Here is a 71,029-nt window from a genome sequence, read left to right on the forward strand (position 1 = left end):
TGCGTCAGTTGACAACGCTACCCATGGGCCAAACCCTAATTGTCTGTTTCGGCTCATGAAGCCATCCTATGGCGAGCCGACAAACTATAGCACGACCCAGCTACTTAGTGAGCTACTACTAGTAGCCAATGTGTTTCTTGTTTTTAGATTTTATTCGGCTATTTGAGTAACTACGGGGAAATGTTATTTCAAAAGTGATTGTTTTCCATAAAAATATTTTAAAATGTTTGTGAAGATTTTTTGAAAAATTAAACATTTTTTTTATGTTTTTAGTCCTTTTAGAAAGAAAATCTTTTTAAAATGCCACCTTTTTGAAAATGCGATCATTTTTAGAAATATTGAAACATATCTTTAAAAGCTAATATTTTCTGAAAACAAGTATTTTTAAATTCCAAACATATTTTCAAATTCTTAACAATTTCTGAACATTTCCTATAAATGCAAATATTTTTGATAAATTCCAAATATATCCTGAAATTTTAATTATTTGAAATGAATGGAAAGTAAATGAAATGAAATAAAAAATTCAAAAACCAGTAAAGGAAAAATGGAAAGTGAAAAACAGATAGGAACATTCTAGAAGGTTCCCTTCACTGGTCAGGAACCTTAAAGTTTCCTGCGACAATTTGACTTAGATAGAGTAGAACGTCCTAGTAGTTTTTTCTTCACGGGATAACGAGCAAGTAGTTGGGTAGGCGCGAGAGCTATTTCTCGATGAACATGAGATGGAAGGATCTCTAGCGTTAAGCATTTTTCCTCTCCCTCATATCAGGGACAGCCCGATTCATTTTTTCTATTTGTTGGCTTTTCATATGATCAAATTGTTTTCTTTTCTTTGTTCGCTTGAATTGCCATAGGTCACTCGTTTCGTCTGGGTTTTTCTTCTTCCTAAATTATAATTATTGCAGCTGCACTAATTAGAAGTCGCGAGCACACCCTCTGCTGGCCATCCGATGGTCCAGATCGCGCCCAGGTGGCACCTGGTCGGGAGCGACTGGGCTGAAGCGTCGTGAAGCGGTCAAAACGCCTGCGGTGCTATGGGTGGTTCCTCATCCCCTCGCCCAAATCACCTGTGTTGCCTAAATCGAGGTCGTGGCGCCGCCCAAATCGCTGCGCAGGGGGAGTGGATTGCCGGTGCGGGTGGTCGGGGCGTGGAGCAGCACTCGTGTGCGGTTCGTCGATTTTCTTTTTATTGAAACATTGCAAACTAATTCATCACATATTGCATGACTTTACACTAACCAAATAAACTAACAACAGTAACGCTAAAGATGATTCGTGTGGAGGAGTAGGAAAAATGAAACTCAGTGCTTCCAACATATCTAGTAGAAGGTCTTGTTTACACTAGCTCATATAGTTAAGAGTAAGGAAAAATGAAACTCAATCAAACATAACCCAAAAAGCTACAAGGTAATCCTGGGAGTGGTGGCCATGGACAGTTTTTACGACCAGGTATCCTGTAAATATTCTACACGTGCTATTTTGGTAGTCTCTGTCTTCTTGGATGGTTTTTGTTCCTTTTTAGAGAAATGGGACTTAGATTTGCGTGAAGATGCTGTGAACTTACAAAACATGGACCCAGTCTAGACTCATCCAATCTAACCTCAATAACCACACCAACCAAATGGGATAGAAGCGGGCCATCCTATACGGCCTCCGCCTCCTTGGTGTCGGAGTAAAGCCGGGTACAAGTGCAAGAAAACAGCCTACAGTGTCAAGATCCAGCACTGAAGCAGAGTACAAGTCCTTTAAGAATGCAACAAAAGTAATCTGGGTTTAGTCATTGTTGCAAGAGCTTGGTACTCCATCCGTTTCATAATGTAGTGCACATAGATTTTTAGAGAAGTCAAAACTCGCAAACTTTGAACAAATTTGTAGAGAAAAACATTTACATCTAGAATGCCAAACAAACATATATCATCAAATTCATCATAAGATGTAGTTTCATGTTTTCTCTATAAACTCGGTCAAAGTTTGCAAAGTTTGATTTTTCTAAAAAAAAATACGGACTATATTATGGAACGGAGGGAGTATTATTCAACCTAAAGCGTGTCTCATGCAGGTAATAAACATATTGAATTGGATTACCACTTTGTCAGAGAAAGAGTAGCAAACAAGTTGCTCAACATTCCTTTTATACCCACAAGAGATCAAGTTGTAGGTTTACAAAACCATTGACAGTACGGCAGCAAGAAGCATTTAGGCGTAATCTCAACTTAGATAAGTTGTGAATGAAAGGGGTTCTTGAAATACTTTGTATGGTTTGTATTCCGTATGTGTGGTTGTGGTAATGCTGGTTATTGGTTTGTGTAAGATTGGCCATATCTCCTGTATAGCTTTCATAGAGGTCACAACCGACCCATAATAACACGTACGAGTCCCTGCTGATCGACACACAGCAAACTCTTCCGCCTAGCTTTTACAGGCATGGGTGCTAAATCTCTCCGTTGGTCCAAGCCTCCAACTAGGCCATTCCAAAATAATGCAAAGTGAAAACCCACTATATGCCAAACCTAGAGAAGAGCCAAGAAGGCTGAAAAGAACTTAATCTCGGGAAAGAAAGTTATGTACAGCATCTAGCGCTAAGACAATCAGTCAGGCGGCAACCACCTAGCAGTGTTCTTTCAGATGCCTTTGATTCCTTGCACCTCGGAGGAAACAATGGTTAATGCACCGTCATCTCGGAGGTCGACGGTGATGCAACCCATACAGTCCCACCATTATTTAAGCATACCATCTGCCATAGTTCCTTCCAAGAGAAGAGCTCGGTTCATCATCCACTACCCTCAACCGATCAACCACCACAGTCCTAGCAACAAGCAATGGCGAACAACGGGCTCGTCGCTGAGAAGGACCCACTTTTCTGGGGTGCGGCGGCGGCCGAGCTCACCGGCAGCCACCTCGACGAGGTCAAGCGCATGGTGGCGCTGTTCCGCGAGCCTGTCGTCAGGATCGTGGGCGCCGGCCTCAGCGTCGGCCAGGTGGCTGCCGTCGCCCAGGCCAAGGATGTGTCCAGCGTCACCGTCGAGCTCGCCGATGAGGCACGCGCCCGCGTCAAGGCCTGCAGCGAGTGGATCCTGGACTCCGTGGCCAACGGAGGCGACATCTACGGCGTCACTACTGGCTTCGGTGGCACCTCCCACCGTCGCACCAAAGATGGGCACGGCCTCCAAGTTGAGCTCGTCAGGTGATGCCTAGTATAATTTTACATCTCAACATCATGAGAATATTTGGGTATTCTTGCAATTCTGGCAGAAGAAACCGCTAACAGGGACTGCAGTGGGGACGTGATGTTTCTTAGCTCCAGCTCAAATAGTTCGGATGAAAGTAAAATATGAAAATTTTGATAAAGTATTTAAAAATCCTTTTTTTCTGATACACTAACAAATGTTTTGAGCGCTTATAAAGTTACACCATGAAATAACATTCGTGGATGTCATGGCAAAAAAACATCGATGCTCCAAAAATGATATTCTTGTAAGCATTTTGAGGTGCTGATTTTTTGCCACGACTTTCACGAATGCCATTCCACAATGAAATTGTGCAAGCACCCAAAATATTTGCTCAGAGTCTGTCATGAAAAAAAACAGATTTTTTTATTAAATATATTTTGAAATTTACTGTTCATCATAGCTCATTTCAGCTCGCAAGCAAAAGAAGACTTCCGACGGTCGCGCTGCTACTAATAAAAGGGAGTAGCAAGCAAATAAGGAAAAAAGTCTAAAATGTATATTTGTGTTGTTCAATCTTTGCTTGACCTCAAAGTAGTAGGTTTTTCTTTTCTTTGGCAAGTACGTTATAGTAGAAGAAATAATGTTAATTATTAATTGGCTTGTGAAAATTGTTTGAAATATATATGCATGAAAAGATCATATATTTAATTTTAAGTATTTATGTGGGAAATATGTACATAAAATGGTAAAAAAAATCTTCTAACGCCGCAAGATGTGGTACAATGAATTTAGTAAAAAAAATCATAATTGGAGATGTAACGTATACATGTGCATAACCACACTTTCTATTATTGGAATGTACTTTTTAAATATCTCTCACTACATGATGTAATTAGAGATTAAAAAGAATGTAGGATTCAAATTGAGGACTATTGTAGTCTTTCTATTTCCTGTAAACCAACTCAGGTTTGTTTTTTGTCGACTAGCTAGTAGAAGATACATATTCTTTTCAGTATTCCTTATGTTCTATAATATAGTGCAAATTAAATTAGTTCTAAATAAAATTTTGTAAAACTTAACCAAGTTTTTATAGAAAAATATGAACACTTACAATAGCAAATGTATATGATAGGAAAATATATTCTAACATGAATACAATTGCATATATGGTATATCATTGAATAGATGGAGTATTTATCATAGTAGGAGAATATGGGTCACTAAGATTCATAGTCACTAGTACGCCTGCACAATATTTTATATCTCAACATCTTGCTAATTTAGTTGAGAACACAAGCCGACACGCAGACACTTGGCATCCTTTTTTTTGCGAGGGTAAAAGATTTTTATTTCAGGATCATAGGGTTACAATCGAGAGGCAAAAGTTTCTTAATACACAGTGGTCCTCTACCTAACCATACAGTAGTAGTACTCTCCGTATGGCTATACAATGCCAACCGATCTGCTATCCTATTTTGTTCACGTTTAACTTTGCATGTATATAGCTTGCCACCACCACACTGAAATTGTTTAACTATCTCGTAGTAGTACGGAAAGTGATAGAATGATCTTGGTCCTATACGAACCCAATTTCCTAACTTTATGTTCTCAATTACTCTGTCCGCCCTGAATTATTTGTCGCGAAAATGGATAACAAACAATTTATTTAGAAATAAAATATGTCTACATACATCCATTTCTGCACAAATAATTCCGGACATAGGGAGTATTCCGTAACAGTTATGCAAGTAATATGGATACAAACTTATCCACGTGACCTTCTGTAAAAGAATATGATAATATGTGAGCTGTGTGAAATTTATAAAAAGGAACAAGTTATTTATTTCAAATATATCATAGTATATAGCAACTTCATCCATACCTCTTTTTTTTTTGCACAGCTCGTACGTTATCATATTTTCTTAACGAAAGTTGGCAAGGCTAAATTTGTTGAAACTTAACAATGTTTATAAAAGACGGGTCCATATGTATGTATCAAAAAAATTAGTCTGTTGGCCGGCCGTCATTGACCTTATTCGTCCATGCATGCAGGCATCTCATTGCTGGCATATTCGGCACCGGCAGCGACCACGAGCTGCCATCGGAGGTTACACGTGCGTCCATGCTCGTGCGCATTAACACCCTCCTCCAGGGCTTCTCCGGCATACGTTTCGAGATCCTTGAGGCCATCACAAAGTTCATCAACAAAGGAGTGCACCCGAGGATTCCCCTCCGAGGCAGCATCACCGCGAGTGGCGACGTGGTCCCGCTTGCTTACATCGCCGGTGTCCTTACCGGACGCCCCAACGCACAAGCATTTACCCACGATGGTAGGAAGGTGGATGCCGCCGAGGCATTCAAGATCGCCGGGATAGATGGTGGCTTCTTCAATCTGAACCCCAAGGAGGGGCTGGCCATTGTAAATGGCACGGCTGCGGCCGCCGCCCTTGCGGCCATGGTGTTGTTCGATTGCAACATCTTCGCCATCCTATCTGAGGTTTTGTCCGCGATGTTTTGTGAGGTAATGTATGATAAATCAGAGTTTGCCGACCATCTAATCCACAAGCTGAAACATCACCCCGGCACGATCGAGGCCGCGGCTATCATGGAGCACATTCTGGATGGCAGCCCGTTCATGGTCCACGGCAAGATGGTGAACGACATGGACCCACACCTGAAGCCGAAGCAGGACAGATATGCGATCCGCACCGCGCCACAGTGGCTTGGCCCGCAGATTGAGGTCATTCGGGCTGCTACCAAGTGTATTGAGCGTGAGGTGAACTCCATGAGTGATAATCCAGTTATTGACGTCCATCGTGGCATTGCACTCCATGGCGGTAACTTCCAGGGAACACCCATCGGCATATCTATGGACAACACCCGCCTTGCTATCGCCAGCATTGGGAAGCTCATGTTCGCGCAGTTCTCCAAGCTCGTAAATGAGTTCTATAATAATGGCCTGACGTCAAACCTAGCTGGAAGCCGCGACCCAAGCTTAGACTATGGTCTCAAAGGCATTGAGATCGCCATGGCTGCCTACTGCTCGGAGCTCCAATACCTTGCCAACCCGGTGACAACCCATGTCGAAAGCGCGGAGCAGCACAACCAGGGGGTGAACTCACTCGGCCTTGTCTCAGCCAGGAAGACTGCAGAGGCGGTGGAGATGTTGAAGCTCATGTCCTCGACGTACCTGGTGGCACTTTGCCAGGCCGTCGACCTCCGCCACCTGGAGGAAAACATCAAGATCTCCGTCAACATATGCGTGGCACAAGCTGCCAAGAAGGTGGTCGACGTCACCAGTGTTGAGAAGAAGCTTGCGGCCGCCATTGACCGCGTGGACGTTTTCCGCTATGCCGACGACCCATGCAGCGCCAACTACCCCCTGATGCACAAGCTGCATTGCGTGCTCCTCGAGCACGCTCTTGCTAGCAGGAGCATCGACGATGAGGTGTTGTGCAAGATCAGTAAGCTAGAGGAGGAGCTCGTGATAGCGCTGCCACGGGAGGTCGAGGCGGCGCGTGTGGCCGTGGAGAAGGGCACTGCACCCATCTCAAACATGATCATGGGGAGCAGGTCGTTCCCACTCTACCGTTTTGTTCGTGAGGAACTCGGATGCGTGTTTCTGACCGGGGAGAAGCTTCTCGCGCCCGGCGAAGAGTGTGATAAGGTGTTCGTGGGGATCAGCCAAGGAAAGCTCATCGACCCCATGCTTGAGGTTCTCAAGGAATGGAACGGTGAGCCTCTGCCCATCAACTAACTCATGTCAAGGTTTTTATCTCCATACGTGTGCCTGTCTGAATAAGTGAACAGTACTGTTGTTCCCGTGTTGTTCAGTTGTTTTTCCTTTGGGTAAGTCGAACTTGTCTCGTGTCATTTTGTAACTCGTGCTCTATATGTGTGAAATGTTTGTCTGATTCTTGCCCATCTTTGTCTGATTTTAATTTGGGCCACGGTCAAAAAAGCCCCCCACGCATTAGACCATTTCCCATGACTCGCAGCTAAAACAAGCCAGACAATGGCCCTGTTTGGTTCAGCTTTTATCGACGGATTCCGTTGCCGCGCAGTAGAATCTGAACCAAAAGGCAAACCCAGCAGAATCCGATTCCAGAAATTCGCTGCCAAAATATGAACCAAAAGCGGAAGCAGACCAGGACGTGCTTTTCAAAATCTGATTTCGCTGCGGGCCAGAATCTGAAAAAGCTGTATCAGCTGGTTTGCCAAATGACCTACATCTTTTTCACATCAGATTTTCCACAGTTGTTTTTCCACAACAGATTTTTCATAGCTGCTTTTAGAAATCCACAGCCGAACCAAACAGGGCCAACATATCTCCTCTCATTCTATTTTGGCTTTTTGCTTCCTGGATCATGTAATGTCTAGTGAAATACCTATGCAACAAAGCAAAAAATAATAATAATCCTCCCGGTAAATCAGCTAAAATTTACTAGTAACACTATTTTTTGGTTGACTCTGCTAAAGAGGAACACTCGGGGAATCTACGAATAACATTGTCAAGCTCATTGGTTGTGGTTTCTTAACCTCAAGTTTCCTTCCATCAGAAATAAACAATTCCCATATCAGAAACATGTTACCAGTTCCTCAAGTTTTTCGTTAAACCAGGACTATCTATTTTTCCTGGAGCAATATCATCAAAAAATGGGCTTCCATTCAAATCTAAATGTAATCCACAAGAGCATGTATCCACTCCAAAAAGAATGCTCCTATACAACGCATTCGGCTCACGTATGCACGCTAAGGGCCGACCCAGTTACATTTGGTTAATCGGTTGACTGGTGGACCAGCGACCGCTGACTATCTAATCAGTCATGAATTACCATTGACCTTTTAGGAAAACTCAGCCCTGACTTGTTTGCAAATATGAAAAAAGTTTGTGAGTTAGAAAAATGTTCATGAATTTGAAAAACATTCATTGATTTGAAAAATTCCCGAGGATTTAAACAACATTCATGGATTTTAAAAAATGAATTAAAAAATGTTCACAAATTTTGAAAACATTCATGGATTATAAAAAATCATGGGTTTGAAAAAATGTTGATAAATTTTAAAATTCCAGAAAGTTTTAGAAAATACAAATTTGAAAAATATCTGTGAATTTAAGACAAAATAATTATTTTGAAAAGTTCGCAGGTTTAAACCGTTTGCGTAGGATGGTTCTGCACCAGTGACAGAATGAGGCATGCGCCTTTCAGACATACTTTCTTTTCTATTCCAGTGCTTCAGCGTTTCTTTTCTTTCTTTCTTTCTCATTTTTTTTCTTTTTTATGAGTTAACTGGCCAAGGCCCAAGTCATGATGATGACCACTCCAACCAACGCATAAACCAGACACATAAAGCAATGACCTGATGTTCCTAGGAGTGAAACGAAGGGAAGAAAATAAAATCACTCAATCATGAGCAGCCCGTGTGATAAAAAAATGTAAAAACACCTTGATGGCGTGGGTACTAAAATTTGACAGGCTTGCAATGCAGCATGCTCACAAGCATAGAGGCCAAGGTGAAAGGCAAAGCTACAAAAAAATCTTCTCCCCGAACGAAGTGACGACGTCCTCTGGCAGCTCAATCTCTACCCTAGCGAGCAAAGTTCCCCCCTAGCAATCTCACAAGCATAAGAAGCGCAGACAAAGCAAACCGCACTACTAGAGCCTCTAAAACAAGTAGCACAAAAGAGATGACGGAACACATCGTGTGCGGACGGACCGACAACGAAAATGCAACAAGCTGCAGCAGTATCGCACAGGAACACAACACACATCTTAACGGGCGAAAAGAAAAACAATTTGATTAACCACGCAAAGGGCATCAAAACCTCCCTAAACAAAGCAAGTTACGAATCTTCAAGCGACGAAACGGACGACCAGCAAGTGCGTGGAAATTTTGCACAACAAAAAGGCTAAACGTCAAACATATATTTTTAAAACATGTTTTTGGAAATTTCTTTATTCAAACAAAAATGTTCTTTTATGTCTACTTTTTTTGCATATATAGCTGTAGATTTTTTGTATACACCAGGAACATTTTTTATACACATTTAAATTTTTGTAAAGACATGATTAACATTTTTTCCCCATATATGTTGTCATGTCTACTTTGTTCCATACAGATTGTACAAGTTTCGTATACATTAGAAATAGTTTTCTATACACATTTAATATTTTTCGAATGCGTTGTTATTTTTTAAATTCTTTAAGTAAATTATTAAGAAAAAATAAAAATGAAGCAAAAATGGGGAAAAATAAAGCGCTCAAGGCCTCTGATCCCCGCTGGGCCAGCCATTTGGGTAGCTGTTTGTAGCGAGGCTGCCCGACATCTCGCTTTTATCACCAAATAGAATTTTTCCTGTCAATATCTCGCTTTTAGCGAGTTGTATCATCGCGTCGCCCATATTGGACAGACCCACTAAAATAGCATCCTGCGGCTAGGTGCAGACCCCCTTTAATTTTTCTTTTGAAGTGTTAATTTAGTGTGTGTAGTAGAATAGCTAAGTAGCGATCTCTTGTACATGAGTATGCAAAAATGTTTATGTGTATGTGACCTTCTGTTAGAAATGTAATTAGATAAAATTATAATTTCCACACCTTGACTCCGAAAACAACATAGAATTAACCTAAACTATTTTTCACGTGAACCTAAATAATATGAAAATCTTAATCTATACAAAAATAAATGTGCATATGTCTTTTGGTGCGAAAAGGTAAAATTAAAAGGATGTACCATGCCTCATAGAAAAATGTTCAGGTACACAAAGAAAATGTTGCATGATTCAATAAGAGTGTCCTCTAGATCACGAATATATTGCGAGGAAGGAATGTTCATAGAATTGTGCATTTGAATCATTTTTTTGTGTAATAAATTTTTCTGTATTCAAAAATTGTTTATTGTCTATTAAAATAATTTCATGTGTATGTGGAAAATGTTCATGGAACATTACAAAAATAGTAATCATCTACTGAACAAAGGATGATGATGAACTAAAGTTTTTACTACTTATTTGAAACAAAGTCATCATGTGTTCGAAAAATGTTCATTTAACTAAAAGAAGTGTTTACATCTTTTCCCTAAATGTCCATGCTGTACAAGTGTTAACACATTCTGAAAAAAATGTCCATAAAAGTAAGTTCACATATTCTCAAAAAAATGTGTATAAATTTTGAAACATATGAGCATTATTAAATAATTTATATTTAATTTGAAATATTGAAACCACAAATATGAATGGAAAAGAAACGGAAAAACAAAACCCAAAATGAGACACAAATATATAATCCAGATATTTCAAACAATGAACATTCTTAAATCCACAATGAATAATTTTGAGATATGTAGTGAACACTTTTCTGAATATGTTTTGAATACATTTGAAAATTGTAAACAGCACTTGAACTTTTTTAAATAGCCAATGAAACTGTTTAATATAGCCTATAAATATGTTTTAAAAACACTATAAAAATTACTGGAAGACAAAAGGAAAAGCAAAATGATAAAAAAATATTTAACAAAAATAATAGGACAGGAAACCGAAATGAAAAGGAAAACAAATAAAAATAAAAGAACAGAACAGAAAAATGACGAAAGACCTGATGCTAGAGCAAGTTATGGATGGTAAAATAAACATATCAACTACACCCGAGGTGAGCGTACACATGGAAAAGAAAATATTGCTGGATAGTGGGCTGCGGCCCACAGGCGAATTAATGAAGGCGGGAGAGAATTCAGACTTGCCCTAGGCGATATATAGCCTGATCCATAGCCTTTTCCACGGATCAATCAAGATGAATACTGATAGACAATTAAACAAAAAGGAGAAGAGTATTGGTCGTCAATCAAACGAAACAAATATGTGCTAATTGTACAAATTCTGTCTGAAAAGTCCCAATATTACAAGTTCAGATAAAGAAACAAAATTAACCATAACTAAAATCATTTGGGAGGCACAAGGGAGGTATCAGCGGCCGGCGACTAACACGCTGGTGGTGCCGGTTCCGGCGTGGATTCCAATTTGACGACTATCGAGGAAGGCACAAAGAGAAAACTTAGGGGCTGATGGATGAATGGGTAGGGATCTTGGAACCTGCGTGAGTTTTTTCTTACAGTTTTTCCACTGGTTCTTGTCTTTCTTCTTCCAGTTTTTCCGATGTTTTTCTTCTTTTGTTTCTCTTATTAGTTTTTTCTCTTTTATTTGGTTTTAGTTTTTCTGTTCATCTCTTTTCTTTCCTATGTTTTTCTGTACATGAACTTACATGTGATGAACATTTTAACATATACGTGATGAGTTGTTTTATAAAAATACGTGAGGAATTTCTTACAGATGCTTAATAATCATTTTTATAAATATGCGATGAATTTTTAAAATACATGATGATCATTTTTCATATATGTGAAGATTTTTTCTACATACATGATAAACATATTATATATGAAATCAATATTTCATAAGCAAAGGTGAATTCTTGGTCTAGAGACATGCCTAAAAGATGAATTCTTGGTCTAGTTTGAAATTATATGAAATGTTATCGCAAGGTCAAGTGCCCACACTCTCCTTAGGACGGTTGGTAAATTACTTTACTTTCTAGACACGTATGAGTAAGAAGGATGCCTAGTTGGAGGGTGCTGCCTTGCAGGTGTATTCAGACCAAGCCAACGAAAGATAGTGTCACACATAGACAGACTGAGTGTGCTTTGACACAGCAAGCTATCACCCTAGTATAAGCTAGCTCTTCATAGATTAGATCTACAGTACTGTGATCATCTTGCTTATCAACAAAGATACACAGGCAGAACATATAAATCCTAAACCCGCAAAAAAAAGAACATATATTTTCTACCCAATCAGGCCTGTTGTATTACCTTCATCATCAATGCGATTTTTTTGGACACCACTCATCACTCTACCTTTAGAGGGCGACGGCGCATTAGGCTGGCATAGTGGGAGTAACTTAGACTAGTAACATACATATGTTAGTAGTCTATATTACTACCTCTATAGTGCATAGTATTATAGATTATATCATACGTAGTGTCATTTATTGCCATGCATGACACATAGTAGCGCCATATTTATTATGTTACGGTATCTACCTATATTACTATAGCCATCTCTTTTTTCTTTAATTGTCTGCCACATAAGCATGTTTGTGAGTCCCAAGTACATGATACTACTTAGGCTAGTCATAGTGGGAGTAACTTAGGTAGTAACATAGCGCACTTCAAGAATTTTTTGCTTATGTGGCAAGTAGTTAATGAGAAGTAGTAACATAATATGTTACTATAACATAGCGCTTTCCAAGACAACATTAGTCTACAAGCTATTAAATGAGGCCACATATGACACTAGTACTATGTTACTTTGCACTATGAAGGTAGTAACTTAGACTAGTGTCATGCATATGACACTAGTCTAAGTTACTCCCCACTATGACCAGTCTTAGAGCAAGTAGTATAATAAAGCTGAGTCAGCGGGCTATGAGGAATAAACTAGTATATTTCTGCTTAGTTGGAGGAAAGAGAAGAGGAGAGAGAAGGTATGCGAGCTCTTCGGCTAGTCGTAATGGTAGTATCATAGCTACTTCCTTCGTCACAGTTTAGAAGGCACAGTTAAATTTGCGTGCGTTTCCACAATAGACAAGGTTTAGGGCATACTGCATTTATTTCTAGTAGCTAATTAGTACTCTGATATACTATTTCTATATGCATGCGTAGTGTGAATGCTATTTTTTAGCCCATCCCACAACCAATAGATAACCACCTAGGTCCCAGAGAATTTCCAAGTGCGCCTTCTAAACCGTAGACGAGGAAGATGTGATGTGTGAACACGGTAGAAAACACTTCGTGGGGACTTGATTGCCCCAGACAATTACAATTACAATGCGCGTGCACCGGCGCTGATCAGCCAGCCCATCCAGTCGTCGGCAATAACTAGCGCGAAGCTCCAAATGCAGGCTTAACTCTTGTGAGCACACCACACTCCATGCGGATTCACTTCAAATACTACAAGGCTGCCTCTACTTTGAGCCTATATCTGTGCTAAAAACACGGGTCATATACTCCCTCCGTTCCTAAATATTTGTCTTTATAGAGATTTCAAATGATCACCACTTGTATTTAAGAAAAATAAACCATTAGATTCATATGCAAAATTACATGATATACAAAATATATACTTCGGAGGCATATACAAGACATACAAATTGAAGAGATCGTTTCCATGTACAAACTGCCGTTGGCAACCTTTCCAAATGGCTAGCCAACCACCGGTATGAGCGCGTGACGCGCCCATGACATCAAACCAAGGAATATTTGTGAAGGGGACCCGACCGAATTTGAGGTGTTGCAACCCCTAAGCCCTATTCCAAAGAGTTTGCACTATGAAAAGGAGAGGGAGGACTCCTGCGCCAGAGGATCCTGTTCTGCTCCGCTCCACCCGCCAAGTTCCTCATCTAGATTCCTTCATGGCCGAAGAGATGATAAGACGGTTTATTCATTCATCTTAATGAAACCATTTCGCGGTGCCTCTTGTGTACGATCTAACCACGATGTGTGTTTAGTCCTCACATCCCACGTGTGTGCTTCATATGGAATCCATGATATGTTTATGTTATATTATGTTTATGGTATGAGTTGGTATTTTTGTCTCTTCTTAATCCTATGATGTTGATACCCAATGCACCGAATGTGCGCCAAAGAGGAGGCACATTGCAGGGCGCATGAAAGGCTACATCAAAAACTGGTGACAATAGGGATTAGTATGATAGTCCAATAAAATTCATTTGGGGGAGGGGGGATGACGCGGTCACAAATACGCGTGACTCCAAGCTTTGGTGCAGGTGAGGGGGTGTTGGATTGCAAGGGACTATACTTTTTTTAGTCCCAGGGACTAAAGAGAAAAGACCCTCTAGTAGAGTCTTTTTCTAGTCCCTTAAGAAAATGTCCCTCATATTTGGTTACATATGGACTAAAAGGGACTTTGTCTAGTCTAGTCCATGTAAACAAACAGGGTCCCAAGGGTCCACGTGACCCTGAGTTTGGAAAAGGTGAGCGGTATCCAGGCATCAAGGATCTGTGTGGGTCCGAGCTTGTGCGACGAACATCGTGACATCGGAGATTTGAGTGACTTCCGAGTTGGCAAAGGCATGCGGCGTCGAGGATCACTGTAACTCCAAGCTAGCAAAGGCAAGGGGCGCCGTGACATCGATGAGCCTTTCACCTTTTGCAGGCAATGCTCTTTACATTACTTGTGTTTTACTTCGCCCAAAACTTGTTGAGGATTTAGCATCATCAATTCACCGCTTTATACTTGGTGGGGATTTACCACTGTAGATTGCAATGTTGTTATAGTGAAAACAAAAGGTGATTCGTCGGCCTTATAGGGAAGGTTGACATACATGGCTAATATTGACACACCAATGTTTTTTTTTCTAATATGTTCAATCATCTTGACGGAGCACCGCCTATTCGTACGTTATGAAGGTGTCGAGGGAGGTTTGTCATAGAGTCAAGCCGTTCTCAGATTACTTCAACACCCTGTACAAACTTCTCTTCCTCGACGCCAATCCAGGTCGTTCTCTATTATTTGGACTCAACTATTTTAATTAATCATACAACGTCTATCCAAACATGGATAGTCAACAAAAGTTTGATGGTACGATTAATTATTCTCACAACACTAACTTTTCTAGTATTGATATCTCTATTTGGGTTAACCCGTCAGATGTTTTTAATAATAATAAAATTATTATAATAAATACGCTATTTGAGTAAAGATAACAACATATTTTAAACCGGCAAAAAAACCAACATATTTTTAAAAAAAAGTTTTACTAAAAAATACTCCCTCCGTTCCTAAATATTTGTCTTTCTAGACATTTCAAATGACTACTACATACGGATGTATGTAGACATATTTTAGAGTGTAGATTCACTCATTTTGCTCCGTATGTAGTCACTTGTTGAAATACCTAGAAAGACAAGTATTTAGGAACGGAGGGAGTAGTAACTTAACTGTGTGTTATGCTATTTCGCAAAAAAAAAAGTGTGTTATGCTTGAATGTTGGAGTATGCATGTGAATTGTGAGACTCTTGGGAGAAGAGAGGGCATCATGATGGCGTGGGGAAAAAGCAAATCAATCAGCTGTCTCGGGTGGCAAAACTTCAATATATTTTTTCAAAAATTCAGATTTGACCAACCATTAATACCCATTATACTTGTATATGTTCCTAAAACGTCTAGACTCCTCTTTCCTAGAGCACGGCCGCCTCCTCTTCTTCCCACATGACCGCATATATTCTCCCCCTCCTCTCCCGCTAGACCGTACTGGCCGGACGGACGAAGCAGGCAAGCCAGATTTTAGTCCGGGAGGAGGTGGAGAGAGTAAGCTTTCCTGCATCTCATCTGTTGCTGATTTGTTCTTCTTAGATGATTGCTTTGAGACTAAACCTGCATCCTTTCTTTAGTAATCCCATTCTACCATTCAATTTAAGTTAACCTATCCTATATATGACTCGGATCAGATTTGAAACTCTCTGAATTTATTTCATTTGTGTATGGCAATCACGATATTTTTTTGCTTTTGCGTAAAGTGTATAGCAAGAAGTTGACAGCCGCATTTACACAGTAAAATTGATCGGACATGTCGGAACCAAACTAGGGCCTAGCATTCGCGGAATCAAACATTTTTAGAATCTAGAGACTAAATTATGAGAATGTTTGTCATTTGCCGTATGAAAATCGTGTCAATGGATTTGTCGTCAATGGTTCATGCTGTTCTTATATGTTCTTTTGCACCAAGAGATTTCACGGTAGAAGCTAAGTTAGATATAGTATGTGCTTAGTTGCTTACCTTTAATATGCTATGCATTAATATCTTGATTCATTACTCACACATTTTCTACCTATTTCAGCTGCACAATGACAATAATAGACTTCATAGACGTGATTGATGATATCATTGACTTGAGCAGCGATGGGGAGAATGTTGAACAGGATGAAATCCCAGCTCAGCCCCCGGCGACGATGCTTGATAGGCAGGAGGTGTTTGTCGAAGCTGGTGATGGAAGGCAAGAGGCTGACGAGTCCGGAAATACTATCCAAGCTACCACATGGTCCATGTTTAGGGAGAAAGGGCCTCTTGATACAACTGCAAACCAGAATTGCGCTTCAATGACAGTATCACTCCCAAGTAACTACATTCGTTCTTCGCTATCCCATCTTATGTTAAAAAACCTTGTGTGCTTATCATGAAAATAGTACACATATCAAACAACCATTGCAATGCCAATCCCGGTTTTCAATTAACAGTGACACCATGATATAGAGATAAAAAGTTGTTACATCGCTGCAGGCCCTGCTTCAGCGGCTTGGGAGGCTCATCCCTCATCACAGCCGGACCAGACTGAAGAAGGGTCCTCTACTCGGTCCAGAAATACTATAATAGATACCACTGCAACACCGTCCTCGGTTGCAGAAAAAGGGCCTCTTGATGCCACTGCAACACAGAATTTTCCTCTAACATCAGTGACATTCCCAAGTAATTACACTCTTCTCTACCACACTATTTGTTAACTTGTGTGCTTATCATGAAAATGTTCCAAATCAACCAATCATTGCAACATCGATCCCTCTTTTGAATTAACAAAGACAGCCTGATAGAGATAAGTGGTTATCGCTGCAGGTGCCACTTTCACGACTCCAAAGGGTCTGACACATGAAGGAGATAATGGAAGGCTGCTGAGGATGTATGGGAGACGTCCTAGGAAGAAGAAGAACTACCATACCGAAACCCCTAGGAGAAGTCCTAGGTTCGAAGATAAGCTGGGAGTCGATCGGAAGCTGTTGTAAATCCTGGTGTGTAATAAAAGGCTGCTGTAGAGCTGGGAGTCGATCGCAAAAGGCCCCGCATGCTAGAGCCAGCAGAAGAATCAACTGCCTCACCAAGCAATGCAGAATTTTCAAAAACCTGCTCGCCTGCACCCCCAACTAGCGTAATAAAATCTCTCTCTGCTGCTTCCAGTTAAATGTCACAAACAGATTGCGAACCTGTTTTGAATGCGCATTATCAGGCGGTATTTTAAATAAATTTGGGAAATGCACTCAGTTTTTGCAGTTTGGGACTTGAGAAACTACGTAGTAGCTGCAATGTAACCAACAGGTTGGATGTTGGACTGAATTTGTGAGGCCCACAACATTGTGAAAAAAATAAAAAATAATCTTATGGTTTGGTGTGTGAAAGCTACATTTCACTTGTGTTCACAGTTGAATTACAAAATAAATCGAAGCTTATATCTGACGCTATGCTGGACACGACTGTTGTTGATCTTTGTTTTCCTTCAAAAAGGGGATGCCCTGGGCCTCTATATTATGTGATGCACACCACCATTTTATTAAACATAAAAGCTGCAAATCACGGAGTACCAAAAGGTTTACATCAAAACACACCAGGATTTATGTGAACCATGAATATAAACTTTGAAAGAAGCATGATCCTCTGTCCCCAGTTTGATACACAATAACACACAACTTGACCCATCTCCGAGAGGGGGAAAAACTCTTTGAAATATGACTTTATCCAGATTGTCATCTTCGGTTTGAACTTGAAGGTTCTTTTGAGCATCAGGTCCAGCTTGCTCACAGAAAAAAGGGACAGAATGATCTTAGATACAAAAGTGAAAACAATGATGTAGGTTTTTGAGAAGGATACATTTAGATAATCTTTTCATGCCAATCGGAAAAATGGATTTATAGAAGCTCCCTTCACGTGAACATAACATTGAAGAATCTGCACACGAACAATACGATTCACAAAATGTATAATTTGCCATACATACTCTGCTGCAGGTTATAAAGAGCAGAATAAATTCTAGTGGAGGATCTCCAGATTAACTTCAATTTGTTGCTCTTCACTCAGATCAAATACAAACCAGTAGCTGCATTACTAGTACTACTATCTAGGCCATTTGTTCAGAATAAAGAGTGAAGCATTCCTACCCTCGCTTAGCTACATATTACTGCTACCGTACCATTGCTTGGCTGCATTACTACTAAGTCTAACTGATCTAGTACTGATATTGCGTAAACAGCTTAACCATCAGATGCCAGAATAATCATACATTCATACTAAGTGTCATACTAATCATCTTGATCGATTAAGTTGATTAGCTTGCACATGTGTGGTTTAGCCTCCAGTCAAACATTCACACTAATCATCTAACTTAGCTGCACTAATCATACTAATCATCCATAACATGAAGGAGATCAAGAACATACTTCACTGCATCCTCCTGGGCGCCCTGGCCTGCGGTGTAGTAATTGACTTGGTAGCGACGGCGGCAGGTGGGATCAGATCGATCCGGACGCTGAGGGTGAGCGTGTCGCCGGAGAGCAGCTCCTGGGGCACCACCAAGAACATCCCCTGGCCCAACGCCGGTGCGCTCGTGGATAGCGCGTTGCTGATCACCGGCGAGGTCATGAGGACTAGATCGTAGTCCTTGTCGCCGCCACGGCGCTCAATGGAGAGCTTGCACCAGAACCGGGGCCCCGTCTCAGCCTCGCCGTCCGGCCTGACGCACACCAGTGACACGGCGGTGCCCGGACCGAGCGGACGGAGGGAGACGAGGAACACGCCGCGGTCCTCCTCCCCGACGAGCAGGTGCCAGCCGTGCGACAGGGAGAAGTTCAGGCACCAAGACCGGCCATGGCGGACCGTGACGGCGGGGCGCTGGTGATCGGCGGCGAAGTGGTTGGCCAGCATTGCGCGGGAGCCCACGAAGGCGCATGCGGACTCCGGGCAGGTGCAGGGCGCGCACTGGCACATGCGCTGGTGGTCCGCGGCCTCGTGGAACACCACGTAGCGCTCGCAGCCGAACGCCTTGTAGGGGCACGGCACCTTGGCGGCGCCGACCACCTTGTCCAGCTGGCCGCAGTGGGTGTTGGCACGGCTGCAGACGGCGCGGTGCCCGGCGCGGCAGTAGTAGCACACTACGTGCCCTACGGCATCGCACTGCCGCAGTAAACGCAACAACACCCAAGCCATCAGCTCTCAGGTCTCGTTTCTCACTTGCAACTTTGCTTTAAGAAAAGGAGGATAACCTCCGACCTCTGCATTATTGCGATGCACATAACCATATATTTATTCAATTTCACTTGCTCTAGATGATAGATCGTCGACGGAAAAGATGACAAATGTCTTCCATCCACTTGTGCAAATAAAATAAATGTGTGATCTTCGCAAAATCTCAAAGAAATCCACTTCAAAAGTGAGATAGAAAGAAGTTCATTGGTCCTTTAAAAAAATTATGATTGCTCTAGGGTGAGAGGAGAGATCACCTTGAACACCGGGGGCTTGAGGGGGAGGAGGCAGCCCTGGCAGTGGAGGAGTGTCACGTCCATCCTCGCGTCGATTTGCGTCGGTGCCATGGATTCCGGCGCCACCAACGCGTCCCCTGCTTCGCCTTCGTCCTGCATCGTCACCTCCCCTTTCTCTGACTCCGACTTCACCTCCTCGGCACTCGCCCTCTTGCCACGACTCTCCCCTTCCTTCATTGTTATTTCTGGTTGCAATGTGTGTTTTAGTGGGGAAATAATGGAAGAGAAGGGAGGGTGAGGACGGAAGAGGAAAACTGGGGCGGCCATTGCGGCAATGTTGGAGCCAGCATAGCATACCCCAAAAGGAAAGATAGCTGCCAATAATTTTAGCATGCCGATAATGTTCGTTTTGACGGTTCAAAGAACTGATCTTTAATGTATCGCTATGTAGGTGGAGTTTTTATTTGGGATAATATAACTTTGGGTTCCAGTTCAGGGAACCGGATCCTTTAACATTGAGAAGGAATGTCACCGTGCTACAGTGTTAGGCTAGTGTAAAATGAAGAAGGAAAGTTAGGGACTGTTAGTAGATAATTAATAGGTTGTTTAGTGTTGATATTTACTGTAAATATAAATAATTTAAATTTAATTTTATTTCACCATCAATTTGTTTGCATATAATTACTATAAATGTATACGGTAGATCATCAAATTGCAAATTAATTTAAATCATTTTAGACATAATCATATGAATAGAAAGAAGGAAAGTTAAAGTATTGTAGCTTCTCTAACATTCCTTCTTAATGTTAGAGGATCCGGTTCCCCATTTCAGTACACCCCCTCTAATAAAATCAACGCTTGAGATTAAGATGTGCCGCTTCGGATGAGAGGGTATGATGGTACAGTTGACAAGTAATTATTGCTTTACAAAACTCACAATGTGGGATATGATCTTCCTAAATTTAACAGATGTAACGTGGCCTGACAAACTGCATTCTGGTCAGACTACATAGCAATACGAATTTAATAGTCATGGAACTTCAATGTATCCCAAAGTTATATGTTTGTGAACTTTAGCTGTGTGGTCTGGTGAATTATATGTTTGTGAACTATATTGTTCTGACCAGATTTAACACAATGTGTTTGATGTAATTTGGGATAATATAACTTTAACGTGAACTATATAACTTTGGAACTAACACAATGTATCTCATGTTTTCGCAGAAAAAAAGGGTACTCACCTGATGTTGAGTGAATTGATGCATGCTACCAAAATGCATCGTCCGTTAAGCTAAATTAAACCAAACTAGACTAAACCTTGCTAGTATTAAGGTCAGTAGAACCCTAGGCATAGCAGAATCATTTAGGAGGTGATCTTGTCGATGCGAACATGGAGGGACACCGTCCTGGACGGGCCAGCCCCGGCCAGCAGCTTGTGCGGCACCGTCAAGAAAGTCAGCTCCTCCACGGCGACGGTGCCGGGCTCCTTGCTGCTCGTCACCTGGATCTCCGCCCGGACCGTGTCGGTCCTGTCGTTGGCCGCCGCCGAAGGCCCGTTCGCCCACACTTTGGCCACGTAGTGCGGCGGCGGGGACGCCCCCGCCCTGATGCACACCACCGACAAGGCGATGGGCACGCCCAGGCCGAGTGAGCCGCCGACCACGAGGAACGCGCGGCCGTCTTCCTCCGCGAACAGCAGGCGCCGCGGCTCCGACACCGGCACCTCGAGCTGGAGCACCTTGCCGTACTGAACCGCGTGAACGGGCATGGAATGGACCGCGCTGAGGTGGTGGGGCAGGGCCGGCGGCGGGCCTTCGAAGCCGCAGCCGGACACCGGGCACCTGCAGGGCGCGAGCGGGCACGCGCTTTTGTGGTCGTCGAGCTTGTGGTAGGTGACCTGGCGGCCGCAGCCGTGGTGGTCGCACTTCATCCTGGCCGAGGAGACGAAGGCGTCCACAAAGGGGCAGCCGTGGAAGTCACCGCCATGGTCGCACCTCTGGCACTGCTTCCAGGGGAGCTTCGCGACGCAGCTGCCGCAAGCGAGGTGCCCGCCTATGCACTAGACAGATCCAAGGAAGTAAGAAAAATACTAAAATCCGTGCGTGCAGCTGCTGCTAGACCCGATTCAGTTCATGGGATGTTGAGTAACCACCAACCAAAGAAATTGCTCTACTACACCAACCTGGAAGACGGGAGGCTTGAAGGGGGAGGAGCAGATGGGGCAGTCAAGCATGTTGGCCTCAATCCTCACGGTGGCCTCCGTCCTCCTCATGCCGTGTTCCGACGCCTCCGCGATTGCGCCACCACCACCTCCTCTTCCTTGGGCTGCTGCATCATGCACAACGATTTCTTGCTTCACCGGGCCGTTGAGATTGGGCAGCTCCTTCTCCATGGCAGAACCAGCAGCCTGCGCTCGCCTGGAACAAACCTCTCTCTCTCCCTCTCTGGTGTCCCTGGCGAACGGCTGGAGAATAGAAGACCAGAGGAGGAAGGGTGGGACTCTGGGAGGGACAGCATGCCAGCGCACGGCACAGTACAGAAGTAAGCAGCAGAGTTAATGTGACACCCAAAGGCCCTTTCCATGGGTTAGAGTTTTTTTTTTTTACTGCAAATAGACTTTATTTCTCAAATAATAGACATATCATTTACAAGCAGATAAGAAATAAAATCAGGGATCTCATCATCCCAAGAACTAGAAGATCTAGTAGTAAAAGAGTTCTTTGCTAATTCATCTGCCACCTGATTGGCCTCTCTATAGCAATGTCCGAAGGATATGGACGCAAAGTCCATCATAAGTTGTTTGCACTCTGTGATGATAGCTACCTCCGGGCCTAAATAATCATCAACTTGGTTCAGCGAGTCCACTGCGAACGAACAATCTGATTCAATTTCTATGTTGTTGCATTCAATGTGAGTTGCCAAGTATATCTCGTTTCTGATGGCAGTTAGCTCAGCTCAGTCAACTCCAGATGTTTGGAACAAACCAACTTGCTGCAGCAATAAAATCACCCCGGTAGTCCCAAGCCACGGCACCACAAGCACCTGAAAGTGTTTCATACTGAAAGGAAGTATTAACATTTATCTTCACGATCCCATATCCTGGTTTCCTCCACATGTGGTCGTTCTTACGTATTGGTCCTTTGCGTATAGTTGACCTGAGGAAATTTGTCGCCAAAACCTTGATGGCTAGTGCAGTTTTTTCTGGCGTTTGGACTTTGACTCCCTTTACTATCTGTCGGCGCTGCCACCATATATACCATGCTGCTACAACAGCAAGCTCCGCCGTTGGTACCTCCGCATCATTGTCCTGAAGCTTTGATAAAATTTCCATCGTAATAGATCCTGATCTGTCCTCAGCGACAGCTTTCCGTATGACTTGTAGCAAGCCCAGCCGCTCCCAAACATCCGTCGCTCGTCGGCACCTAAATAAGCAGTGTTGAATGTCTTCTGCTCCGACTAAATAAACTGGACATTGAGCTGAGCATGGGATGTGCCGGCTTGCTAATACACCAAAGCATGGGAGGGCGCCATGCAAAATGTTTTATCTTCCCTGGTATTTTCAGCTTCCACATATCCTTCCAAACTGAGTTTATATTTTTTGTACCTTGCCCATCAGCTCACACCCACTGTGCCCCATGTTGATGTTCAAACTCCTAATGATAAGCCTAGAGTTAGTTTGAGTTAGTTTGGACTCAACTAACCCAAAAGTATCCAAACAAGAGGGTTAGTTTGGGTTAGATGCATCTAACCCATCCAAAAAAACTAACCCAGTCAAGAGGTGTTTATTTGGGTTAGTTCTTCTCGGGACCACTAAAAACATCTTTTTTCTCTTGCTCTTCTCATAGCAGAATCCTCTTCACTTCCTCGAAGCTTCTCGTCCTCTCCCTCCCTCCCTCTCACACCCCCCGTGAAGGCGTCTCGCCGTATCCGTGCTCCATCTAACCCTGCCATCCAAACACCTTTTTGGTTAGAGTTAGTTCAGGGTTAGTTCAGAGTTACAATTTAACTCTAACCTCTAACTAAGTTAGAGTATCCAAACAGGACCAAAGTTGCAACAGTCAAAGAGCAAAACGAACCACCATAAATTTGGTGTAGCCTGCTTCGTCCTTGGCAGGTGGGGAAGAGTACTACAGTGAACAGACTAAGGCCTCCTTTAATTCATAGGGTAGGGAAATCATAAGAATAGAAAAGTCATAGGAAATGAGATGAGATGCATCTCAAATCCTATGAGTAGGAATAGGAAAGAAGATGCCCTTTGATTTACTTCATAGAATTTTTTCCATTGAGTCTAGCCTAATATTTATTTTCTTATGAAATGTGGAGGATAGGAAGAATTCCTCCATAGGAATAGGATTCCATTCCTACAAATCAAAGGGCTCTAAAAGAATTTTTCCTACAAAAATCCTATCCTATGGAATTCCTACAAAAATCCTCCAAACCAAAGAAGGCCTTAAGTGTTTTGAAGCCGAAGCTCTATACTCCCTCTATGTAATAATATGTACTAGTACGTGTAGATTTTTATTAACAATCAAACTTTGTAAATTTAGTTTTCAGAGATAATTATTTACGTATATTTGTAATACCAAATATAAAGTATAAGACTGCATCTTATAATAAATCTAATCATATAATCTTGGTACGGGTGGCAATTTTATCCATGGATTTGGATACCCATGGATACCCGACCCGGCTGGGCAAGGGTATGGAGCACATTTCTGCCCATGGGTCCATGGATATGGATACCCACGAACAGCTGGGTTGGGCATGGTTATAGTTTGTGCTCCATGGATATCCAATGGATACTCGTATGACATGTGGGGCCATATGCCAGTGACAGTAGAAAGAGCGAATCAATGGGAAATGGCAGGAAATATGCAACTTGTGCCATGAGTTATATGCTACAGAATCAACATCTGGTATGTCACACTTAAGGACTCATCTTATTACTTGTTACCTACTTATGCATGTAGCTTATGTTGTCATTTGTGAGTGAATGATGATGAGTTAATTTGATCTTTGGGAAGGCTTCATGCCGACTTTTCTATGCCCATGGAGCTCCATGGGTATGTGGATATCCAGCGGGTTTGGGTATGGGCATAAGTTATGCCCATGGATAATTTGGTGGATGGGTAGAGGGTAGGAAGATGGGTCATGGGTTGGATTTGGACCAGCTCCACCCGCCTCAAACCCGACCCATTGCCATCCCTAAATCTTGGCATTCTAGATGTAGATGTTTTTTCTCCGTAAATTTGGACAAAGTTTATGAGATTTGACATTTCAAAAAAAAACAAATCACAACATTATGAAATAGAGAGGGAATTATAGTTTCTCTGCCTGTAGTATTATTAACTAGATGATACCCCACACGTTGTTGCGGGACAGTTTACAATACATTTCAATGAGATTCCGTGTATGAAACATGGATATTTTGAGTAATAATATAAGAGTTAGAACTGAAAGTATGTTTTATTTTTGTATAGTTGCATAGTATTTATTAAATATAAATATCGCAATAGAATGCATATTTGCATGTTTGAGGTGAGTATTTTTCCATGCATGTTGCATGATGTGGCATGCTTGCATGTTTAGAGAAATAGGTTAGTGGGGATCCGGTTTGCCTGCTCCTTTCTCATGCTCCTATCCGTGCTCCCACTTCATCCTACGGCTGTCTTTTTCTCTTATTTCTTTCTAACCTAATCATCTTTCCCCCTGATTTTAAGGGGGTGAGGCCGGGCCTTATTTTGTTCCAATCAAATCATGCCACGTATGCGGGAACATGGATGGGCGCACGCCGGGGGAGCAGGCAAGTCTCGTCCGGTTAGTGGAGGCCAGCCTTTTTTTCATGCATGTTGCATGATGAGGTGGCATATTTGTATATCAAGAGAAATAGTTTAGTGAGCCTAGCTATTTAGATATAGAAGATAAACGGTAAATGAAACAAAAGACACGGTAGATTGATGAGCAGTGTTGGGCGTACGACGATTTCCTGTAGGACTCGTCCAACACTAGCAAACCACCGTGAGATGTCATCCCCACTTGAACCGCGAACGTAGAATCCTAGTGTAGTATGCCGGTCGGACACATATCATACCCAAAGCAATTTCCTTGATCGAAATGTAAACACTATTAGTCTCTGAAAAAATATACAAAACGAAAAAGTTTAGAACTAATTCAATAGGAATTTTGATCATCCAATCTAACCTTAGGTTCTCACTACTTCATATAGTACTCCCTTTTAAAGATAAAGACACATACAAACAAAGTGGTGAGGATATCTTCTAACAAGCAGGTCGAAAGAAATATAATGACGACGGGTGAGTGGCACAAGTACCACAAACCCAACACCCAGCAATAAAAACAGGAGAATCCACCCCTAACAAACTACAACCAAGAATATTAAAGAGGATTGAAGCCGAGTCTCCATGAGAACCCACCGAACACCTAGGATTCGAACACACCGAGCCACCTCCGGAAGGGGGCGTCTCATCGTAGCGATAGCCCCCTCACTTCGGGTCATGGAGAATCGCTCTTGCCAAGGGACAACAAGGACTGAGAACAAGGACCACGGGGATCCGTCTACAGTATAGGAGATAAACAGATGCGACCCACTCCACAGACTAGGACGTGATACTCTAGGGGGAGGCAAACCATTCATCGCAGGCCATCTGCCATCGAGAGGGACCGAGATTCCGCGACGATGCCATCAAAAGGGTGAAGGCTTCGGGCGCCACTGCCATCGGGCCCAAGACTCAGGGTGTCTCCAAGGATGATCCGCAAACCAGACACCGCATCTGTCAACAGACCGGGAGGGGAATGGATCGTTCAACGAACACTGATGCGAAAGCCGACCATCCAAAGTTAGCTGCATACATGCATATTTAAACAAACTAGATGAATCTCATTAAAACTTTGTTATTTTTACATAAAACTTTATGATTTTTCGCATATTTGACCGGACTCTAAAACTGAACAAAATAACCGCCAACACTCGTTCCCCATGTCCGGCAGGCCTCCCGGGAATTGAAGCTCCGCCTCCGTAGCCTGCAAGCGGCTACTTAGCCGACGATAATGAGCCCGCCAAGTTTGGCTTCAACGGGAGCGAAAGAGCGATGGCCTTCCTGGGACCCGAGCGTCGACGACCTTCCATGCTCTACTCTTCCTTGCTATCGTTGGTGCTTGCAGATGTGCCGACTTCGTGCTCGTGGCGGCAGGCACAGGTGTGGCGGAGCTGGTGACGTTGTCCTCGTCCTCGCTCTTGTCGTAGACTTCATCCGCCGCCTCATCGATCTCCTTGAAGCCGAGTTCTAGCTCTGCCTGATGGCGGCGACACCGCCAGCGGTAGTGGCGGATTTCGTGGGCGGTACGATAGGAGTCGACCAGGTCCACGTCCGTCGCGATGTTCATGCTAGCGGCGAGTTGCTCCTCCACGCGTCGGTGCTCATCGAGGAGGCAAAAGGATGTACTCCTGGTCGGCCTGTGTCTACCAGAACGTGGTCTCCCGCTCAGTTAACATCTTGTTGTTGTAGTGAGCACGAGCCTCGTCTATGGTATTGCCGGCATAGACGGGCCAGGAGAATGGTGCCGGCATGTCCTCGCCCGCATCTTTCATTGGGACATCCGCCTCCGGCTACCTGTCGGTCTGCCAACCGGTAGCAATGGCGTCGATTTTCGTCTTCTGCTCGGACAAGAGGCTGTTCCAAATGGCTTTGGAGCTCAAAAAGGCCATGGCGAGTGTGGTGTGAAGAAAAAGAAATGGAGCCAAGGAGGATGTATGCAGCTATGTCCGAGGCTGGAGTTTAAATGACCGGCGGATAGTGGGCCAGATAAGAGCATCTCTAGCAGACCCCTTATATCGCTTTTACTGTTCACGAGAAAACGATTTTATGGGCTGGCGCGAACGGCGGCTGAACAGACTATGTATAATCAACCCGTAAAAAAGAATATTCTTCTTCCTCATGTCAATTTGAAATCGACCGCCGATCGACGTGCAGACGAGAAAGACGCGGCCAGAGCGAAAGCCGGCGAACGGACGGACGAGGGAGACGTGGGACGGCCACGACGCGCGGGCGGCGGCCGGACTCAGCTAGCTAGGGCGGCCATAGCTAGCTAGCTAGCTAGCCGCTTGCTCACATCGATTCAGCTAGCGCGCCCGTAGCTCGCTAGCTAGCTTGCTTGCATCAACGGACCGTGGCCTGGCGGACGGGCGGTGACGGTGCGGTCGCTGCAGGCGGCGAGCTTCAAGACGTTGGCGGGTGCTGAAATTCTTCAAACTGCTAGCGTTGACTGGTATTCGGGGCCATGACAAATTTGCCTCCAAAACTTAAGATACATGCGTCTCGGGCATATGTTCACATGCTCCTTAAAAAATTTAAGGTGTCCGATGATTTTAAAAGGTCTGTTGGTCTGTTTTTTTCAACTGCAATTGTAAAAAAACGATTATTTTACGAATTTGATCACTTATACGGTGTTTGCTAAAGATGCTTTAATTCAAGAATCGAAAAGTGTAATTTTATCACCACCTCTTCTTCCTTGGGCTGCGGCATTATTGCTTCACAGGGCCATTGGGTAGCTCCAGCTGCATGGCCAGTAAACGAAGCAATCAGCTGAGTCAATTTGTACTTTGATTGATTGGTTGATTGATTGATTGATGGCCATCAGTCATTGGTCAAGGGCCGAGGGTCAAAATGTGCCGTGCGCCGCTGGCGTGCCTGCCACCGGATGACGGCTCCCGACGCGCGACGGACCGACGGTACATGCCATAGGTGATAGGTCCGCCTACGACTCCGAGCCTAGCTGCATTGTGCAGCCATAGCATAGCCTCAGGCCAACTCCACCGCACAATCCTAAAACTCATCTCATTTTGTCCGAATTTTTTCTGTATGAGGTAGAGATAAGGAAAACAAATGCCGGATAGAGGCCAGACAAACTCGCTCCACACAGCGTTGTTTACCCCATTTTCACCTCATTTCATCCGTCCGTCCCTGTCATTTCTGCAAACAGGTAGCAAGCATAGCGAACTCGCCGTCGCGGCCGCTCCTGCTCATGCACGCCCTCGCTTCCGTCGCGACCGCATGCCTGCCGTCGCGCCCGACGCGTCGCTGTGCTTGTGCCTTCGCTCCCACTGTGCCCGCCTCGTCCGCCCAAGCTCGCCGCCACCCGCACGACCGCGCCCCCGCACCTCCTCGTCGCACGTGTCTTCCGCGGCCGTCCGGCGACCCACCACCGGCCCTCGTCGCATGCGTCTCCCGCGCGCTCGCCGTTGCCTCACCTTCCCGCGCGCTCGCCGCTGCCCCGCCTGCTCGCCGCCGCCGCGCTCGCCGCTGCCCCGCCCGCCGCCCTCCCGCGCGCTCGCCGAGCCGCGCGCTCGCCGCTGCCTCGCTCGTCGCCCTCCCGCGCGCACGCCGCCGCCCTCCCGCGTGTTCGCCGTGCCGCGCGCTCGCCGCTGCCGCGCCCTCCCGCGCGCTCGCCGCTGCCTCGCCGTCCCGCGCGCTGCCGCGCCCTCCCGCGTGCAGGCCACCGCCGTCCCGCGCGCTTGTCGCCGCCGTGCCCTTCCGCGCGCACGTCGTCGCCGTCCCGCGCGCAAGGAGTGGTGGTGGGTGCGCGTGGTGGGCCAGGTATAGAAAAGGAGAGTATGACAGGTGGGGTCGACGGCGGACACAGACGAACGAGGAGGATGCGAAGACGTCCGCTTTCTGTTCGCTTTGGCCCCAAACCGAAAGCAACTTTGGTCTGGAAATGAGGCAAAAGCAAACACAGACCGAAGAAAACGTCCATATGCTCCCATGCGTTGGGTCGTTCGGTTTGTCCATTTTACCCCAAACAAATACAAACGGACAATTTGGGGTAAAAATGGGTCACACGATGGAGTTGGCCTCATGGGTGCAGCCAAATCCCCTCTCGTCCTCCCAATGTCCACAGCAAAGCTGCAACAGCCCACAGCAAAATGAACCACCATATCTCTACTTGGTGTACTAGTATGCTTGTTTCGGCCGGCCTAGCTTACCGTGTCTCTAAATCTTCTGCTGTTTCTTTTTACCAGCAGGGAGACCTCAAAAGGACTGGATCGTGGTTGACCGGAGCTAAAATATAGCAGACCTTTTGTTCAAATCATAAATTATGCAGCAAATTTAGGTTGCGGCTGATATCTTTGGCCTGAACAGTCAACCACAAATTTACCCTAGCCATGCCACCCACCGACGGTTCCCAAGGCGCGATGGGACATGGCATGGCCATAGCTGCACCGCCTAGCCATAGTCTCGTGGGGAAGGAGTACGGTACAGTAGAATACAATTGTTTGTGCAATAATACTAGTAGAACCAGCTGGAATATCTGAAATGGTTGCAGCGTCAAACGGCGTGGATATCTGAAATTGTTTCTCACACGTAGTGATGGAGGTGGACTGTTTAGAGGTTGTCAACCTCTGGTCTTCGCGTGATAGTTCAAGGTTAATTATCGCGCCTATCTTATATGAAATTCGAAAGAAGTCTTTGTCTTTTATTTCCTTTTCGTTTAGGCATGTGTCGAGAGAGGTGAATACTTTGGCCGATCAGTGTGCCAAGAAGGCTTCCGCCTTATTGGTTTCGGAGTGTTGGCTGAAGGACTGCCCTCATTTCCTAGTTAACAGCCTTAGGGCTGAGTGTAATTACATGCTACTAAGTCAATAAAACTCCCATATGTTTCTGGCAAAAAAAAACGGCGTGGATAAACCAGCTACGTCTTGGATAAAATATATTACTTACTTCTTGTTTATCTAGCACAATACATTTAGATATATTCATTGGAACGACAAATAATATAGATCAGAGAGAGTCCATGTACATCAAATGATAAAATCTATCGCTATGTTTCGCGAACTTAAATAAAGTATTCCTCTAATCCTGAATTGTTGTAACTCATTCCAAACTTTTTTTAAGCGTGCAGCCATGCCACATCAACACGTGTGCATGTCAATCATAAGTTACTTTTTTTCATGCAACCTACTAGTACTATCTAATTTTCTGAGCATGCAACCATGGGACATCAGCTATGTTTAAGTTACTTCTTTCTCGTTATTTAATCATGTAATCATGCCCCCTTACGAAGTCCTGTATGCCACTCATAAGTTATATTATTTGATTTAATTTTTTATGATATCATATGCAATGTATTGGTTGGACACTTTGGCGCACACATACACTTCTACAGGCCACCACCACCACCAATACTCTTCCTCACTGTTTTTTCTTGAGCTAAAGAGGGGGTGGACTCCCCTCCGATTTCATTAGCGAAACCAATGCACGGGAACAAGTTCAGATAGCAAGTTTTTTCAGTCCCCTAAATGACTAACCCTTTAAGAGGGAATTACCAACCTTACTAGTTCAAATTTAGATCAACTAACATTCCTAGGCCACATGCGGCAAGTAGACCTGGCCATCCTCCGGGGCCGGGCCGGGCCTGACCAAGCCCGAGGTAGAAAACTCAGGACCGAGCCCGGCCCATCACAGCAAAAAACACGTCGGGCCTCTTCAGTAAATGGCATAAACAGCGTCGGGCCGGGCGGCCCATGGCCAGGACTAGCGGCAAGGATAGAAAGGGGACGCGGCACCCGAAATCGGAGAAAAGTGAAACACAAGCAAAAACTAGTAGCTTTCGAACAAGAATAGAGAACATATCCGTCGTGCTAAGATCCGCCACGGGCGCGGAGGACATGCACAACCTATCCTTGGCGCCTTCAACTCCAACCTCTCGTTCAGATCAAAGGTCCCGCCGCCATGACTCATAGCCTCCAAGTCCTGGATCAAGTGGGGTGCCAACGACTTGGGCATCATATGCAGCCATTCGGGAATGTAAGCGCCTGCTGCTTGGCATGTCTGGATTGCCCCGGCATCCATGCCGGATCCTGGCCTCCTGCCCGCTCCAGATGGATCCAGCGTGGGTTCTACAGGCAGTTGGGTTGCCGCAACGTAGATTGATGTGTGCTATTTTTTGATGAGATTGCAGTTAGTGATGTGCTTCATTGTTCGTGTTGGTCCGAATGGTGACCACTCCATCCCGACAGCGACCTTCCTACGTGTTTTGGTGATATCAGAAGGTCCTCGCGAGGGCTGCTCCTTAGAGACACTAGTAGAAAAAGGGTCAAACGTGAAGCACATTAGTGCCGATTTGTAAAACCGGCACTAATGTGATCAATAGTGCCGGTTCAAATGGCTATGCATTAGTGCCGGTTCGTAATGAACCTTTAGTACCGGTCCGTGCCACGAACCGGTACTAAAGGGGTGGTGGCAGGCTGGCGTCAGGCCAGGGCCCCACGAGCACCTTTAGTGACGGTTTGTGACACAAACCGGTACTAACGGTCTAACCTATAGTACCGGTTTGTGTCACCAACCGGCACTACAGAGTCTTAACCTATAGTCCCGGTTGAAGACACAAACCGGTACTATAGGGCAAGAAGTATTAATGTTACTACATAATTATTCAATAATATTAGTATTACTAAATAATTATTTCATTTTTTTGAATTTTGGTCAAATCTGGTCAAACTATGGTCAAAGTGTGGTCAAACTATGGTCAAACTTATTCAAGAAATATTAGTGTTACTAAATAATTACTGTTTTTTAGAATAATAGTTTCAAACTCAAACAGTGAAATGTGTGACTTCATGCTCAAGCTAAACTCTTGAGGGTTAATAGGATTGACATCTTACTATTATTAGAAAAACAACAAGTGCAGACTTGGAAACGAAGGAGAATAGAACCCAAAAGTTAAACGTGCTTGGGCTGGAGTAGTGAGAGGGATGGGTGACCGGTCGGGAAGATAGATGATTTGGAATGAGTGATCCACACTTGAGCCGGCACTAAAGGCCCTTACGAACCGGTTTTAAAGCTCCGTTTTCTACTAGTGAGAACTGGTGGTTGTCTCAACGGTGAGATACAATCTATGGACGGCGGCTTCCGCATAGGATATGGTTGTGCAGCAGCGGCGATCGGTTTTCTAACCCAACTCATGAAGCTGCTAGGATCGCGAAAAAGTGGTGCCGAAAACACATGATTTACTCTAATGACGGTGTTTTTTGAGCACCCAGTCTCGGGCTCTAGGCTGAAAACCTTGGTCTGACTCGAGTTGGTTATATCTGACAATGATGATGTTTTTGCATCTTTATCTTTTTGAAGGCATTGTTCGGATATGCTCCGAATAGTTCTTCAGGTTGAAAACCTAGATTCTGACCTATGGTGGTTGGATTCGGTGACGACGGCGCTTGAGCATAACTCCCTTCTTGAAGGCGTTTCTATTAAAAAACCTTGTTGTCCTTGTAATGCCATGAGATGGAGGATGCGGATTTGATCACTATTGTAGTTGTCAATTGCGGATTTGATTGCTTTCGGGTTTTTTCTCTCGCTTAGGCATAGCTTTAGTCTTATAGAGTATAACCTTGCTGTTTGCCAATATTTTTTTTTCGTGGGTTGGTGTTGGCTATTCTTATTTGAGCTTCATTTGAGCCAATTTCATTTATATAAAAAATAGCCAAAGCTTCACTGCCTACTGAAATATGACTTGGGTGAGTCGGACGTGTTTCCCTGTCCACCAAATGTCCCTGACACGATGGCACCAAGCTGCACCGGTGAACAGCAAAATGAAGCACAGTGAATAAATGTGGCGTGGCGTGCTTGCTTGCTTGCTTGGCCTCGGCAGTAAAGCAAGGAAAGGTATTGGACCATCTGGGGAAAGAGCTTCGATCGGTGTGCAGACTGGCTGGCTGGAGAGGAGCACAGTACTACTCCTACTGCCTACTAGCTTTCTGCCTTGGCTTGGCCTTCATCTTCATTGTGTGGTGTAAAGGAAGGAAGATCTCCTCCTCTTGCCTCCCCTCACCTCTCATCGTTGCCCAGGGCTGCAAGGAGGATGCACTCAAACTCTCTCCATCTCCATCCATCCTCGCAGCAACCTCACCCGAGTCGAGAGGTTTGCTCCTTCATCCTCCCCAGGTCTCTCACTAGTTCTTGTTCTGCTTTTTTCCTCTTTCTTTCTTGTGCCCAGGGGTGGCTGCCACTAGTATCTGTGCTACTCTACTTCGAAATCAAGAGCTGGCTTTGATTGATGTGGTTTTTGTTGCCCTGCTGACCCAACAAGAGAAGAAGATGGATCACGGCGGCAAGAAGGCGAGGTTCACCGACACTGACAGCGACATCCTGCAAGTCAAGCAAGAAGCCTCGGCGGGGAGAGAAACCAGCGGAGCGACAGCGATGGTAGTGGCCGCGGCCGGCGACGCCGCCCCGATACCCAAGGTGGCCGTCGAGATCGACAAGCCCCTTCTTGACTGCCCCCTCTGCTTCTCACCCTTGAAACCTCTCGTGTACCAGGTATTCGTCCGTCCATCTTCTCCTCCATGCGATGCGATGCGTGGTATTAGTTCGATGATTTGTTTGCAGTGCGGGGCTAAGCACGCGGCGTGCGGCAGCTGCGCCGCCGGTCACTCCAACAACTGTCAGCTGTGCGTCCACGGCGGCGTGTACGAGCACACGGCGCCAGGGGTCTTCTTGGGTATTCGGTTGAATACCCAAGATTTTGACAAACCATTGAAATTTTATATAAAACAAACGATTTTTTTTGCAAAACAGTGATGATTTGGGCAAAATGAATACCCTCCTCCAAAATGAATACCCACCTTCTAGAACCTGGCGCCGCCACTAGCACATCCACTGGCTGGACCCGTATGTCCTGGCGATGAAGGTGCCGTGCCCCTACGCGGCGTACGGCTGCCGGACCCGGGTGGCCTACTGCCTGGCCGCCGACCACCAGCTGGAGTGCCCGCACGCGCCATGCCGCTGCCCCGAGCCGGACTGCTTATTCCTCGGCTCCCCGCCGGCGCTCTCCGACCACCTTGCCTTGCACCACCACTGGCTCGTCACCACCATCACGTTCGGCAAGGCGCACCCGCTGGAGATGCAGGCGACGGAGCGGCGCCGCCTTCTGGCTGCGGAGGACCCGGACGAGGGGGAGCACCTGTTCCTCCTCGTCGCCAGCGAGCGCGCCGGGGGAGAGCGGGCCGTCAAGGTGGTGTGCGTCCGGGGGAGCACGGGGGCGGGTCCATGGATGAACTGGTGCAAGCTGTGGACGATCCCGCCCATGGATCCGGAGAACGGCGGCAGGAGTCCGGTGTTGATAATGGAGGACTGGGCGAGGAGCTGCGCGGTCATCTCCGAGGAGGCGGCCGTGGAGCTGGGTGGCAGGTACTTGACCGTGCCGCCCATGGACATGCAGCCCGGAGGAAGCGTTCGTCTCCGCGTCCGCATCGACAAGTACTGCCGACAACCCGACGGACTAATCCAATCCCGCCATTCCAAATTACATTGTTGATAATGGTTTAATTACATTGTTGATAATGGTTTAAGTAACTACTCCCTCCGTTTCAAATTACTCGTCGCAGAAATGGATGTATCTACGTATAGATACATCCATACCTGCGACAGGTAATTCGGAACGGAGGGAGTAGCAACCAACTACTCCATGGTACTATATGTGGCTCATCAGTCTTGACGATGGTGATGAAGTGTTTTGATGCATGTTTGGATGTAATGCATGTAGATGCAATGATGAATCATCTCCCGGATGCAAGTGTGTAAGATAATAGACTACTCCATGTTTTTCATACTACGCCCTTCAAATACGCTCTTATATTGTGCGACGACGAAGGGAGTATCTTCCGACTAGTTTCAAAATCAAATAAAATCAGAAGTGCAGGTTATTGAAACTGATTAAGGCTCATGCAAGCCAAACACAATCAACCTCACATGAAAATCCAAAAGAGCCGTGGAAATTGCTAAGCTACATAGAGCCTGAAATTTGAAAATGGTTACCAAAAACCCAACCTTGATCCTTGCATAATGGTATCCTTATCTTGCTGAGGACCTCTAGGGCCAGACTCGCGCCTCCTGACGCTCGCCCAATCAACCACACAACATGTTGAGTGAACCAGTTGGCAAGAATAGACATGGCTGTTTTCGAATATCATAGTATGTGCTCCCGGAACCGGATCCTCTAACATTGAGAAGGAATGTCACCGTGCTACAGTGTTAGGCTAGTGTAAAATGAAGAAGGAAAGTTAGGGACTGTTAGTAGATAATTAATAGGTTGTTTAGTGTTGGTATTTACTGTAGATATAAATAATTTAAATTTAAATTTATTTCACCATCAATTTGTTTGCATATAATTACTATAAATGTATACGGTAGATAATCAAATTGCAAATTAATTTAAATCATTTTAGACATAATCATATGAATAGAAAGAAGGAAAGTTAGAGTATTATACCTTCTCTAACATTCCTTCTTAATATTAGAGGATCTGGTTCCTGTGCTCCCTTGGTTCCAAAGTCTGAAGGTATAGATATAGTTGTTTTCTTTTGTAATAAAGTTCAGACAGCAGTAATGCATTGTAGTACCTCCCAACACTTGTTTCAGATCTTCAAAGATGGCATGTCGAATATTCTTTTTTCTCGGGTCAAGTTTATTCGTCGGCAGTCTAATGTTTTAGCTCATAATTTAGCTAAATCGTGTTTGAGCTGTAATGGTCTTTGTGTTTTCACTTCTACTTCGGAATGTATCCGAGAGACTCTTTGTAATTATGTTGCTTGATTAATAAAGTGCCGACGTTTTCTCAAAAAAAAAAAACACTTGTTTCAGATCTTCCTCATGCTCAGCTCGATGTCATTTGATGATGAGCATGCTCTCAATACTTGTCAAAGTCCTAGACCGCTGGAAGGTTCACGGCGTAGGGTGCTCCTCCCCCCCACCCCCACAATATTAGGTTCATGTCAAATTTGAAGACTTAGTCCATCCATATGTTTTCTATAAAGTTTCATTTTTTTCAAAAAGAAAAATAATCTTATTGCGATGTTATCAACTTGGTATATATTCCATTTCTAAGCCTAATTTGTTACATGGATCCGATCATCTACTTCAATCATTTTTGACACACTTAATGTACATTAAGGGAATTTGCCAAACTAATAAATTTGCTGTGATTTTTGTTACAGTGCCCTGATGCTTGCTGTCGAAGGTGATGAGTATTAACTGAATATGACCATCAGACATCTATTTGAGCGACAAATAAATCTAGATGGAAGGAGCAAATTATATTATCTTGATCTTGGCCATTATCCCATCCTCTTCTGTTGCCACAGCCTCCTTGCGGGCTGAATTCCACATGACTACTCTTTCGGCGTGCATGATTTCAGGTTGTGAAATTTCCTCCACCCATGAGGTATGCGTCGCACACATATGTTCGGTGCGTGTGCGTAAACATTTATGTGCACACACCATTAAACTAGTCACAGTGAGAATAACTTCAGCAGTAACATTGAGTCCAACTCAGCAAATTTGTATATGTGGCAATGAATTTATGAGGAGAGAATTAATTTGAGTAACTTACCTAGTTACTATAACACCACATGTCTCAATGCAATATGAGTCTGTAATCTAATAAATGAAGCTTTGTATGTTATCACATTTATGTTAATCTACTATGAAGATAATAACATAGCCTAGTGCAGTGGCGATTCCATTAGAAAGGCTTCAATAGGCTTAAGCCTACCCTCCAAAATCCTATTTAAGCTAAAAATACCACTTGACAAGTATATTCTGGTGCTTTACATGCAACAATAGCAATGCATTTGCTAATGTGACTTAGAAAAATTATGTTGCCTACCCTCCAATGTCATGCTAGATTTGTCACTGACGTAGGGATATGTATATATTACTAGTGTATGTTACTCTTCATTGTGCTTAGTCTTACATAAAACAGTTCAACGCAAGCAAAATACGATCTGCCAATCAAAATAACGGATCGCTAGAATTGATCGAGCATGAAGTGCTCGTTACTGCAGAAAATTGTGTCGTTGTCGCTGAGTTCAACGGTTAGATTAGAATAGATGCATGGATGGATGGATGGAATACTGACAGATTTTGTTTACCTTCTTGTACAATTACTTCTAGACCTTCAATGCAGGGCGTGCGTCGCAAGGCGTGCCTGCCACCGGCTGAAGTTGCAGCACGACGGTTCCCGGCGCGCGACGGGACATGGCATTGCATAGCTGCACCGAGCAGCCATAGCCTCTCATGGGGGACTGTGTACGACTTTGACGCTGCGTTGAGTACGGTACAATTGCTTGTCCAACAGCAGAATCAGCTTGTCCAACAATTCTTATACTCAACGCCTTTTCCCCGTCCAGATTCGACCCACGCGCGGGAGAACGCTACTTCCCCTTTCGCCGCCATGTCGATACCGGCGCCACCCCTCTGCCCACAGCTGCTGCTCCGTCGCTAGGAAAGCCATCCCCGCTGGAAAGAGAGGGTTTCGTCGCGACAACTTCCATCCCGCTCCTGGCCAAGCTTTCCAGGACTCCGACCACACAGGCTAGGATACCGGCGGCTACCCGCCCACCACGCCCGCGAGGTGTTTGACGATTTGCCTATTTGGTGATGGATTCCGACAACGAGGAGGCGTTCGCAACTCTGATGGAGGAGGAAGCCGAGGCCGACACCCTCCATCCAGTTGGGTTGCCCACAAGTGTCCAGGGTCGCTTTAGCGTTTCACGGTCAAACACCCCTTTTGGCCTAGTGAACTTCTGCCTAAATTAGAACTTTTAATCGTGTAAAACTTTTTGGTTAGTTTTTTGTATTTTTTTGCTCTAGTTTAAATTATTTCAAATTTTCAACCTGATATTTTTTGATTTATTACCGTCTTCTAAGTAACAATAGCAACAAATGCAAATGAAATGGTAGAGCTATCAAAAAAATATCTAAAGTTGTAGATTGGATTGCATATTTAAAAATATGAGATTTTTGGTAAATATATACCAGTTTTGGACGAGATGAATCTCCTCTGTCTCGCTATTGGATATCCATTTCTAATCTAGTTCTATGTAGAAAGAATAAAAATATTTGTGTGTTCATTTTCAAAATTGCAGTAGCACTACAGCGTATCAAATTCTGTTCTATGATGACCTATTTTATTGAAAAGATTTGTCAACATATACCACATAACTATTTTTGTTTCCTTATGATTTTTTCAGCGGAGCCCTGGCTTGTCGTACCCGTCTGAATTTCATATTTTTGGATGGTTTGAGGAGTGAATTGGAAAATCAGCCAACCTTTCGGCAAATCAAAACTGGAACTGCCTCAATTCGCAGAGTTACAATCCACTGCACAACACCCTTCGATTGTAGAAATAAACATGAAAAGACTCGATGGAAATGCATACTCAACATAATAAACATCAAAAGAGTATGGAAATGCTTATTCAAAATAGACGATTTTGGATTAACAAGAATACTTTTTAGTAAGACTTCATGTTTTCTCCCTTTTTTGGGTGTATTTTCACTCAAGTCTTTTGGAACCGGTGGGCTTGAAATAACAAATAACAAGACAACATTATCAGAGAGTCGACATTGCCTTCATAAACAGCCAGACAGCATTTTTAGGTCAGCTAGCTACTCATCGCTGGATCACCAAAATAGTAGTACCACTATTGATCATCAAAATAATCATTTGTTCGAACACTAAACCTACCCTTTGTCGAAGAAAAACATCTTCTTTCATTAGATTTGGATTTGGATCGAGCGAAGAGTGTTAAATCTTGTCAATGCGGACATTGAGAGGCACTAGCTTGGACACCCCAGCAGCCCCAACCCGATAATACGTCGGCGGCACCGTCAAGAAGGACGCGGCGGCCACCGCGCCGGGCGATGTGCTGCTCGTCACCTTGGTTTTCACCATGACGAGGTCCTGGCTGGGCGGCATGATCGACCACATCTTGCACGAGTACTCAGGCCGCAGGACGGCGCTGGCACGGACGCACACGACCGACACCGCGGTGGCCGCGCCGAGCGCGCCCGTGGAGAGGAGGAACGCGCGGCCGTCGTCTCCGCCGATGAGCAGCCGCCGTGACGGCTCCGACGCCGGCAGCAGGAGCCGGAAGTCCTCGCCGTACTGGAACTTGTGCGCCGGCATCGAGTGCAGGACGAAGAGATGGACGAGGAGCGCCCGCGGTGGGGCGGCGAAGCTGCAGCCGGGCTCCGGGCAGGAGCAGGGCGCGCGCGGGCACGCGCTCCGGTGGTCGCCGAGCTCGTGGTAGGCGACGTGGGTCCGGCAGCCGTCGTGGGGGCACTCGACCCTGGCCGCGGAGACGACGGCGTCCATCGCCGTGCTGCGGACGTCGAAGCCGCCGCCGTGCTCGCACCTCCGGCACGGCTCGGCGAGGCAGCCGCCGCAGGCCACGTGCCCGCCCTTGCACTGCACAGACCGGAGAAATTTGTACGGGTGGGGTGGACCGGCCAGAAGATCGATCGAGCGTCGAGAAGAAAAGAACGGGACCTGCAAGACGGGCGGCTTGAGGGGGAGGGTGCAGAGGGGGCACTGGAGCACGCGCATGTCCATCTTTACGGCTCGCCAGGCGCTTGCCGCCGGCACGACGACCGAGCCGCCACTTCCTCCTCCTCCTGCGGCTCCAGTTGCTTCGTGCATAGCTAGTTTGCCCACCGTCGCCGGCGAACCCCTGTCCCGTCCAGCAGAGGCAGAGCAAGCAGCAGCCTGCCTCATCCTCATGAACCACTGGCAGTGACGCAACCGCGGGATGGAGGAGGATACACACTGAAGAAGATGAAGAAGAAGAAGAAGAAGAAAATCTTTTGGTTGAGGTCCTCTCCTAATCACACGCGCTGTGGAACAGTGGATGAGCAAGAATCTTCCCTGGGGAAAATAAGCGGCTGAGTTAATGCTTTGCTTGCTTGCTTTGATTGATTGACAGTGGTCACTGGTATGTGTAAGATTGTGGCATTGCACTGACGGAGTGACAAGGCATGAGTCGGTAAGAGACTCGTATCAGCTGAATTACATCCTTGTATGCATGTGTATTTTTTCAGATTTTTCTGAACATAATTGCTAAATCAATCTAGATGAGATTTACTTATCTCACATCTAAGCTCAAAACCGTCCGATTTGGACCCATCACCCACCTCGCTTGGGTGGCTCTCCACGATCCGCAGTGGCATGTAGCCATGCATGACGAGTTCGACGCACTGCAGTGCAACCAGACATGTTAACTTGTTCCCCGTCCGCTCGGCACCAAAGTTTTCTCTGTTCAATCACAAATTTCGTCCTAATGGTACATTCAGCGCTACAGAGCGCGTTGTGTGGTTCGATCTGTGGAACAGTGGAAGGGAGAACAGAAGAAGATCAAGAATCTGCCCTGGGGAAAATAAACGGCTGTGTTAATGCTTGCTTTGTTGATTGATTGACAGTGATCACTGGTCTGTGTAAGACTGTGGCGTGCGTCCCTTGCACTGACGGAGTGACAAGGCAATGCATCACCTGATTGACAGTAAGAAACACGTACCAGCTGAATCACAGCCTTGTCTGCATGTGTATTTTTCAGATTTTTTTTAACGTAACTGCAAAATCACATCTAGATGAGATTTAATTACCTCGCATCTAAGCTCAAAACTTTCCGATCAAATTTCTCTGATATTCGCGCAACGTTGATCGCGACGCGCGTGCCTGTCGAGTTGATGCGTCAGCGGATCCTATTTGGCGCATAGTTCACTGTGGAGCGACCGCGCGTACCCTCTCCCCCAATCGTTCGCACAATGGGACGGCCCATACTTCGGGATTTTTGGGTTAAAAAAAATTATGCTAAGTTTATGACCTGAGCATATACCCCTAATATATCGGTCTTCATATATCCAGAAGTATTGGAGAAGTTCAATATGGATATATTATATCAATAACACATATGGTCATATTATACCTAATATGGGATACAAATCCTTGAGACATAGGGGAGATGGTGAAGTGATAGTGGGGCATAAATTGCCATATCTAAATACCATCGAAGCACTCATATATATCTTGCAAAATATGTCAGGCCCGACACTATAGTTTTTGGCAGTTTACTGAGAGTGCAATTCCCCGAAAAGTATAACATTTGTGTAAGAAATATCCTCGAATATATCCAGGGAACAAAGGGTCATGATCAATTTTATTCGGAAAATCAAGATGGGACCATGGTTTGATATATTGATAGTGGCTAATTATCTGATCCCACAATGCCATATCAAACGCTAGGTTTGCTGGAAGAGTATTTTGAAGGAAATATTCATAATAGACTCTAAATGAGTCCTTCCAGTGATCATTCTATTTTATTTGAAGCATCAGAAAATGTGGATGACTTCATATAATGATTGGCCACATGTGATATCATGTGGAGATTATCATTATCTACCAAGATAATGTCACTTGTATTGCTTATGGGTTATATTTATCCTTGTGAATTACAGAAATGTAAGAGGATAATATGCAAACAGATTATTATGATATTCACAATATCTCTATCAATGTTTATATTCCATAACTAGGTTTGCCGAATTGGTATGAGATATTCTTGCGGTTTGCAAAGTTCAGGGGGAGAAAATCCCAAGTTATAACCCGTTGGTGATCCTCAAATCACTCATATTGTACTCTTTTTTTCCTTTATGAGTTTTCCATGATGGTTTCTCAAATAAGGTTTTTAACGAGACAATATAAATACAAGTGCGGATATATGTCATATTGGTTTCTCCTTATATTTTCCCACTGAGTTTTAAAGGAGTTTTCGATGGCATATTATTATAAGGTTTCTTCTCAATTTTTCGCATAGGGTTTTTGAAGAAGTTTTCAGTTTGCAATATACATATGACGAATTGATCAAGGGGGGGTGTTGAGAAATAAAAACATGTGATCAATTATATGGGAGGGATGCCTTCCAGAAGGTGTCTGTTGGGGAAGAGATGTCTCCCAACACACCCCTTCAGCATGTATATAAGTGGGTCTCCCACATTGCAATAGATCTAAAAGGATCATTTGTGTTTCTTCTGTCTTCTTTATTTTGATACTACAACACCAATGACACGCCTTTCTGAAAGAGGATGATGAGCGTTAAAGAGAATTTCCCAACCAAGGGCGGTTTGTCAATTACTACTAACAATTACTTATAGGAAGACACGTGCCTTGGTGACAATCCATTATGCCACCAATATTACGTAACATCTTATATTTGTGAATGGATGGAGTAAGATTTTCATGTGGTACGTGTTGGCTAACAAAGTACAACCTCGGTCGCCGCAATTGGCAGGGAAGCAAGAAGTGTTCTCTCACTAGTAGAAAAAGGACTTAATGTGAAGCATATTAGTCCCGGTTTGTAACTGAACCGGTACTAATGTGACCATTAGTGTCGGTTCGAACGGCTATGCATTAGTGCTGGTTCGTGTTGAACCTTTAGTACGGTTCGTGCCACGAACTGGTACTAAAGGGGTGGTGGCAGGCTGACGTTAGACCGGGGCCCCACGAGCCCCTTTAGTACCGCTTTGTGTCACAAACCGGCAGTAAAGGAGTCTTAACCGACACTTTTCAAACTCCCCCCCCTCCCCCGCGTGTATCGCCATTTCAGTTTTGAAAAAAACAAAAGGAAATGATAAAAACTTCAAAAATTAAAATCCTTCGAGATGTAGTTACGTTACTACATCTACTAGTTAGGAAAATTTAAAAACTTAAATTTGGACATGTTTTGCAAAAAAGTGTAATGAAAAAGTAAAACGACTATATCTTCTGCATACGATGTCGAAAAATATCGTATAATATATCAAAATGTTCGGCATGAAAATTTGCATCCGATTTTGACAGCCATAGGACTGTTTGCAAATTTTTAGAATCCTTAAATTCTAAAAGGAAAAAAAAAGATATGCTCAAATTTCAGTTTTTTTTGAATTTTGGTCAGACTATGGTCAAACTACTTATCCAAGAAATATTAGTGTTACTAAATAATTATTCAAGAATATTAGTGATATTAAATAATTATTTTAGTTTTTTAAATTTTGGTCAAATCTGGTCAAACTATGGTTAAACTGTGGTCAAACTACTTATTCAAGAAATATTAGTGTTACTACATAATTATTATTTTTTAGAATAATAGTTTTAAATTCAAACGGTGAAACGTGTGACCTAATGCTCAAGCTAAACTCCCGAGGGTTACTATTGTCAGCAAAACAACAAATGTAGACTTGAAAACTAAAGGGAATAGAATTTCGAAGCTAAGCGTGTTCAGACTGAAGTAGTGAGAGGATGGGTGACCGGCCGGGAAGTTAGACGATTTGAAATGAGTGATCCACACTTGAGCAGTTAAGAGGGATGATTAGACCTGTAAATACTAACAAGGTTTCTTCCATAGTTTTACTTTGAGCTACAATGCATGCACGCAGCCATTGAAATAATCAATCAATATGTACCAACACCGGTATTTTAGCGACAAAAAACCGAAGAGGTCGGCGTTGCTGGGAGACTCGTAGCTAGGCTTGGTATCCAAGGCAACCACATATATAGTCAAACGTTGAACTCGTCGTGTACCTGCGTGCTGATATGTAATGCGGTGCAGGTCGACAGCTCGATCAGATGGCGTGGAGATAACATTCTTTAACTATTTTTCTCCAGAAAAAAGAGCCATTTCCCATGGACGAAGAATATTCATCCCTAAGCAAACTCTGACTCCCCTCACACAGTCACACATACTACATACATACTCCTTACCTTATATATACTCCACCGCGCCGTGCACCTCAAGGGCGCGCAGACGTATACACCACCCCAGCCCAAGCCCCGAACATTACTCGCAGTTGTGCACGACTCAGAGTCGTCGGAGGTCGATGGCCGGCGGCGGAGGAGACGAGAAGGTGACGCTGCTGGGCCACTGGGGGAGCGCGTACGTGACGCGGGTGCGGCTGGCGCTGCACCTCAAGGGCGTGAGCTACTCTTACGTGGAGGAGGACCTGCGCAGCAAGAGCGACCTCCTCCTCCGCTGCAACCCCGTCCACCGCGCCGTGCCCGTGCTCATCCACGACGGCCGCCCCGTCTGCGAGTCGCAGGTCATCCTCCAGTACATCGACGAGGCCTTCGGGCCCCCAGCCCTGCTCCCCGCCGACCCCCACGAGCGCGCCGTCGCCCGGTTCTGGGCGGCCTACGCCGACGACGTGCTGGGGGCGCCGTGGGAGAAGGCGTACAGGGCCGGCACCGAGGAGGAGCGGGCCGGGTGGATGAGGCGGGTGGTGGCGGCCACGGACGCGCTGGAGCGGGGGCTGAGCGACTGCACCGATGGGGCCAGGAAGGGCTGCTTCTTCGGCGGCGAACGGGTCGGGTACGTTGACGTCGTGCTGGGCGGCGTGGTGCCGCTGGTGCACGCCACCGTGGAGATCTCCGGGGACAGGCTTTTCGGCGACGCCGGCAGGACCCCGCTGCTGGCCGCCTGGCTGCAGCGCTTCGGCGAGCTCGACGCCGCCAAGGCTCTCCTGCCGGACGTCGACCGGGTCGTGGAGTACGTCAGGATGATACACGCGAAGAACGTCGTCAAGGCTCCTGCGAATTGACAACGCCATTATACAAGCCGGCATGGAGACGAGGCGATGCAGTTATAGCTAGCTGGCCAGGCGGGTCGCGCGCTGTGGGTGATTGGGCTTGGTGCTTAGTATAATTTTTTTATGTGTGGTCTGTCACATTTTTAATGATCTGATTTCATTTTGTGATTTGTAATGAACTTGCAAAACAAGTTGTCGGTGCTATTACGCAAAAAAGAAATTGTAGATGTGCATATCTACGTTGCAATGAGTTAATGGCAGAGGAAAATAGAAAAAGTTTATTACTAGTACTACTAGTAGGTGCCCGTGCGTTGCTGCGAGCTCTTAAAAAAGTTTACAAGAGTTATATGTTAAATTGGTCTTACACCATCGTGTAAGAACATATCACTTGTAGTCAACATTTAGATTATATATATATAATTTTGTTGCAATTATTAATTACAAAGTTTATGCAATTAGCCTTACACTATCGTGTAAGGACATATCATCTTTCAAAAGGCATTCCAAATCGTCGGCTGATAACAAGGCATCTCCAATGTCCACGAACAAGGTTTTCTTGGGGGCAGACATGATTGATTCGATGACTGAAATATCTCTAGGGGTACAAACATAGTCTGTCGACATCATAAAAAAGTGAGCCAACTTAGACAACAAAATGAGCCAAATTAATTGAATACAAAAGGCAATTTCATAAAAAAAATATTGATAATAACATTGAAAAATAACCTTGTGTGATAACATTTAAATTGGCATCTTTTTTGGTTTGTTATGAAATATCACCGCTTTGACATCATATTGTTGTAAAAACACTTGGTGAATTTACGGTCCCTTTCAGCAACTTCGCATCAGAACCCTTCACGACATGTGATTTCTGGGAAAATCTCTCAATGTGCTTCTCAGTATCATTGGCTTGGTAAGTGTAGCAGTAACCGCTCTATGTACATCGTTGCAGACAAAGTATAACTCAGGTTCACAATTTTTCTAGATCTAATGTTTCTGAACCTAGGGATATGTATACAGTTAGCAACTTTCTTACCGATGCAATGGTCATGGTCGTGGTCGCGGCAGCAGACGTCGAGGTCTTCACAGCGCCACCGCTCTCCTTCCACGTCTCCACCAAGTTCAGAGACAGTGCTGCAGTGGCGGACCCGTCACCGGGCTTAAGGTCCGTCAGCTTTCACGCCGACCACGGTGGCCAACCGCGAACCAAAAAAACCTCGTAGCGATGCCCCCACGCAGTCCAGGGGCTAACCTCCCGTCGCACCCAAAAAAAACCTATGAAAATTAACCAGCGAAAAAAACCAAACCCAATCGTGCGCACGTACGAGCGAGGTCTGCTGCCCTCGAGCGAGAACCACTCGCACGCATGACTCTCTGCCCTCGTTCGCCGCCGCCCTCGCACATCAAAGCCGCCGCCCTCCATCGGACGATCTGCTTCAGGAGACGCCGCCGATCCGTTTAGGACCCGCCGCCGATCACGTTCAGGATCCGGCGACGATCCCCTTCTGGAGCCGCGCGCCGATCCCCTGATCTGGCGCTGATCCCTTTGAGGACCAGCCGCCGATCACGTCCAGGATCCGAGGACGATCCCCTTCAGTAGCCGCACGCCGATAACCTGAGCCGGCGCTGATCCCCGTTGAGGAGTCGTCGACGAGATCATTGCGGATATAGGTATTATTTGAAGTTTATACACAGTTTATGAAGGGATTACACACATATCATACAACCATCGCATGTTCAAATATTCTGGACTTTTCTCCATTTAGTACCTGATAGTTGGGGGCTCCTAAAAAAAATCAAAGCACCACTTCTTCCCATAGGCATCATACTATATCCATGTTATGACAAAGAGACAGGTGTCCAGAATGGAAAGGGTGCTAATATGATACAACACTCAATATATGCACTATTGTTCCATGGTTATACCATTTCCCATTAAACAATGATACATGTTTGCATACCTTCCGAATGTTTCACGTTTAGTTGCAAATTGGGCAAAGGATCCCCCAGTGTAGGTATGGCAATCAGTACCAAGTAGAACCTTCCAGCAAAATCACACCTTCCAGTAATTAATATAGGTAGTAAAATACCTTGCCAGGTTGGGAGAAAAAACCATCGTCAAATATTTTCCCTGAAAGCAACTTTTGAAAGAAATTAGAAACTATTCATCATGGTAAATCCAGAATCAGTACATAAAGACATGCTTCGACAGTGTGATGCAGGAAAACACCACTGCCACATACAAAAAAGAATTTATTAAACGTATGTTGCCACCAAATTCTTAATGATACTTCCAAAATAAGCTCACTTCCAAAATGTCTCTTTCAAATATTCTTCACATATGGTAATTATTTTGACGGGACTATAGTAACCAATTCATCATCAAGTTTTATAAAAAAAGGTTAATAAGTTCTTTGTTGTTCATATATCCCTCAGAATGGCTTTACCTTCCACCCCTTCCATGGCTGCATCAATACTTTTGTCTTCCAACTCCTGTACAATAGGACATCTCTTGAAATCAAACCAGCAGTACCAAATACATAGTCAATCTGATAAAAAAGACTCTAGAATAAATTTTAACATGGCAAGCACAGTACAGGATGTTTGTTGTGGTCCTGATCCTTGTCTTGTGGAAATCCAGAAAAATACTGTGTCATGTTCCTTGTCTTCTGAAAAGCAAGAAAAAAGGCGTGCGTTATGTTTACGGTCCCTTTCAGCAACTTCGCATCGGAACCCTTCACGGCATGTCATTTCTGGGAAAATCTCTCAATGTGCTTCTCAATATCGCTGGCTTGGTAAGTGTAGCAGTAACCGCTCTACGTACATCGTTGCAGACAAAGTACAACTCAGGTTCACAATTTTTCTAGATCAAAATGTTTCTGAACCTAGGGATATGTATACATTTAGCAACTTTCTTACTGATGCAATGGTCATGGTCGTGGTCACGGCAGTAGACGCCGAGGTCTTCACGGCGCCACTGCTCTCCTTCCACGTCTCCACCAAGTTCAGAGACAGTGCGGCAGTGGCGGACCCGTCACCGGCCATAAGGTCCGTCAGCTTTCACGCCGGCCACGGTGGCCAACCTCGACGCAGGCTTCGTCTTCTTCGGCCGTGCGATGGTGGATGCCTTGCTCTCCCTCGAAAACACCATGACGGCCACCGTAGACCCTTCCCTGCCGTCGGCATGGTTGCAATTGCAGACATCACATTCCCATCCAGCCCACACTCGCCGTCTGCCTCTTCCGCGACCCGCTACACAACTACGGGGTTCCTGCTTCCATGAAAACACAATATAATTTATATTCACCAAGAAGCAACAGAAGTAAGATCACTATATTAAATCCTGATGAACCATTTATGCCGAGATACATACGGAGCAACACATCGGTTAAATTAAATCTGGCAATATAGTACACTTGGCACCGGGTAAACCCCAAATTAGACAATGTGGTAGATAGTTGTTTAACTGAATGACTTGCTAGTGAGCTGCTAGAAATGACTTGTTAGGCTTTGTGAGATTTTTCTCTATATACCGAAGTATATGACATTTCTCTCATAGCAAACAACCGATTTTTCCTTGAAAGCAAACAACCGATCCTTCTCTTCTTACCTTAAAAAAACAATTCACCCTCTCACTCATCGCACGATGCAATGGTCACACTCACATCTCAATTCCCTGGCGTGCTCTGCCCACCACGGCTTCTCCTTGTCGCCTCCCCTCGACGCCATGTCATTTAGCTCGCACCTTGCTCTCAGCGCCACGCCCCCTCCTCTCCCCTCCACGACATCCCAGGCCGATTCTCGGTGCCAAGGACTGCACACCATCGTAGCCGAGGGTGACCACCATGACGACACAACCTGCTGCTCACCGCAACGCTGCACCTTCTCCAACAACATATTCCTCTGGTGTCTGTAGATGATGGATGCTGATTTGTAATTGCCAAAGAAACAACTGGTGTAGCTTCCTGTTTGACAGCATAGTAGTCAAAGAAATAACCTTGCATACCTAGTTCACATGGTCATGATATCATGATTAAACTGGATTTCTTTTTCTATGATAATAAAATTAACCATAGTGGACTCTACAGTTCAGAAAGAAGTGGTTAATTTGGCGCAAGATAGATAACAAATTCTGAAAAAAAAACTCCATAAGTTTTTTAGGCAAACCACAAAATAATTTAGTTAGAGGAGATAGTAAATAAAATACCCTTCAATTCTATAATTGTTATAGAGGCATCACAACTATGCTACTACTACACAAATCTATGAATTTTTTTGAAATTAAATTATCACATCTAAACTCAAAACATCGGGGCATCCTTAATTCATACATTCAGAGCAATGCAAACCTCCTAATCGAACATGCTGGACCTATTTTCTAGAAACTTCTAAAAAAATTGTAAATCAATAGCAGACTCATGAACCATACATGACCTGATTAAGCCCTAGTAAGGATAAATCAGTGTCTATATGAATGCAACCACGTACCTTTTATCTCTTTGTCTTTTACGTAATCCAATTCATATGATACCCTTGGTTTTCCTGAACTTGATGGGTAACAAACAGTCTTCAAATATCTTGAGGGAAGAAAATTATCTGAAAGCTGCACTCTAACCTGCAACAATAAGGGGAGAAAAATTAAAATACACATTTGCTAGCAAAGATGATCACCATGATCTTAAATAAGCAAATAGAGCATTATCGTTTCCACAACTGCAAATGACAGAGTACAGCAAAACTGGAAGTACCAACCATCGTATCTTCAAATATGTTGTTTACATCATTGATGGATCTAACAAAACTGAATTAAGTTAGAAACCTAATCAGGTGCAAGCTTGCAGTATGGAAGTAGATCAATCATGGGTACAAGAAAGGAATTAAATTCAATATTGAATAACCTCCTCACTCATCTCTGGTGCTTTTGCAAGAAAGGGATTAAATTCAATATCGGAGAGTAGATCTCTTATTTTAAGCTTGACTTGATTCTATTGTTAAATAAATTCTACAAAAAATAATGCTCGCGTTCTAAAATTTGAGTCATCTAGCAAAATGTAGTTCAATCTATAAAGTTGTTGGTGCAGACATCCACTCTGCCTCTAAACCCCCATTTCTCTTTCTGTCATTGTCATATTTTTGCAGAATTTAGTTAGAGCCATCAAGTGAGCTTTAGTTAACTCACAAGCTTATATACATCTAGAACTTTAAGTTATACTCAAATCTCTACAGAAAGGTGAAAAAACATGCAGGAACTAAGAACAGACCGTGAACTTCTAACAAAACCTCAAAACTGGCACATGAGCGGACATATCCTAATATTGAACGTAAGTCGGCATGAAGATGTCCCAAGATACAAACTTCGTGTAATTTATCATGAAAATTGTCCCTGATACAATCTAAAGTCCAAATTTTCATAAATCTTTATTACATAAAAAGACTTATGTTTTCTTTTATTAAATATGCATACCAGACCTCTCCAACAAGATGCACCCCTTCAAAATGCTTTATGAAGCTGACAGATATAGAAAGCATGTAGCCATACCTATTCTTGTGCATGTCTTCAGAGCTTGAGAAAAACGAGGTACCAACAGAATACTAATAGTTTGCTGAGTGCTAACCACCTTGCAGGCTGAATAAACACGATGGTCAAAGTCCTAATTAATTCAAACACAAACAACATAAAAAATTGAGATAGAAGCCACTGCAGACATACTTTTCTGAATCTGACAATCAATTGAATTGGTGCCTTTCTATTTGTACACTTATAGACATATCAAATATCACAAATTATAGTTCAGATTTTGTTCACACCAGATTTTGTTCACATACTCTAGTAATTACTGGTAGTGAAAAAATGGTTTACAAATAGAACGTGGTGTGATCTTAAAAAAAGAATAGAACCTAGTGTGTTGTTGCTTCAGCATCGCGTTACTACAACGGGAAGCCATCGGCCTCCTTCCCGCTAGCTCCGAGAAACCGCATTTCCGTTGTCGGGGTGCCGGCGTCTTCTTCAACATGATAGCCCTCCCTCCATCTGCTTCTTGCTGTCCCCAGTTGTGCCAGCATCAGAGAACCATCCACCCCTAGCCTCGACGAGTGCGCTGAATGGGCGACAGCAGAGTGAGAGTTGGGCCTGAAGATGCTATCACATGCCTTGGTGATCATGTGACCTGTCAGACAACAGTGTAAAGGATAGGATCGGCGGTCACGCCATCCCCGGATGCACAGTTCCTCCGGTCCTTGCCCGCCACAACCCAGAGCCCTCCGCCATGCCCTATCACGACTCAGAGCCCTCCTCCATGCTCCGTGAAGGAAATATGCCCTAGAGGCAATAATAAAGTTATTATTTATTTCCTTATATCATGATAAATGTTTATTATTCATGCTAGAATTGTATTAACCGGAAACATAATACATGTGTGAATACATAGACAAACAAAGTGTCACTAGTATGCCTCTACTTGACTAGCTCGTTAATCAAAGATGGTTATGTTTCCTAACCATGAACAATGAGTTGTTATTTGATTAACGGGATCACATCATTAGGTGAATGATCTGATTGACATGACCCATTCCATTAGCTTAGCACCCGATCGTTTAGTATGTTGCTATTGCTTTCTTCATGACTTATACATGTTCCTATGACTATGAGATTATGCAACTCCCGTTTGCCGGAGGAACACTTTGTGTGCTACCAAACGTCACAACGTAACTGGGTGATTATAAAGGTGCTCTACAGGTGTCTCCAAAGGTACATGTTGGGTTGGCGTATTTCGAGATTAGGATTTGTCACTCCGATTGTCGGAGAGGTATCTCTGGGCCCTCTCGGTAATGCACATCACATAAACCTTGCAAGCATTGCAACTAATGAGTTAGTTGCGAGATGATGTATTACAGAACGAGTAAAGAGACTTGCCGGTAACGAGATTGAACTAGGTATTGAGATACCGACGATCGAATCTCGGGCAAGTAACATACCGATGACAAAGGGAACAACGTATGTTGTTATGCGGTCTGACCGATAAAGATCTTCGTAGAATATGTAGGAGCCAATATGAGCATCCAGGTTCCAGTATTAGTTATTGACCGGAGACGTGTCTCGGTCATGTCTACATTGTTCTCGAACCCATAGGGTTCGCACGCTTAAGGTTTCGATGACAGTTATATTATGAGTTCATGAGTTTTGATGTACCGAAGTTAGTTCGGAGTCTGGGATGTGATCACGGACATGACGAGGAGTCTCGAAATGGTCGAGACATAAAGATTGATATATTGGACGGCTATATTCAGACACCGGAAGTGTTCCGGGTGATTTCGGAGAAAACCGGAGTACCGGAGGGTTACCGGAACCCCCCCGGGAGAAGTAATGGGCCATATGGGCCTTAGTGTAGAGAGAGAGAGGGGCAGCCAAAGGTGGGCCGCGTGCCTCCTCCCCCTGGTCCGAATTGGACTAGGAGAGGGGGGCGGCGCCCCCCCTTTTCCCTCTCCCTCCCCACTTCTTTCCCCCTCCTAGTAGGAGTCCTACTCCTACTAGGAGGAGGACTCCTCCTTGGCGCGCCTATAGGGCCGGCCGGCCTCCTCCCCTTGCTCCTTTATATACAGGGGCAGGGGGCACCCCTAGAGACACAAGTTGATCCACGTGATCATATTCTTAGCCGTGTGCGGTGCCCCCTTCCACCATAGTCCTTGATAATATTGTAGCGGTGCTTAGGCGAAGCCCTGCGACGGTAGTGCATCAAGATCGTCACCACGCTGTTGTGCTGACGGAACTCTTACCCGACACTTTGCTGGATCGGAGTCTGGGGATCGTCATCGAGCTGAACGTGTGCTAGAACTCGGAGGTGTCATAGTTTCGGTGCTTGATCGGTCGGGCCGTGGAGACGTACGACTACATCAACCAAACGCTTCCGTTGTCGATCCACAAGGGTACGTAGATCACACTCTCCCCTCTCGTTGCTATGCATCACCGTGATCTTGCGTGTGCGTAGGAAATTTTTTGAAATTACTACGTTCCCCAACACTCCGCTCCGTAGCAATTTGTAAATCTACGAAGTCAAAATGAACCACTCATATAAATCTTGTTGTGAAGTTGCTTCTACACGTGAACATAAGAAAAAGGGGTACCATAAACTACAATTAGGCAAAACTTGTGAACCTTCTTAGTCTCATGCCTGAAGCTACAAGGCCGTTGTGGCACCTGTCAGACAGTATACCAACAGATAGGATCGGCGGTCACGACATTCCCGGATGCACAGTTCCTCCGCTCCTTCCCCGCCACAATCCAGAGCCCTTTGTCATGCGCCGCCGTCACCCAGAGCCCTCCTCCATGCTCCACTCCTTAGCAAAATCAAAGAAGGCAAAACAAACCACACATATAAATTTTGTTGTGAAGTTGCTTGTACACGTGAACATAAGAAAAAGGGGTACCATAAACCAAGGTTGGAAAAAGCGCTAAGCGGTAGGCGGGCGGTGACCCTCTGCCTAGCGCCTTGCCTGCCTAGGCGTAGCCTAGGAGGCCCAAGGCGTTGCGTACGGTAGCAGGTTAGGAGGATAATTATTTGGGTAGATTTTGTACCATAGCAGGTTAGAAAGACAATGTGGTGATAAAAAGGATAGACTTTGTACCATAGCAGGTTAGAAAGACAATGTGGTACACCAAGATGCTATGAATTAAAGCAAATAATCAAGTTAACAATGTATTGCATAAATTCTGAATATATATTGAATAAATTAGACTTCACAAAATTAGAATGCATACCTGCATTATAGTCAAAATTTTGACAACTCCCCGCAAGCTTCTTTGCAAATGATCCTTCTTTAATTCAAAATTGACAGCTTGATCTTGTTTGCCATCATCACCATAATAAAAGGTCTCCACACAGCTAATGAACCCTTCGGCATTAAACTACAATTAGGCAAAAATTGTGAGTCTTCTTAATCTCATACCTGAAGCTACAAGGCCGTTGTTATCATCAACCATTGTTGCTGTATGTGTGTATATTGGTATTCAACCTCAATTCCTCACAATTTGTAAATCAAGCACATACCAGTAGCAGCCTCGTTGATCATCTTTGTCACCGTCTGCTCCCATGAGGTCATCACGAGGCAGCCGTTGCTCCTTCCCATCATCCATCGTCTCCATCTTTCTCGGGCCCACGGGCTCGAGCAGGATGCCAACGACGGTCAGAGGGGCGGCGACGTGCATGCCGGCAGGGGGAAGGAAGAACAGGGCAGCGGTGCTCCCTCCTGGAGGAGGGAGGAGCAGGGGCGGTGGCATGTGCGCCGGGAGGAGGCTGGGAGGGCATGGACGGCCAGGAGCGAGGGAGGAGGTGGGGGCGGCGGGGCGCCGGGATCCAGGGAGGTTGGGGTCGGGCGGCGCCGGGAGTGAGGGAGAAGGGGGGGGCGGGGTGAGCTAGTATCTGGGGAGGAGATGGGGCGGCCGCCGGGGAGGAGGTCGAGGGCTTTTTTTTGAGGGATCTAGAGGAATCGCTAGGTCAGGAGGTACGGCGGAGAATCGCAAGGTTTTTTTTCGCGGGACGGTTGCGAGTTAATGGAGGTGGGAGGATGACGAAAAAACTGGAGGTGGGAGGATGATGAAAAAACCCAGCGAAAACAACCATTGCTGTTGTATGTGTGTATATTGGTATTCAACCTCAATTCCTCACAATTTGTAAATCAAGCACATACCAGTAGCAGCCTCGTTGATCGTCTTTGTCACCGTCTGCTCCCATGAGGTCATCACGAGGCAGCCGCTGCTCCTTCCCATCATCCATCGTCTCCATCTTTCTCGGGCCCACGGGCTCGAGCAGGATGCCAACGACGGCCAGAGGGGCGGCGACGCGCATGCCGGCAGGGGGAAGGAAGAACAGGGCGGCGGTGCTCCCTCCTGGAGGAGGGAGGAGCAGGGGCGGTGGCATGTGCGCCGGGAGGAGGCCGGGAGGGCATGGACGGCCAGGAGCGAGAGAGGAGGTGGGGGCGGCGGGGCGCCGGGATCCAGGGAGGTTGGGGTCGGGCGGCGCCGGGAGTGAGGGAGAAGGTGGGGGCGGGGTGAGCCAGGATCTGGGGAGGAGATGGGGCGGCCGTCGGGGAGGAGGTCGAGGGCTTTTTTTTTTGAGGGATCTGGAGGAATCGCTAGGTCAGGAGGTACGGCGGAGAATCGCAAGGTTTTTTTTCGCGGGACGGTTGCGAGTTAACGAAGGTGGGAGGATGACGAAAAAAACCAGCGAAATTAAACCGCGCAGACTATTCACCAAATCGTTCATTAGGAGTAGAGATTTTCAAAAGGAGTCGATTAACTTCCAGACGTTTTTCTGCCGATTGACTTTTCACAGGGTAACAAAAAACAAATGCAAATTGAGAGAAATAAGCCTACATGGGACTCAAACCCGGGTCAAGTTGAAAAGACCACGCCTTTCCAAGGCCAACTACCAATGCACCAGTCCTCCATTGTTGCTAAACAAATGGAAAACAAATCTTTTAAAACTGTTTTTGATACAGTCTTAGTACATAGAGAAGTATTTTTCTGATTTTTTTCCAACTGAAGATGTAGTGTAAGTACGAATCTATAGAGGGAACTAGAAGATACCCCGTGCGTTGCTGCGGGATTCCAAACATTTATTTTTAGATAGAATGATGCTATATAAGTGGTGAAGAACATTAAGATTGTTTCATATGAAAAACAATACTTAGTGTGTTAAAAAATTGAGAACACATTTGATATTTTCCTGGTAGTAGTGTCCCGCTAAAACAACATGAAAGTGCTATTGTCCGTGTATTTGTACTGGTTGGCCAATTGTTCATAGAGCTAGCAACTTATGAACCTTATCTCAAAAAAAATTAGTGATTCAATATTGATTATTTTTTTTCGAAAAGGGGGTTTACCCCAGCCTCTGCATCAGAAAGATGCATACGGCTCATATTATTAAAAAGATAATCTAGTAACAAAGTCTTCAAAGGTCGTAGTGCGAAAATAAACAACAGCTCAAAAGAGCTAAGACCCAAAGCCACAATCGGCTGGCAAATACAATAGGAGCACTACATGCCTATCCTATTACATGACCGCCATCCAAACCGGTTGAAAATATCCCGAGCTACCATCTCCCATCGGGTATACGCAGTAACCAAACGCTCCCTGGCCTCCGTCGGAGTGAGTAGCGACCATATACGGATGAACGCCATGGCCCTGAAGATAACCTGCAAAAAGTGAATGTTTGTTGATCTGTTAAAGACTAAATCATTTCTGCAGTTCCATACTGCCCAAACTAAAGCACAAACGCCAACACGAATGTGTCTTGCAGTATCAGAATCAACCCCATCAAGCCATGTTCCAAATAACATGTTGATAGAGGTGGGCTGATTAATATTAAACGCAATATGAATCGACCGCCACATAATCTTAGCCAACGGACAATCGAGAAAGAGGTGTTTGATATTTTCGTTATGATCGCAAAAGCTACACCTAGACGAGCCCACCCAGTTGCATTTTGCAAGGTTATCCTTAGTCAAAATGACTTGTTTATGCACAAACCACATAAACGCTTTAATTCGCAAGGGTACCTTAACTTTCCAAACGTGTATCGAGGAAGGGATGACGCTAGAGTTAATGACATCCAGATACATTGATTTGACCGAGAACACACCGTTCTTAGTAAGTTTCCAATGCAGCTGATCTGGCTGCTGGGACAGCCGGACTTCCATTAAACGTCTAACAAGATGGAGCCAGGCCTCCAAACGATTTCCAACTAGCGTCCGCCGAAAACTAATATTGAGGGGAGTGGATTGTAAAACAGTTGCAACGTAGGCTTCTCTACGTCGGACAATGTTGTACAAAGTAGGATATTGAAGTGCAAGATGGGTCTCCCCAAGCCACGTATCCTCCCAAAACCTCGTAGTGGCACCATTCCCGACAATAAATTTTGTCTTGTTGAAAAAGAGTTGTTTGACTCTCATCAAACCCTTCCAAAAAGGTGAGTCAGAAGGCTTCACATTCACCTGGGCCAAAGCTTTAGCATAAAGATACTTATTATGCAAAATCTGTGCCCAAGTAGCCTCCGTCTCAGACGACAGTTTAAATAGCCACTTGCTAAGGAGACATATGTTTTTGACTTCCAGATTTTCAATACCTAGACCTCCTTGGTCCTTCGGCCTACAGATTATATCCCACGTAGCAAGCCTATACTTTCGTTTAAGCTCATCACTCTGCCAAAAGAATTGAGATCGGTAGAAATCTAACCTTTTCCTGACACCCACCAGAACCAGGAAAAAGGATAAGAGAAACATAGGCATACTGGTAAGGACCGAATTAATCAGAATCAATCGTCCTCCGTATGACATGAGCTTCCCTTTCCAACAGCTCAATTTCTTTTCAAAACGATCCTCGATGCATTTCCACTCAATGTTAGTCAGCTTACGATGATGAATGGGTATACCTAAGTACGTAAACGGTAATGAGCCCAATTCACATCTGAACAATTGTTTATACGTCTCCTGGTCATCATTTGCTCTTCCGAAGCAAAACAATTCGCTCTTGTGGAAGTTGATTTTGAGCCCAGACAATTGTTCAAATAAGCATAACAACAGCTTCATGTTTCTTGCTTTCGCCAAGTCGTACTCCATAAAGATGATAGTATCATCAGCATACTGAAGAATGGAAATCCCGCCGTCAACTAGATGTGGAACCAGGCCACCTACCTGCCCTGCATCCTTTGCCCGACCTATTAAAATAGTCAGCATATCAGCCACTATGTTAAACAGGATCGGTGACATCGGGTCTCCTTGCCTTAGCCCCTTGTGTGTTTGGAAATAGTGCCTTATGTCGTAATTCACCTTAATCCCGACACTCCCTTTTTGCGTAAAGCAATCAATCTGGTTTCTCCAGACCGGATCAAAACCTTTCATACGCAAAGCTTGTTAAAGGAAAGGCCATTTAACTTTATCATATGCTTTTTCAAAATCCACTTTAAAAACTACGCCATCAAGTTTTTTTGAGTGGATCTCATGGAGCGTTTCATGCAAGACAACAACCCCTTCAAGGATGTTTCTATCAGGCATGAAAGCAGTCTGGGACGGATGAACTACAGAGTGCGCAATCTGCGTAAGTCTGTTCGTCCCGACCTTGGTGAAGATTTTGAAACTCACATTAAGCAGGCATATAGGCCTGAACTGCTCAATGCGAACAACCTCTGTCTTCTTAGGAAGAAGAGTTATCGTCCCAAAATTCAGCTTAAACAACTGAAGCTGTCCCTCAAAAAACTCCTGAAACATGGGCATCAAATTTCCCTTGATAAAATGCCAGCACTTTTTGTAGAACTCCGCCGAAAACCCATCCGGTCCTGGAGCCTTATTATTCTCCATTTGTGCAATGGCCTCAAACACCTCTTTCTCCGAGAAAGGAGCAGACAGGAGCTCATTCTCGGCAGTCTCAAGTTGAGGAACATCCTCAACCCTAGACTCATCTAACGACACAAAATTCTCTTCCGGGGGACTAAACAACTGCTTATAATAATTGGTAATGTAAACTTTCAGATTGTCTTGACCAACTATCGTCCCTTCGTCTTGTTCTAGTTGGAAAATTCTCTTTTTACGATGCTTCCCATTAACAATCATATGAAAGAATTGAGTATTATCCTCGCCTTGTACTATTTTGTGAACCTTAGCTCGCAACGCCCACTTCAATTCCTTCTCGCGAAGAAGCTTTTAAGTCGCATCTCCGCCTCTATCTTTGTTTCCAACTCACTGGAATCCAAGATAGAAGTTTCTGCTTTAACTTCAAGGTTTTGAATAAGTAGAAGAAGTCTCTCCTTCTCCGCCTTATAAATTCCATGTGTGTGCTTAGCCCAACCACGAAGGAACCTTCAGAGATGACGAATCTTGCATTGCCATTGCTCGATAGGCGTCCTTCCTCCTAAGTCTTTAGCCCACTCCCGAGCTAACAACTCGAGGAACCCTTCTCTTTCAAACCAGGCAAGTTCAAACGAGAAAATGTTCTTGTTGCCCACAAAAGTTTGAACTCCGGAGTCGACTAGTAACGGTGTATGATCCGAGACACCTCGTGTCAATGCCTGCACAGTTGCTAAAGGAAACTTTTGTTCCCATTCGACACTTGCTAGAACATGGTCAAGCTTCTCAAATGTCGGAACCGGTAACGAATTAGCCCAAGTGAATTTCCTACCCGAGAGCTCTATCTCTCTGAGATCCAAGCTTTCGATAATAGTGTTGAACATAAACGACCATCGGCCGTCAAAATTGTCATTATTCTTTTCCTCTTTTCTTCGGATAATGTTAAAATCCCCCCCCCACTAAGAGAGGGAGCTGTTCGTTACCACAAATACGAACTAGATCTGCCAAAAAATCTGGCTTGAGCTCTGGTTGCGCAGCTCCGTAAACCGCCACCAATGCCCAATCAAACCCATCTGCCTTAGTTCTAACTCGAAACTTGACAGCAAACTCTCAGACAAAGCAATAAAATCTAAATGATGTTCAAGAGAAGCATCCGCTAGAAATTTTCTTTTAGCCAAGTCTCTAAGACCTCTGCTATTCCAGAAAATGCCTCTCATAATTCATCATGAATTTTTTTGGCAATACGGATCCTAGCACTCCTACGCGCTGCCAAGACTGTATAGACCTTCCATTTCCACGTCCGTTTTGGATTTATGTGACCATCAGCCTGATCACCGCACTCATTCTCTGCTTCTAGCACCAAGGGCTCATCTACATGAAGAGACGTCTCAGGATTGGTGTTCTCCTCCGTCTCAGGTAATGCAGGGTCAAGATCGTCACACAAGCCATCAAGAACCTTAACCCCAAGCGCATCTATCTCCGAGTCGTTCATTGGTTTAACAGCAGCAATGTGACGAATCATATCTACCGCATGTTCAGCTTCCAAATCAAGAATGTCGTTAACCGACTTGGATATCTCAAAATCATTATTACCAAGTGAAACTCCTATTTGATTTGCATTATGAATAATTTCATCATCAGTAAAATGCAAAATGGAATTCGACTTATTAACAGACATACCAGTGAAGATCTCGACGTCACGCAACTTGGCAGCCCTCAAAGCACACCTCAGCTGCATGTCATCAACGTCAGGCTGCTCCTGCAGCCTCCCGCTGACCCGCCTCCCCTGGGAGACAGGATCCGGGATACCGTCAAAGGCGATGACCTCCTCGCGTGAAGCTCTGCTAGGGGAAAGGCCTCCTGCCCGTCCCCCAACAGCGGCGCCCCGGGTCGTATCCACCGGGGCAGGAGAACAAAGCGGCGACGTCGCCCGCGGCCTGTCCACGGGCGACCCGCCAACAGCAGGGTCCGGGGAAACCCTCGCGCGGTGCTCCGGGGAGGAAGCTGGTGAGACGGCCGCGTCACCCGGCCCTCCCACCACAACGGGGCCCGGTGGGCCGGCAGCCTCCTGCACGGCCACACCCCCGCCCGCGCGCGGTGACGTGGAGATGAACGCCGCGCCCGCCGTGGGTGTCGCCGGCGTCAGCATCCCAGGGGACCGGGCCTCCTGCCCGGCACCTCGATCCATGGCCACAAGCGCATCGCCATCCACGGTAGTCAAAAGCGGGGTAGGAGACGTGTAAAGGGCCACCTGCCCCTCGGTATCTCCCAACTCAAGAACCGCCGGCGCACGAATGGGAGCCACAGGATCCTCGGAACCCGGATAGACACTCCGAAGACGAGGCGGAGCAGAGAATGATCCCAAGGACCCAAGCTGCAAAGTGGACGTCGGAGCCACACCAGATGACCGACTAGGAGCAATGTCACTAGAATCCGACGGACCCGCCGGCTCCTTGGCCACATCATCATCACCCTTAGCCGAATCATCCTGGTTCCCCGGGGCTCCTCCTCCCTCAGACGTGTCCATAGGATTATCATCCTCAAACTCATCAAACAAATTAGGATCCTCATACAGAACGTCTAGCTGATACAGAACACCTTCATACGAAGGCACCACGTTCGGCAAGAACTCAATATTAGCAACACTGACAAGTAAACGCGCCACCCCATTAGCCCGAGTGAAGGGCATATCCACCTGCTCAGTCTTGCCAATCAAAGATCTCAAGCTCCACATCACCAAGAAGCTATCCAGTGGATCAGATGGCGCCCCGGAGAAACGAACCCAAATCTGCCTCAACGGCGTGCCCTGCGGCTCCTTCTTTTTCCACTCATCAAACTGTAACACAAAACTAGTGCCTGTGACCCTACTCATACCGAACTTGAGGATTCGCAATTGATCCTCCTTAGATGGGAAATCAACTTTGTAGGATGTATCATTTAGCTTGAGCAACGACCACTGAAAATTACCCGGAGCGAATTCCTTCATTTGCTGAATAATTTGCGCCTCGGTCAACGGTCTATGAACTACCTTCACCACCCCGGGGAAAGAAGTCTCTACCGCTGGTGCCACAGGTGCCACACTGGGAGACTCGAAGAACATCAACTCTGAGCAGCAGACCCCGTATATCTGAACAGTAGGCTTAGGCCCAAGCATAAGAGGACACTCGACAGCGGTATGTTTAGGTTTCCGGCATAGGTCACATAATTCTGCAGTGCATTCAGACATAGTGTCCCGTGTCACCATAGTGGAAACAAGTGAGCTTCTTCTTCTTTGCCGCCCACTTGGACAACTTGTCAGCCTCAGATTTATCCAAACCTTGCTCAGAAGCAGAATCACCAGTCTGCATGGGTTCCGGCAACGTGACTTCGGCGAGGGCCTGAACCGTCTCCACCGCCACCTGCGGTAGAACCGATCCTCCGTCGGCCACCACCTCAGTCTCAACTATAGTCTTCGGATTCCTAGGCGGAAAGTTTCTCCTGTTCCCGCCCCGACCTCCGCGAAAACGGCCCCGGAAAGAGCGGTTATTAGGAGCGACCGCCCCCTCCACAATGTTACCGGGCGGACCCTGAAAACCCCGGTTGGCATTGCCGTTGTCCGTCCAAGCATATCCACGGCCACCGCCGGAAGATGACGAACCCTGATGCAGCCCAGCACCATAAGCGTCATACCCATCATCGCCCCAATGACCACGCGAAGGATTCCGGTCATCTCCCGCTGACGCACCCGCCCCGCGGCCGAGCAAGCCTTGGCCAGGGCCACCGCGGCCGCCCGCCATTTGCCGCGGCCAAGGCCTTTGGGTCGGCTGCGGCTCCGCCCTAGGCGGGGGCGGCGGATCAGCCCTAGGCTGCTGTGGCGGCGGAGGGAGAGCCCTAGCCGGCGGCGGCGCAAGTGCCCCCCGAGGCGGCGGTGGAACCGCCCGTGGCGGATGGGCCGCACGCGCGGGGCCCGGTGCAGCAGCACCCGCAGCCGGCGTGGCCGAGCCGCCCGCGACCCCGGTCTGGTTTCTCGCCACTGGGGGCACCCGCGGTGGAGGCGGTTTGGGCGGCATGGCCAGCCGACCCGAGGCGGGAGGCGGGCGCCGGCCGGCTCCGGCAAAGCCCGGGAAAGAACGGCGCGAGGGGGCAGATGGGAATCCAACACGCCCGCGGCGCCGAACCCTAGCAGAGACAGGCGGAGGGAGAGAGGAAGTACATGCACGTAGAGGCGACCGAACCGAGGCCTCCTCATGCACGTCGCCCGCCCCCGTTGCGTCGTTTGCCTGGCCAACCCCCTGGGCCTGAAGCCCAATGCTGCCCAAGCTTACGTCGCAGGCTCCCACAGGCAGCCCAACTGAGCCCAATAAAGCATTCAAACGCTCAGATCTGGCCGCCCGAATGTCACACGGCACGGCAACCGCCGGCGATCTCTGTGACACCATAGGACCACCTTTCTTCTTTCGCCGAGTCACTCTCGTCCAACACTCGGGACGGAAAAAATCTGACAAAGTGATGGCCGACGGCCCATCCTTTGGCAACGGTCCCCTCCAAGGTTTCATCTTCGACTGCCTCGTCGGTTAATCTTTTGGATTAAACATGTGAGACAGTGGAGGATGAAACGGAAGGACACAATTGATTGATGGATGGTGGCTTGAAGAAGAAAGGAAGGGACATGTTGGGAAAATCTTTCGGTGCAAAACGACTCCAGCGAGCGATACAACATAGACGGTGCATGCATATACAGATTTTTTTTTGAGTAACGCATGCATACACAGATGGGATGGTTGTACATGCCTGTGGGCTCAAACAGAACACGATACACACAGTGAGATGGTTCGCAACTCGAGGAACGACACGTCTTGGAGTTAGACTCGATGGTTATGAAGACAAATTGATGCGTACTATAAGGAGTAATTAACTCAAGGTGGCCAACCATGTGACACATATGGTAAGCAACCCAAACAATTCCAAAAAAGAAAACCTCAAGGTGGCCAGAGATTGGAACCTCACCTTAGAAGTAAAGGATTGAGAATAAAATTATGACATGGCAAATTTGATGACGTGGAAGGCTGCATGTTGAGAAAATTGAAGTAGTGGGGATCTTTGCAAACTGAACGCTTACGTGGCATGACGCTGATGTGGACAATGTGCATGTTGAGAGAATTGGTTGGAGTGGGGATCAACTTCTTAAGAATGTAAGATTCTCTATGACTTTTTCGTGTTAGGGTTCTTTAGGACATGTGGCTTTACGGAGTGTGCTTACGTGTATGTGTGTTGTACTTTCTCGCGTCAAGTTTGAACGAGTTATTATGGTGTGTTTTTTGCAGGAAGTTTTGTACGTAAGTTAACATGTTGGTAGTCTGTAAAATACCATGCTATTTATGTAGAAGGTACCGGAGGTACGTTTTAACAACTTTTTTCTTCTGGGCCCAAGTTACCATGGAGTTTGGAGTTTGTACATAATTATCATGTCTTCAGCGCATAAAATACCATGATATTGACACGGAATTTACTGAGGTTTGTTACAATGACTTCTCCCATGGGTAAAAGTTATCAGGTGTTTATTCCGTAAGTTATCAGGTCTGCGATGTGTAAATTATCATGAAATTTAAACTGAACTTAGCACGGGATGTTTTAATAACTTTTTCCTCCCCGTCAATTTTTCCATGATGTTTGGATGCAAGTTATTAGGGATGCAGTGCGTAAAATCATCATAAAATTTACACATAAGTTATGGGGGTATGTTTCAACAACTTACCACCCCCCTCCTCCACCATAAAAGTTTTCGCAGAAGTTACCGGGGTATGTTTCAACAACTCCCCCACCACCCCACCCTTGGGTAAGGGTTAGCACAGTGTTGATTATGTAAATTATCATGTCTGTGATGCGTAAATTACCGCTATTTGCACAAAAAATAATACGGGTATTTTGACAACTTTTTCTCCTAGGTCAAAAGTTTTCATGATATTTGTACTTGAGTTATCAGGAACGCGGTGCAAAATCACCATGAAGTTTACAAGGAAGTTACCGGGGTATGTCCCAACAACTTTTCTCCCGGGACAAAATTACCATGCCTAGAGTACCTAAGTTATCAGATCAGTGGTTTGTAAATTAGAGTGCTAATTACACATAATTTACCGTTGTATGTTTCAACAAACTCTGCTCCCATCAAAGTTACCAGACACGAGGATACATATGTTATCAGGCATGTGACGTGTAAATTACCATGTTATTCACACAGAAGTTATTGGGGGTATATTTCATCAACTTTTTTTCTCGTCAAAAATGGTTACTATGGTGTTGGCGCGTAAGTTATCAGGTCTACCATGCCTAAATTACCATGCTATTCACGAAGTAGTTACCGCGGGTATATTTTATTAAGAAAAATCTGGGCTAAAAGTTACCAGGGTGTTTGCACGTAAGCTAGCAGATCTGCGATGAGGAAATTACCATGTTATTCACACATAAGTTACCTGGGCTATATTTTATCAAAAAAAAACTAGGATCAAAAGTTTCGGTGGTGTTTGCATGTAATTTATCAGGTCTATGGTACTTAAATTATCACGCTATTCACATGTAAGTTATCAGGCGGTATGTTTCAAAAACTTCTTTCGTCTCAAGCCAAAGTTATCATGATGTTTGTACATAAAGCAATCATGCTTGCGGTGGGTAAAATCCCATCCTTTCGAGATGACCTGCCACCTACCCTTCGCCAACATCTACTATCTCTAGGACAACATATCATGTAGAAGCCTCATTGATTGCATCACCAACATCGCCGTCATCATCATCTAAGCATTGGCAGATATACCTATTTCCGTGATGAAGTGGAACCACAACAGTGCACTAGAGAAAAAACTCATGATAAAAATCGACATATGTAAACTGCGAAGCATGCTTGAGTGGTTAGTAACGTAGTAGTGAAAACCAGGGCCAAAAACTTTAGCTTCATACTACAGAACAAAAAATGAAGGGTGCTTGAGTGGTTAGTGCATCACCCTGTTTGACATTGTCCTGTGACGTACCAAGTTTGATTCCCATTTTGCCCCTTTTTTCTTGCGATTTTTAGTAGATGCTAAAAAAGGCAAGTGTTTGGCGTGATTTCTGGCGAGGACAAAGGGAATAGAGGTTGTTTCCGCGTAAGCGCCTCGGACGTACAGTTGGTGTTTCCTAAAATCGCCACCGCTCGATCCGGATCGAACGACGTGCAATGGGTTTGAACTTTTATCGGGTCCCTAAGCCAGATCCGTCGGATGAAGATCAAAAGGTTGGCGGGTCGTCCAGATATGACACTAATTTCCGACCGGCAGGATTTTAGCTTTGTCGTTTCAAAAAGACGCCAACAAGGCGGATGTGGATAAACTGAGCTCGAGCTCATATGAGCTGTGAACAGTAAAATTCAAAAAAATGAAAAAAATTATGGCAATATTTAACGAATGTTTGATATGCTTGTAAATTTTCATCATAAAATGACATTGTGTAAGTCATGATAAAAAAAAAGCAAAATCAATGCTTTTTTTTTTTCGAGTAATACGGGCCTGGTGCAGGGCGCCCGCGGAGATAGGAAGCACCAAAAAAAGCTCAAGCTCCCATCCAAAGAAACAAGTGCTTATTACAAGTCGCGGTACACAGACCTGCAAACCAATCAACTTTGTGTGCTGAATGTGCACATAGGACCGATCACCACAGTTACATGGCGGCATAGCAGCGGACGACGCGTGCCCAATGAAAAACACCATATAGAGGTGGCCCAAAGCATGCTCGCGCCTTCGCGTCCCACGCATTATGGACTCGAGGAAATCTGACCGGGTGCATAACACGGAGATTGGAAGCACCGAAAAAGTTGAAGCTTCAATCCAACAAAACAAGTGCTTTTTACTGTCATTTTATTAAGTCTCAGTCGATTGAGACTTGATTATGTCCCAATCGATACTATATTCATATACTTTTGCTAGGTCTCAATCGACTAAGACTTTGTTATGTCTCAGTCGATGCCATTTTCCTTTGAGTTTGCATGGTGATTCGTAAAAAAAATTATTTTCAACTTTTCTTTTTCTTCTTATATCCTATATCACTTTTTTTTGCCGGATATATCCTATACCACTTGACTGAGACTTGGTTAAGTCTCAGTCGATTGAGACCTAACCACACCCATATTCATAAGCTCATACATTGAGATTCGTGCAATTTGTTTCCTAAAGGCTTTTCTTTTTTTTTTCTTACATTTCATGCTATATATCACCTGTCGACTGAGACGTAGCCACGCCCTTATTACAAATCACGCTACAGGTAGAGTTGCAAACCAATCAACTTTCTCTGCTGCAAGTGCACATAACATTCAGTTCCTCATTTCGCCGTCGACAGTCCATGGACGCGCGCGTGCTGATACATGGAGCCGTGGTTAATTCGCAGGAGGTGCCTTGCCAGCGTTCTTGGCGTGTATGAACCTGACGTAGTCCACGACCCGGTCCACGTCCTGGAGCAGCTCCCTGGCGACGTCGAGCTCGCCGAAGCGCCGCAGCGACGCCGCCAGCAGCGGCGTCCTGGCTTCATCCTGGAACACCCTCTCGCCGGAGACCCTCGCGGTGGCGTGCACGTACGAGACCACGCCGCCCACCACGACGTCGACGTACCCGACACGCTCGCCACCGAAGAAGCAGCCCTTCCTGCCGCCGCCTGTGCACTCGCTCAGCCCGCGCTCCAGCCCGTCCGCCGCGTCCACCACCTTCTGCATCCACGCGGCCCGCTCCTCCTCGCTCCCGGCCCTGAGCGCCCGGTCCCACGGCGCGCCCATCTCCTCGTCGAAGTATGCCGCCCAGAACCTCGCCACGGCGCGCTCGTGCGGGTCGGCGGGGAGGAGGGTGTCGCCGGGGGAGCCGAAGGCCTCGTCGACGTACTGCAGGATGACCTGCGACTCGCAGACGGGGCGGCCGTCGTGGATGAGCACGGGCACGGCGCGGTGGACGGGGTTGCAGCGGAGGAGGAGGTCGCTCTTGCTGCGCAGGTCCTCCTCCACGTACTCGTAGCGCACGCCCTTGAGGCGCAGCGCCAGCCGCACCCGCGTCACGAACGGGCTCCCCCAGTGGCCCAGCAGCGTCACCTCGCCGCCGTCTCCGGCCATCGTCGATCTCAGGCTATCTGGCTATGTGCTCGTGCTGTACGGCGCGGTGCTTGAGTTATGCTTGTAGTTGACATCGTTTGCTTATGGATGAATCTTCTTGCCGGCTCTGTCTTCGGAAGAAGAAAGATTAAACAATGTGATCTTCCACGCTAGCTGACGGCCCCAGCTGTTAGACTCTAAGAGAGCATCAGCGCACACCATTACGTATGTGCTGATGATCACATGGCACGTTCAACGTTTGACCAGACGATCTGATTTTAGTAATAGGCTAAACTATAATAGATCAGTTCATGTATACTTGAATGAAACACATACGAACATCGATGACTTTCTAATAAAAATAAGACAGAATACCTTCAAAGCTGTCATCTCTAACTTCATCGTTTGCATTTGGACATTTCTCCAAAACACTGGTGAACCGCGAAAGACCAAACCTGAACACGTCGAACTAACCTCAAATCTTTTTGATAGTCTCTTGAGTCGACCACCCGGTGGGAATCTAAGATCAACGACCCCGCCGCTGGGACATGCTCCTTTGCAAGGCAGATTGCTGAACCGCCGATTTATAGGCAGCCTTGTTTTCCAAATACATCGTTAACATTATTCAAAACAGTTGTTTTTGAATGCTTTTCTAAAAAATATTTAACATGTTTTAAATACACATTGAAATACTTTCTGAAGGGTAAACATTATTTAAACTATGTGCACATTTTTTTAAAAATAACAACATATTTTTGAAACTTGCGAGCATTTTTTTGAACGATGTGAAAATTTTATTTAAAAGCACAAATATTTATTATAAATATATTTTTAAATGATATGTTCATTTTTGGAAACATGTGAAAATTTTAAATCTCATGAAAAAATTAATGCTATAATTTTGTTTAAAAAATTAAGCTACTCCATTTGTTCCATATTAATTAATGCTCAAATGGTTGTATCTAGCACAAGGTCGGAGGAAGTGACAACTTTTTACACTGTGTTCACATTTTTTTTTACTTCTCAAAGTAAATTAAGTAACTTGTTTTTTGAAGTACATGTATTTAGATGTCTCAAACTATAAACAAAAAAAAGGAGCAAACCTAGTGAACTAACATTAATGGGCCGGCTGCACTTAGCGCGTTCCCTAAGGTGAGGTGGACCATTGTCTCGCTATAAGCGAGTCGAAGATCTGTTCAGAGAAGCAGGGCTGGAAAAAATGTTAGATGCGGTGGGTCCTAACCCCCCATAACGCGACAAATACCACACAAACACACACCAGGCTAGAGTTTGCGCTGCTTCATGAGCTGGCCATTTTTGTCCTATCTCCCCAAAATGCGATGAATACCATGCAAGCACACACCCTGCTAGAGTCACGCTGCTACATCAGTTGGACATTTTTTTCCTTCTCATCGGCTTTGCAAATATTACAGAGCCTTTTTCGAGTCAGCTTTCCCTTTTTCATGTGTTTCTTTTCTTTCGGTTTCATTTACTTTATTCGGGCCTTCTTTTTTCCTGCTTTTTTTCTTTTGATTTTTTTCGTGATTTTTTTTGAAAATTTTAAAGTTTTTTATAATTTGTACTGTTTTTAAAATTTAAGAACATTTTCCATATTTGAGAAAAATACGGTTCAAAATTACGAATAGTTTTTATGTCTATGAACCATTCTTGTAATTCAAGACAAAATTCATAAATATTTTTTAAAATTAAAAACATTTTTTTCTATCTTGGACCATTTTTAAAAAATTAGAACATTTTTTAAATCTAGAACGTTAATGAAATCACAATAAAAGAAATCTGTGAATGCTTTTTTATGTTTAAAAGAAAAGGAAAAACCATAAAAGGGGCACATGTGGGTTGGGCCAAAGCATGCGTGGGGTTGCAGGTCCCTCCTCCCGGCACCGCCACGCCCTACGCGCGCGTTAGTAGGACTCCTCTACCTTCGTGATTCGGAGGCTGAATGATATGAGCCCAAAGCTCTAGTCATTGTCTTGATTGACTTTTTGTTGCCAGTGGTGAATGATTCATAAAAAAAATTCATGCATAGAAAAGATATTTACATATATTTAAAAAAGTTAAATATGCATAAAATATTTCTGATGTATACGAAAAATATACAATATGTATGAAAATATAGACAATGTTGAAATAAGAAAATAAAATAAAAAGGAAAAGTAAAGAAAGTTGGTGAAACCAAGGAAAGAAACAAAGAAAATCAAAGAAAAAACAAAAAATGAAAGTAAAAACCTGAAGAAGACCAGACAAAAACTGATGCAAACCGTATTTTTTTAATAAAATTCCATATAGATAGAAAAAGACGCACGAGAGACAAGCCGGCTACGGCTTGCAGTAAGCGAGGCATAGCTCCGACACACTTCTCTATGTAGATAATTCGATAGCTGAAATGCTTTAATAAAAATCGCATGGCTTGTTTTAATAGTTGCCTACTTCCTCCGTTCTAGATACATCCATTTCTGAGACAAGTAATTTCGAACGGAGGAAGTACATTGTATTAGGTACTAAACCATATTGTTTCTGTTAATGGTGATCGGAAGGGGAGGCCCTTCTTTTATTATTTTTTAAAGCTGGTGGAATGCCTTATGGGCATTTTTTTAGACGACCTTGTACAATACTAGATGTTTAGGGAGGTACTTTAAAAAATAAATCAGATTTTTCTGAAGCATCAGTGCCTTCTACATGAGAGACGCCTAATTAAGCGTCTATCCTAAACATCGATGCTTAAGAAAAAACTGATTTTCTTTTCTAAGCACCTCCTCTAAACATCTTGCATTGTACTAGGCCTAATGAGCAGCTTGGGCTGTCGCTTAACAATGCTCAGGCTCATTCTCCACGCAGCTGGGCCGAAGAGCCCGCTGAAAAGCGCTAAAAAATCTCGCGCACTGTTTACGGTCCCACACAGCTAAACCAACCAGAGCACCCCACGTCGCGGCCCCGCGGGCCCAAACAACCGTCCATCCACCGACGACGCAGCTGCGGCCACGTCGCCCTCTTCCGGATACGGGAGCACGCGCGCCCGCACACCGGGCCCACCGCTCAGTGTCACACACCCTTAGGAGCCGACCCCACATGTCACTCCCAGTGCTTCAGCTGCCTTTCCTTTTGTCACCGCCATTCGCACCCACTCCACCCTAGCCCATCTCCTCCCCCCCCCCCCCCCCCCCCCCCCCCCCCCCCCCCCCCCCCCCCCCCCCCCCCCCCCCCCCCCCCCCCCCCCCCCCCCCCCCCCCCCGCCCCCCCCCCCCCCCCCCCCCCCCCCCCCCCCCCCCCCCCCCCCCCCCCCCCCCCCCCCCCCCCCCCCCCCCCCACCCCTGCACAGCCGCCACGCCCCGCCCCACTCCTCTCCACCGCCGCCGCCGCCGCCGCCCCCTCGCCGGAGCCGGAGCTCGTCGCGCGGACGGATTCGGCGATCCCGCCCGGAGCCTCGGGCCCGCGGAACAGCGGACGCGGAAGGGGACGCGGACGGGGGGTTTGATGAGATACGGGAGCCTGCTGCGGCGGCGGCGCGGGCGGTGAACTGGTGATGCTCCTGGCCTCCTCGGTGCTGCGGGGTCGCCTCCGCCCCCTCCGCCGGCCCCGGCCCCTGATCATGCCCTCCCCTCTCTTCCTCTCCCGAAACCCTAGCCCCAGCACCAGCAGCAGCGCGAGCCCCCAACTCCCCTCGCCTTCCGCCATGAGCACCAGCGGCGTCTACGTGCCGC

At 45.4% G+C, this 71,029-nt stretch overlaps 7 protein-coding genes across 14 annotated transcripts in view; 4 read left to right on the forward strand and 3 right to left on the reverse strand.

Moving 5' to 3' along the window:
• Nucleotides 1-2,822: 2,822 nt before the first annotated feature.
• Nucleotides 2,823-6,930, forward strand: LOC125547568 (phenylalanine ammonia-lyase-like). Its single transcript, XM_048711390.1, has 2 exons — nucleotides 2,823-3,187; nucleotides 5,226-6,930. The coding sequence occupies exons 1-2, from the start codon at nucleotides 2,823-2,825 to the stop codon at nucleotides 6,928-6,930; spliced, it is 2,070 nt and encodes a 689-aa protein (XP_048567347.1).
• Nucleotides 6,931-18,376: 11,446 nt separating this feature from the next.
• LOC125547569 (putative E3 ubiquitin-protein ligase SINA-like 6) lies at nucleotides 18,377-19,881 on the reverse strand. Its single transcript, XM_048711391.1, has 2 exons — nucleotides 19,510-19,881; nucleotides 18,377-19,183 (listed from the first exon to the last, which is right to left on the reverse strand). The coding sequence occupies exons 1-2, from the start codon at nucleotides 19,879-19,881 to the stop codon at nucleotides 18,452-18,454; spliced, it is 1,104 nt and encodes a 367-aa protein (XP_048567348.1). The 3' UTR covers nucleotides 18,377-18,451.
• A 950-nt stretch (nucleotides 19,882-20,831) lies between these two features.
• On the reverse strand, nucleotides 20,832-21,965 carry LOC125547570 (putative E3 ubiquitin-protein ligase SINA-like 6). The gene is made up of 2 exons (XM_048711392.1): nucleotides 21,671-21,965; nucleotides 20,832-21,547 (listed from the first exon to the last, which is right to left on the reverse strand). Exons 1-2 carry the CDS (start codon nucleotides 21,878-21,880, stop codon nucleotides 20,852-20,854), a joined length of 906 nt encoding a protein of 301 aa, XP_048567349.1. The 5' UTR covers nucleotides 21,881-21,965; the 3' UTR covers nucleotides 20,832-20,851.
• Nucleotides 21,966-33,132: 11,167 nt separating this feature from the next.
• Nucleotides 33,133-38,186, forward strand: LOC125542332. Of its 8 annotated transcripts, none has more exons than XR_007297859.1 (3): nucleotides 33,133-33,824; nucleotides 36,500-37,620; nucleotides 37,694-38,186. XR_007297859.1 is itself a non-coding variant. In XM_048705319.1 (2 exons), exon 2 carries the CDS (start codon nucleotides 34,189-34,191, stop codon nucleotides 34,819-34,821), a length of 633 nt encoding a protein of 210 aa, XP_048561276.1. In that variant the 5' UTR covers nucleotides 33,144-33,824; nucleotides 33,894-34,188; the 3' UTR covers nucleotides 34,822-36,485. The 8 variants fall into 8 exon arrangements, 6 of the variants coding, with proteins under 6 accessions (XP_048561276.1, XP_048561278.1, XP_048561281.1 ...); XR_007297860.1 differs by having other exon boundaries at nucleotides 36,500-37,615; XM_048705319.1 differs by lacking the exons at nucleotides 36,500-37,620; nucleotides 37,694-38,186 and adding an exon at nucleotides 33,894-36,485 and having other exon boundaries at nucleotides 33,144-33,824.
• A 5,932-nt stretch (nucleotides 38,187-44,118) lies between these two features.
• LOC125547571 (probable glutathione S-transferase GSTU6) lies at nucleotides 44,119-45,149 on the forward strand. Its single transcript, XM_048711393.1, has one exon. It carries the CDS (start codon nucleotides 44,195-44,197, stop codon nucleotides 44,909-44,911), a length of 717 nt encoding a protein of 238 aa, XP_048567350.1. The 5' UTR covers nucleotides 44,119-44,194; the 3' UTR covers nucleotides 44,912-45,149.
• A 21,082-nt stretch (nucleotides 45,150-66,231) lies between these two features.
• On the reverse strand, nucleotides 66,232-67,444 carry LOC125542334 (probable glutathione S-transferase GSTU6). Its single transcript, XM_048705326.1, has one exon. It carries the CDS (start codon nucleotides 67,329-67,331, stop codon nucleotides 66,612-66,614), a length of 720 nt encoding a protein of 239 aa, XP_048561283.1. The 5' UTR covers nucleotides 67,332-67,444; the 3' UTR covers nucleotides 66,232-66,611.
• A 3,183-nt stretch (nucleotides 67,445-70,627) lies between these two features.
• LOC125542333 (DExH-box ATP-dependent RNA helicase DExH3-like) overlaps nucleotides 70,628-71,029 on the forward strand; it is a 9,674-nt gene continuing 9,272 nt past the window's right edge. Inside the window, exon 1 of the mRNA XM_048705325.1 lies at nucleotides 70,628-71,029. This exon is cut by the window's right edge and continues 287 nt beyond it. Coding sequence (XP_048561282.1) covers nucleotides 70,852-71,029 — 178 coding nt within the window. The 5' untranslated portion in view covers nucleotides 70,628-70,851.

The sequence above is a fragment of the Triticum urartu genome, chromosome 3 (assembly GCF_003073215.2).
Source record: "Triticum urartu cultivar G1812 chromosome 3, Tu2.1, whole genome shotgun sequence".
Taxonomy (NCBI): domain Eukaryota; kingdom Viridiplantae; phylum Streptophyta; class Magnoliopsida; order Poales; family Poaceae; genus Triticum; species Triticum urartu.

Bases quoted from the DNA above. Each gene is read 5' to 3' on its own strand.
- LOC125547571 (XM_048711393.1), top strand. From the start codon at position 44,195: ATGGCCGGCGGCGGAGGAGACGAGAAGGTGACGCTGCTGGGCCACTGG.
- LOC125547568 (XM_048711390.1), top strand. From the start codon at position 2,823: ATGGCGAACAACGGGCTCGTCGCTGAGAAGGACCCACTTTTCTGGGGT. The intron at 3,188-5,225 runs GTGATGCCTAGT...CCATGCATGCAG, and splicing joins CTCCAAGTTGAGCTCGTCAG to GCATCTCATTGCTGGCATAT.
- LOC125547569 (XM_048711391.1), bottom strand. From the start codon at position 19,881: ATGCTAAAATTATTGGCAGCTATCTTTCCTTTTGGGGTATGCTATGCT. The intron at 19,184-19,509 runs GTGATCTCTCCT...TTACTGCGGCAG, and splicing joins TCAAGCCCCCGGTGTTCAAG to TGCGATGCCGTAGGGCACGT.
- LOC125542332 (XM_048705319.1), top strand. From the start codon at position 34,189: ATGAAGGTGCCGTGCCCCTACGCGGCGTACGGCTGCCGGACCCGGGTG.
- LOC125542334 (XM_048705326.1), bottom strand. From the start codon at position 67,331: ATGGCCGGAGACGGCGGCGAGGTGACGCTGCTGGGCCACTGGGGGAGC.
- LOC125547570 (XM_048711392.1), bottom strand. From the start codon at position 21,880: ATGGAGAAGGAGCTGCCCAATCTCAACGGCCCGGTGAAGCAAGAAATC. The intron at 21,548-21,670 runs GTTGGTGTAGTA...GGATCTGTCTAG, and splicing joins TCAAGCCTCCCGTCTTCCAG to TGCATAGGCGGGCACCTCGC.